The sequence below is a fragment of the Mercenaria mercenaria genome, chromosome 1, assembly GCF_021730395.1.
Source record: "Mercenaria mercenaria strain notata chromosome 1, MADL_Memer_1, whole genome shotgun sequence".
Taxonomy (NCBI): Eukaryota; Metazoa; Mollusca; class Bivalvia; order Venerida; family Veneridae; genus Mercenaria; species Mercenaria mercenaria.
In genome coordinates this window covers 30,473,468-30,534,415 of record NC_069361.1, presented here as the reverse complement: position 1 = coordinate 30,534,415, position 60,948 = coordinate 30,473,468, and the positions used below count along the sequence as shown (strand labels likewise).

The following is a 60,948-nucleotide window of genomic DNA, read 5'->3' as shown; positions in this document are numbered from 1 at the left end:
GAAATGAAGAGAAATGTAGGAAATTACAACGTAGTTGTTATTAGTCGTCAAAGAAGGGCCACAACTCCAGACAAAATAATCGATCATAGAAGTCAGGGCAACATGTACATATCTACTTCAAGCTGTTGATGTATACTATGTTTCAATTCGGTTGGATGGAAACTGTAGGACTTGAGTTCACAATGTGATCAATTATTTCGAGGTCCAAAAGGGCAACAACTCCAGAAAAAAATAATAAGGGATTAAAGTCCCGATGCAATGCCCATGTCGCTGTAAACAGAGTTTTATATATATGTGAGTTTCATGGCCAATGTATGGATTAAATTCCTCGACACCAGAGACATAAAATGAGTTTATCATATCTTGGAATAAGTACGCTTCAAAAGATTTTAAAATGTGGTAATCTGGTTTCATTTTAACCTGGTCTAAAGGGATGGATTTAACCAAAGGGAGCTTCTATATATAACATTGATCTTGAGCTTGAAGTCAGAGTAATAAATTTTACATGTCATCTTATGATGAATATTTGTGCCATGTTATGTGAGCTGAATACATTAAAAAAAGTCACAATTTTTTTACTTCTAAACTGTGAGCTTGACTATCATTTGAATCTAGCATGTGTCACACCCAATAATAGCATTTCCACTCAACCATGGAAAAGTTATTGCCAATGAGAAAAACATTATCTGAATCTCACTTTCCACACCATAAAAGCCAGTAGCACATTTACATTGAAACATCATGAAACGTTTTCTAAAACAAGTACGAAAGACTTAACTTATACTTTTTCAACAAAACTAGACTTTTACTTGAATATATACAGTTTTTATGTAGAACTATGCTATGAGATTTTAAAAATGTGCCAGTACATGATTAATAAAATAAAAACTGAAATAAAAAAGAAATTTAAAAAAAAAAGACGCTTCTGGTGAGGATCGAACTCCCGACCTTTGGATTTCAACGCGACCTCGCTAACCACTGTACCAGTGTGGAAGTATGACGTCATCACCACAAATATAAGTATATATAATAAACTTCGGTTGCGGCAGCGTGACGAAAATCGTTTCACATTGAAAATATTGTATTTTACCTTTCTTTCTTCATAGAAAATGTATTTTTGCCCTTTAAAATTCTTTTTATCAGCCGCTCATTTACATTTTTATTCAACGTTCAAAGCAGTAAGCGAAACGCTTTTGTCAACTGTAAACAGCAAGCGTCTATTGAGTCTTACTGATTAATTACTATGAGCATTGCGTACTGGAAGAAACCCCAACAACACCGATTCCAAAAACTTACCACTAATTTTCAACTCGATAGTAATGTCTGTACACAGTTTTATTCATTTTCTTTTTCACACGTCTAACCGTAATGCGACGCTGTCGGCGCCGCTTCGCGGCGCCGCTAGCTCTGCTATTAATTTTCATCTTGGGTTACTGTTGTTTACAATCGGACTAAAGGTTCGGATGATAACAGTCTGTTAAAGGGTTGTTTTTAAATAGGATAAATGTTTGTGCACAAAATGGTGCTTTCTGTTACCTCTGTGCTCAATACTTTTTATCTGGGTAAAACATTATTCCTCAATGCAATTTATAACTTAAAATATACATATTCCACTTTAATGCAACGGCCAATATAAGGGACTACGTTAACAAATTAATAATTGCCTTTATTCTTCATAATAACATAATACCTATTTCATTAATTCCATCCTCATGCTCGACCGTTCAGTGAAATCCGAAGTAAAGTGTCGGCATGTTAAACATGTTTGTGCTATTGATAGGCATGGTAGATCTATAGAAAAAATATATAAAAATATGACCTTTTGTGGGGTGTTTTGTTCAAGCGCGTCAGTTATTTCATTTTCGATGGTATAAAACCCACGTGTTTTTTTTCGCCAAAAAGTACTATACGAAACATTTACTTCTATTACAAAAGGAGGCAGTTCATAATGAAAATTCCACCAAAAACACATTGAACGCAAAAAGGTGTTTCCGACAACACTGATTTGTAGCAATTCAAACTTTATAAAGATATTCAGTCGAAAATTTCGTACTTGCAGGAACTTTACCGTACAGTGTATAAATAGCTTATTAAATACATCTTCCCATTTCATTACGAAAATATAATCTGGCAAAAATGACGGTATCAATTGCCATCACTTGTGACTAATGCAAGATATACACAGAATATCACTGCGGTCATGAATATGCCGTGTTATTTTTGATGTCGGAATAAGGCCGGGCATTATTTCACCACGGAGGAAAACCTAAGTGGATCGAAAGACCTTCCGAAAGCCAGCTGGATGGCTTCCTAACATTAAAGAACTCTAATACTTAAGGATGTTTCGAGCCACCGGCTTTTAGAGGCAAGTGATTCGAAGTAAGCAGCCTCTACCACATGGCCGAAAAGCTACCTTAACGGTGGCTAATTGTAATACACTCCAAAAACTACTAAAATTGTAATTTAATGGCATATAAATCTCATTGTCGCTGTATTTATAAGACATCCTTAATGCGACTGCACGTGCCATTTTTAAATAATTTCGAATCCAAAGTTTGAATTGATCTGTAGATCTTCATATGATATTTTTTTTTGTGAGATACATTTTGTAGGCCTAGATTCTCTTATTATTCTTGAATTTTCTGCGTAACATTTATTTGTACAATTGTATTAACTGAGTCGGTGTAAACATGAACTGAATGTGAGCAAACGTATATCCTTTGATGATCTTCGACAGTCGTCAATAATTTCGTGTATTCTAACAAACAATCATCTGCACAGAAAAGAAATCAAAATTTTAATTAATAAATATAACGCACCTCCCGTAACCGGTAACGTGAAGGTTGTTTATTTTAATCGGTGATAGAAAAATCCCCCTTTTACACGTTTGTTAGCTGTATCGATATCTTATTTATAAAGGAAACTTCTAACTAACTTTTTTCTCAAAATTAGGTCTGGGTTCAACTTAAATTTTATCCACGTGGTCAGAATGGCACGGCCGACAGCTAATTTACTTTACTATCTTTAAATTCTGGAAACAGTTAGCTTCAATATTTACTAAATTGATTGTCGTTGGGGCAGCTATGCGCAATGAGCTAATATATCTTGCCGCCTATGCACTCGAGATATTCAATGACGTCATATATTGTACAACATAAGTACACATTAGCGTTTGAAAAAAAATTGTGTCATGGCGAGCTTGTTAAATGTGTAGAAGGCTATATTCTAAGAAGGCTGAAGCAGTTGACGACTTTGTACCGTACAGGTTCTTCCTTGATTATGCATTTGAAAAATACTGTGATTACAGTAAAAAATATTGTTTCATATGCATAGTTCAGTTGTTTGCCTGAAAATCTTCAAAACACTGCCGCAGATTGACTGGATCAATTTCAGATAATGGATTTTCTATGTAATAGTTCTGACTTTGAAAATTGTGGATTTAAGGATAAATGGAAATTATGATTTAATTTAAAGGAATTAATCTTGTTGAATACTTAAAAACAGGATTATTTCGTTCTTTTTTTTATTTTAATTCTTACATCTTTCAAAATTTCTTTTAGATCTATATACTAAATTGTAAATTCTATTTAAAATCCAATCTGTTTTTTTTTTACGAGAGGAAAAATAACCTTTTATATAAAAAAAGAGTGAAAACGTCCTCAAGGAAAAACACGTGATATTTCCCAAAAATCTCCAAAATAGAAAATATTTGGCAATGGCGACCAGAAAAAAAAAAAAAAAAAAAAAAAAAAAAAAAAAAAAAAAAACAGTGACACTCCATAGAAAAAAGATGAAATTCAGTCGAACGGGAAAACGGTATATTTCTGCAAAAAATCCTTGACATTCCCGAGAGTGACCTTTTTTTCATAAAAAAACATACTTTATGTTCTTTGATGTTCTTTGATCCCGTGTCATTTCTTCATATCAGTCCAAAATAAGGTTGGACAGAGTCTATTGTGTTTATTGTGTCTACTGACGTAAGCAAAACCCACAAAAATGGCGAATATTAAGATTTTGGAAGGTTTTCGTGAGTATGGAATAATAATAGGATGACATTGACAATTAAGGTTTTAAACATAAAATACTATAAACTAAAGGTAAAGTAAGATAAAGGAAATGTAAGAGACCGAAAGTTTCCAAAAGTATTGGGTATGCAAGTGGTTTCCAGAGGAAGTAGTCTTGGTACTGGAATGAAATGAACTTCGTTACAATACCTCGCGTTCTTCAAATGTTCAATAACGATGATAACGATGGAACAATTAATCAAATTTAAAGTTTACAGCTCAATCCTTTCAGCTTCCACATATGTGCCTGACATTACACATCAGTAGGCTGCGTGGATGTGTAAAGTAGACAGAAATTTTTAAAAGTTTTAGTTTAATATTTAAAGTAAGCTTGCCAACTTTCTCGACTCTAATCAATTTAAGAAATGAAACTGTGTTTTGGTAAATCATATTTGTCTATCATTTACAAGGACTAAATCGTGACTTTATCTTGAGTCATATACGCGTACTAATACAATTATACAGAACGTAAATGCAGTCGCGTATAAAGAGATAGGTAGCACTTATTACAAGTTAAAGTAATGTTGTAAAAGAAATATTTTTGATAAAAAAAAAACAGATGAAAAGATTTCATAAGTCTGGGACATTTCGACTTTGGCCAAAATTGATTCGGGATCCATTATTTGCAAGCTTATGTTGGACCTGCAACAGCATATTCATGACGTTAACCAACAGCGAGTGCTCACGAGAATCTTCTTTATTACCTTTTTGTGCATGTCCAAAAACGGTAAAAAAAAAACCAAAAATCTTTATGCAAGAATGTATGTTGAGGCGTACGATCTCATAGAACAACAGTGACAGGAAAGAAGCTGTGTTGGTAAGATTTGCTGCAACAAATTTAGCCAAAGAGTTGATTTTTTCCAAAATCATAAACTCATAATCTGGTTGTTTTCCAGGCATATGAACTTCGTGATCAATTGCCAAGTTCAAAGAGTCTAAATAATGCTCTGAAATGTCTTGGGCCACACCATTTCTCCCTAACGACATAATGTCCACCCACTCTTAAACAAAATGCCAGGAGCCAACCCATCCACATATTACGAAAACTCACATATAAGAATCTTATCAAAATGTTTCAAATTTTACATCCAGAACCAACGTCTAATTCTTCCTTGCAACTCTTTAGCGTCACCATTAGACACTGATTCTGGTATGCCTGGTATGTGGCCTATGGAGATGATAAGGTCTGCGTATTGGCGGTAAGGGCCAATACACAAGTCGGGACCATTGGTAGACTTGCTTCTGTTTATCATAATAAGCTACTGTATAGCTACTTTGCAGTAAATAAATTGCAGGTGATATTTCTCACCTTTATAGCAAATTAGTTCTCACCTTTATAACGAGTTTAGAAAGCTTGATTGAATTAGGGCTAAATAAACTAAGTGATAAGATACAATAGTGTTTTATCATATTATTAATAAAGTAAGTTTTTTAACAATTACATCTCATTATTGCTGTTTTTTATTATCAAAAATATAACAAATGCATTCAGGCACATAGCTTTTAGAAGTAATAAATTAGTGTGTATTTTGAACAATGATATATCTTTATTGCTGGGTTTTATTATACATAAAAGAAAATTAACATTATTTAGACAACGCAAGAGGAATTAAGCATTTTTAATATATAACAACCTTCTGTCTATATACCTCCTTTATATATTAAAAATGCAACTGAACACTTCCTTAATTTCTAATAAAATCCAGCAATTATCTTTTTTGTTTGTTTTTATTTTGTTACTTTTGATAAAAAGATCATAATCATTGAATAAACAAACTTTTAATTTCTCTTATTAAGTTTTGAATAATTATTTTATAGTGAGAATTGGCCAGGACATTACTCAACATCACTGAGCAATCAAAATTAGTATCTTATCAATTAAAATAATTTTGTGTACATGCTGAAAAAAAGACTAAAAAAACAATAGCATTTCAATTAATAAAATGCAAAACACAGGAAATAACAAATTTACCTGTAGGCAATAAAATTTATGATTCTCTGACAATAATTAGGCTACATGTCAAGTCTACAGGGGTTTTATGGACCCTTATCAGAGTGGACCAGACAGGATCTTGTATATTGGGGATTAAAAAGTCTGGTATTTGCGGGGGGGGGGGGGGTCACTTATATAGGAGATTTTCTTTGCCTTTAAGTCCTGAATATTTGCCAATTTTTCGTAGATAACCTTATTTTTCAAATCCAGGATATTCCAACTACCGGTATCTAGATTTACAAATACAAGAGAGGTCAAGTACCAAGTGTACGCATTTAACTTTTTTTTTCGTTCAGCCAGACATGAATCTGATGTAATGCCATATGGATAGGACAGGTGACGACACTTACACCTTTTGATGTTACTGATGCCAGCAGCTCTCAAGATTCAAATGTTTTTTTCAGACTTGTGGAAAAGAGGTTTTCCGTGGTAAATATTAAAACTATTATTTCAAATGCTTTAATATATGTATGACAATAAGAAATTCATTCAAGAATTACGCAAGTTCCAATCCATCCATACATCCATCGTAATGACTTCATTATGCGCTCAATCTTCCATGTCAGTCTCCCGATTTAATGATTGGCCTCAGTATATACAGTTCCTAATTTGCATATATGTCTCGAATTTTTAGGCGAAGGTACACAAGAACTGTCCTGCCAGGCAACATTTACCGTATTTGGCACTGACCACAAAGTTGGCAGACTGGCTCGTGCTAAACTGCGCAGTGCTGATAGTTACCACAGCCGCAAATTTTATGCTAATGACATTGGAATTAAGGATTTTTACAACCCATAGAATTTTATACTATAATGACACAAGACGATATCTTCGTCGTTAATTGATAAATCAGAAATGGCTAACTACATGGAGTCATACCTAGTCACAGACATGAGTGCAGTGGCACACTTTCATTTGCCAAGAGACAGACCAGGCAACATATCGGAAGCAACACAGCGATGTAACAAACACCGAAACCATGAACAGAGTGTCAGGGAAAATACATTCTTTTAGACGTCGCACCTCACCATACAGGATGTGACGATGTTCATGAAGTCATACCCTGATGTGTGCCAAGTTTGGTGGTGTAGCATACGGTAGTACTGCTATGGACTGGGGAGGTGTTAAAGGAATATCATGAAAGAAACTTAAAGACTATATCTTTATCTGGAGAGGTTGAGATTGATGAGACTGCGTGTGCGGAATGGTGGAGAGGTCTACAAACAGTTTGGTGCTGTATCCAGTCCATTACAGGCGTGCAAATACATTACTGCCACTGATCCAAATGCATGTACAACGAGGCAGTACAATATTCAGTAACGGCTGGTCGTCATATTGTCCGCTAAATGAAATGGGATATAGACACTTTATGGTACGTCATAAGTACACTTTCAAAAAAATGTCTTTGAACAAGGAGACTAAAGAGACGGCGACGGTGTATACAAATCGAATTGAGGGTGCATGGAAGTATGTGAAGGACTACTTCAGGTAAGCCATTTTATTGGCTTTGATGACGATATTACCAGTATATAGTCGTTAAAGACATGTTCAAAACATCGCTCCTTTTCTGTAGATTTTTTTTCTACGAGAAAGACCATCTGTTATCATCGATTCTCTCCCAAAAGTTACTTTTCTGTGATATTGCGGAGATGTCCGAGTTGGTATGACTGCGGAAAGTACCGATGTCCCGAATGTCAATACGACACTTTGACGTCGTCAGCATTTCTCTCCAAAAGTAGCTGTTGCGAAGTATTCCGGGGATATCAAAGGTATTACAAATGGCTAAAAAAGGCAAAATTTTGGACGAATGATTTGCTTTCGTTGTTCTGTTCGGTCAACTGCAGCCAATACCAAATGCAACATTATGGTCAAATGAATTGCCTAGGACCGTTGTTTTCAATGTTTCAACGGCCTTAGCTTTATCATCCTGCTTTAGTCTCCGGGGTCCAAACCAGGAGAATATGGCAATAGACAATGTTGTTGTATCTTATTTCATTGTCCTTCAAGATCATTGATTTCAACACACGTGGTAATATGAAAATTTAATACTGCTTAAACCAGTGGCAATGTTGTAATTTTCAGATTGAAATTAATAGAGTTTGCAAATTCCGCTTTTGCTTTAACTTAGATGACGTCTTGGAAATGAGTCAGTTATTTAGATTTTATATATAAAGAGGGCTTAAACTGAATGATGAATATAATACTTTTAAAAGATCCATTAGCGCAATATAAAAATATCTTAAACTGTCTTCAAACGTCTGTGTAAAGGCAAAGTTGCAATCAAACAAATATACCTCAGGGAGTTAAATATTACACACCTAGACATAAACCACCCTGTCCTAGTAAAAAAATTTATTTCAAAGGTATAATGGTATTTTGCTTGACGGTATCAGGCGTATTTCCGGTACGATGGCATCACAGTGGGAGTCGCATATGGCTGAAGTAATGTGGCGCAGTATGGTGAAGGATGCTACAAGAACTGGATCTTCCACCCTTACGAGATCGACGGTCTATACTCTACGTAGCATTTATATGCTTCATTGTGTCTGAAAGGGCGGATGGACCGTAATTAAACTTAAATAATCATCACCTTACGAGATCGTCGCAGATCCAACCGACTCGTCTTCCTATATAAAGTGGTCGAGGGGTTGGTCCAGCTATACCACCCGACGAGTTCATCAAACCAGCTCGAAGCAAGAGACAAATTAAAACTAGTAGTGACCCAAATTTTAATACAAAAAACATAGTGGACCGATATATAGTGAATGACCACCGTGGTCTTATAATAAAAACTGCAAAAACTGAACAGTATAAAAACTCTTTCTTTATCAACACGACTGTGGATTGGAACCATCTGTCAGGTGAGATAGTCGGCGCACAGACAGTTGAGGGCTTTAAGTCTGCCCTCCCTCAGTATTATTAGCGCACTCCCCCCGGTGTTCTACGCTGTAAAAGGCCCTACACCGTACAGAAGCAGAGGCAGAAGCAGAAGAAGCAGAATTGTAGGGAAAAAACGCAATCCTCTCCGGGGTCTAAACCAGGATAATGCAAAGAAATTGGTATCAAATATTATTGTTATAGGAAACTACAGAAATATATTTAAGTACTAAATTTTGTAAAATCGGTATACATTCCTTGTGTTGATAATGAAACAGGTGTTTGAAATAAACATTGCATGGTACAAATTAATACCTTTTCAAGTAACAAAAACAGTTAGAGCTGCTTTCCACAGTCTTATTAAATTTCGTTTTAGAAAAAATAAGACTACTTGTACATGGTCAAAAAAATCTGGTTTCAGTAGTGAAACATTGATAATTGTTAAATTTGGCCTACTTTTAAAGATTTCAATGGTAAATAATAACTGTCGTCGACGAAACTTAGCAGTTATTAAAATAGCAAAGCAATTATAAAGATAGCACCGTCAACCTCGGCGCATGCGCTTACATAATTCATCATTTAGCGGTGTTAGTATCATACTTCAGACTTTTTTTACACAATATCGAAAACTAATTTATGCTACGTAAACCAAAGCATGCATGTTACTGTCAATTACCGAAATCTCTGAAATACTGATCGAAGTCGCCTATGTTGATAGTTTACGACCGGGTAGTTTTTTGTTTGACGTACTGGAAATTCCGGAAAGAATAGTCTACTTTCAATTTCACGTTTCGGTACTCCGAGGAAATTTAGCGATTACAAAGTAACAAAATGGAATTTAGATGAAATAATTGCTATTTGCATTGTCTGAAACCATATAGAAAACATAGACAAATGATAAGATTGCTTGCGATTCCATGGAAAGTAGCTTTAAAATTCATGTTTCAAATTAGTGCTTCTTTTCAGACCACTTCTTGGCAAAATTAATAGGGGTCATTATATAAGGATCTGGGCTAGTTTTTATCCCACCTTCATACAAGATATAGCACAAAATCGGCCTGGCTAATAAACTTTTGCGGGAACTTTTCAAAATTTAGCATTGAAACCATCACAAGTGTATTCAAATCAAAGGTTTTTAACCTGAAACAAAAAGACATCGCTATTTTTCACTTTGACAGCTCTTCAGCGGGAAATTTTGAAAACAATTCTTTTCCGAATTTTTCATTGAAACTGTTATAATTGAAATGGAAATGTTCTAACTAAGAAAATAAGTGGTAATATCAAAAGTTTATATCCTGAAACAGAAAAAAAGTTACTGCATTTTTTCAAATTGAGAAAGATCTATCTACAAATTGAATTGCACTTGCAAACGTCATATATGACATCAAGTCTGCATGCTGTGGCTCTTTTCAACGTTTTTCCCCATTTTTTTTAAGCAGATAGGATAAATGGAACATTAGATTACTGTCTGATTTTTTAAAAATTTATTAGGCTCGTCTACGAGCCTCGTCTAATATTTTTCTTCAACCTGCCTAATCAATTTAAATATATCAGACAGTAACCTGATATTCTCTATATATTAATGCATAAGATAAAGTAATATCTTGTAAACTTTATTGAAAGGTTTACCGGAAAAACAAGCATTCAGTAAGTAGGTTACACATGTTTTTGTTGATGATGACAAACGACAGTTATGTGGTATGTTTTTTTTTATATTTCTTTTGGTGATCATAGTGTAAAACATTTATTGAGTCAAGGTATATATCAAAAGTAAAAACAATGATATGTACAAAATATAATTATTTCAATTTAGACAAATATGCATCACACTATGACAGTTTATTTAGTTTATTTACATCTCATCAACACAATACAAATAGATAGTACAAAAAACATATATAAAATACATGTGTTTCCACTCATAAATTTGAGTTACAGGAGATGGTTCACTTCTAATTTTAACCCAAATATTCTAACATACTGTATGAAGGCATAGATACCCAGATCCCAGTTACAGTATAAAGATATTAAAGTATATATATATATATATATATATATTCTTTATTAAAGTCTCATTCTTGCATACATTATACAATCATAAAAAAACCCATAGTTTATACACTTTAAAAAAAATTTGCAAGACCATTCTTCAGCAGAATTATAAGAGACTATCAATATTCACATAATTAGTAAAACTATGATATACAATTGCTCTAGTAATTAAGTTTAAAAACTTGAGCTGATGGTGCTAATCCTGACTTAACTATCTAACCCGGGCAAGCCTAAAAACTGCCATAAGAAATTTACATAAAAAGTGATTAGCAAAATTGGCACAAAAATGCACAGCTTAAAGAATGGATGTAAAATATCAATTATTACCCCTGATCAGATCAGACATAAACTGATTAGCACCATCCTCTCAAACTATATACACTTAAATTACCAAATATGACTACATTATCTGCAATACTGTAGATATATTACAGAGTGAGGTTACCAACAAAAGGAAAAAAGGAGAACCTGTAGAACAGAATGCTTAACTTTCGTTAGTATAAATTATGACTGAGGCAAGGGAAGTAACTTCATAATTCAAATGAAGAAGTTACAGGTGATTTATTTCCCCTGATAACAACAACAACAAAAAAAAAAAAAAAAAAGAATGATCAAGTTAACTTTTCAGTAATAGATAACCACACTGCAGCTCCATGAATATCTAAAATAAAACATTTAAAGCCCCTGTAATTGGGGCAAGTACAATAGCACTATGACACAGACTGATTAAACCGTGCACATAATAATGATATGATGCAGTTAAAAGATGACATGAGAATAAAATTGAAAATAGCTTGTTTTCAGAGGTTTTCATGCACGTTATCCTAATCTATTTACTGATCTGATTTGCGCAGTTCAAAAAATAGCGTATACAGTGTCTAGTCAAAAAATAAACATTATGATATATTCTACCGTCAAACATGGATTTTTTGTCAAACGCTTTTTTTTCGTAATATTATGAGTTAAATATGATTAATTAAATTAGACACGTACGTATTACACTATGAAACAATTTGTAGAGCCGTAGCAAAACAGAAAATATCTTTTTGATTTTCGTCTTTTATTTCCCATTTCGCCGCTACACGTAGCTAAAAAAAAGAAACAAGACTCTATAACACAACTACAATAGATCTATGTCAAAGTGTCAATATAAACCATTTCAGTTACACAATTGGCAATCGGCATCGAGACTGGAGTTAATATGTTGACTGATGACAAAAACTTATTACCAAGCGACCTGTATGCTTTGGCCTAGAAAATATTCGTACATGAAATCACTTACGACGTCCGTGCTTACCACCAAAATATATTAATATTAATGTAGTTTACTACCGCTACTAAACTTAAAATAAGTTGAAAAGGAGCAAATAAGTTCAAGTTCATTTTTAAATTTAGCAGGATAAGGGTTAATGACTAGAGATATATACTTACACTAGGAGCAAAGTCAGGACAAGTCATCGTGTTATTATACAGGTATGTGTTTCCCGCTTCGATTGGACATGGTACATTCTTGCCACAAGCATTTTCAGGGTTCAAAGGGAACGGAACTTGGAGAAATCCTAAACCACCATGTAGATGATTATGGGCTTCTTGAATGGTTCGAGCTAGAACAAAAAGAATTTGATAATAGTCGTGAGTATATAAGAATTAGGCGTACTATTTGTATTATACATAAGAACATCCACCTTTGGTATTATTTCCTTATAATTCATTGACACCATTTTGACAAATCGCTTTGTGTAGTTCCTCTACTTGTTGATAGAGAGATTAGACCTAAATAGTGTAGATATCGCATGCAAAAAGGGAAACATATGCACGAAAAGCGACGTTGTTATATGACCATATTAATCTGTATTTAAAAAATGCACATCTAGACAAACGGTTCTTAACCGTTTAAGCGCTAATGCAAAAAAAGGTTCTTAACCTTTAAAGCGCTAACGCAACCACAATAAGGGCCTGGCGGCCTTATGTGGGTCAGATAATTGTAATCGTAATCCCAAGCAACTCTGTGTTCAACGTCATTTACGTAGGAATCATGTCTATCATTGGGTAGGGTTGATAACAAGCGAGGATTCCCGTTTAAATATTAGCGTCTTAGTGTTGTTGATAGTAGATCGAAGAGATCGTTGAGGTGATTACCTTTTTGCTGATAATTACTTGTTGGAGCGGTATTGTTTTCATGAGGGCAGAACTATGGTTTAGGACGGGATAATTGGGGGTCGTAAAAACAGATTTGGTCGCCATTTATTATAACCTAAATGCATAACGTGATATTGACGACGTAATCCGTCCGGTGGCGATTCAACTTGTACATCAGTATCCCTTTGAGCTGATGCATAAAAATGCATTTCCACATGCTTATCGGCTGATACTCAGTTACCTCTCTAGGCACAGCGTCAATGTGATTCCATGACAGAAATTGAATCCAGTCAAGCACATATGGGACTTTCTTGGATGGAGGGCAAGAAAAAAAATCTTGACATTGACATTCACGACCAGCATGTTTTGTCCAATAATGAAATGCCATTCAAAATCAAGTCGATGCAGTCAAGAAAATTTCAAACACATTTACAATGAAGACATGTACTAAGAAAAAATAGCACAGGCAATAGACAATCCTATAATTTCGGATTTCAATTTTGACCCTTGAGTCATTCAATATTGAATGAGCCAAAGTGTTGATGCTTGATTATGACGTGATACACTGCATCATGTAGACAGAAAAAAATCCCAAATTTTGTTATCAATTATTGTATTTTTTCATAATTGCCTGAAAAAGGTAGTGAAACCGTAGTGTACTGTTTCTTGGTGCCGTCAGTATTAGTGAAACAGCTGCGCCTTAGTATCTTTTCGCAGGAATTAACATTAATTACTACAACCAGCAAAATATACATGTAAAAAGAGTGTAAAAGGTCGTAATTCCTCCGGGATAAGGACTTTATCCCGTTCCGAAATTCACCTACACGTCATTACGAGTTAAAGCATAGCAAAAGTTCCTTCTAGGGCACATCTATATAAATATAAAATGATCATCTTTTAAAAGTTTTGTTGCAATGTCTGTTTTATACTGTCAAAAAATGTCAGGTAAGTATTTACGCAAGTTATTTAACATAAATTGTTAAATCCAACAACAAATTAAATCTGTTACCACTTTCAGTAGAGTAAATACGGCAATAGACATTGACCCGGTCATTCCATTACGATTCGATGCGTGAATTTGTTGTGCATAGTTAGAGGGTCGCAATGGGGTGTGTTTTCACATATGAACCATGCATTTGAAGGTAACGATAATATTTAGTTGTTTACATTTAAATTTGCTGATATGTGTCTATCTGGTCGACTGAATGTACATATGTTATGTTCTTCAAGAATGGAGGAAATAAAGGAATCATGCAATCAATCATCCTCGGGTTCAGTAATATGTAATCCATGGAACGCGTTCAGTCAGAGAGTCGCCTCAATTAGGAAAGAATAGTTTAACGTCAGAGGTTATTTCTAATGTCACGAGTTTATTTGGCCAGCTTGTAATTACAACAGCTTTCGATATCAGTAGCTCAGTCAAGTGTGACATACCGAATTAAAATATTCCATCTCAAGAGACGGAACGATAAATGATGACTTGTTTTAAGAGGGGATGGGTTACGGTTGCTTACGAATAGCTTTATATTAAAGACGATCTATGACAACTGCGTCAGGGAGTTGACTTCCATTCTACAGATAGTGGAGTGACTCCAGTTTAAACATGTCGGCACAATTCAACTGTTTATACTTTTTGGTAGTATCACTATTTAGCTTTCAGACTGTAGGAGGCATATTTTTACTGTCTAAAATCGCACTGAAATGCCCACCAGAGATAACTAATTTTCAAAATCAGACGTTAAACACATGCACATGAGATCAAAAATCTATGTCAGCGATCTAGGGTTAAATTAAATTGCATGGTACTCAAATTTAAATATCGAGACAATTTCTTAACTGTTATGCTTAAATGATTAGTTAACGATATACATCTTGAACAAAACATCACCTTTTTCAATGTGTGTCAATCATTTGTATATTGACTGCGTACCTTTTGTGTCGGCAATTTGGATAACAGATACGTTACAACATCTATTCACTTCAAATACTCAAGTGCTCAATGCATGTTCCAGAACGACTATTGACAGTTTGAATGTTTAATGATATGATTATCAAAAAATATTTATTAACGAAATAAACATATTGAAGAAAATAAAATAAGATAATGTTCAACTGCGACTGTATTTCATATTTTTAACAGATACGTTACGAATGGTTTCATTCAGCATACATTTATATTGTATTTATCTTGAAATCTTACTGGACATTGTAGTAGAACACGTGTTTATTTTTGTATCCGAATTAAAAAAGTATTTAAATTTTAGTCCAGATTTCATATTTTTTCACTTGAGAAAACATATAAAAAACGGATACGTTACAAACAACAGATACGTTATACTGCTGTGCCATAAATGTGTAAAAATGTTTGAATTGTTTGAATAATCATCAACTTCGCTTAAAGTTTTAGAAAAAAACGTTGATGACGATTTTATTATAGATATCTGAAGTTAATAAGACTTCATGAATATTGAATAAAACAGATACGTTACAATTTCTGTTTTTTATGTTAGATTAAAGTTTTTCTATACAAAACATAAACATTTTTTTTACATTTCTTTATTTTCAGATAGAATCATATCAAAATGTTTGAAATATAAAGCAAATGTAACGCCAATTAATCAATTTAAAAATGCGACAGATACGTTTATACGAAATGGGTAGACAATTTTCACCAAAAAGACTGTATTTTCAGATATATCTACAAACAAACGGTTATGTTGTTCATAAAATATGTTTCCCTCATCAATGTAAGTACGTTAATCTACATGATGATATAGATCTTATTTCATAACCAATATGAAGTGCGTTTTATGACAACTGATATTTGTGTAAATTACGTTATTTTTCCATACAATTTATTTTATTTTATCAAAAATAATATATAAATAACTTCATTTCTTATTAATCTATAAAGAGTATTTAGTCTGAACAGGCAAAAAACGGACACAGAGTTTGTTTTGTGTTGTATTAGAATATTTTTGAATGAATGAAAATTCGCAGTGTAACGTATCTGTCGCTGATGTACAGCTATCTATGCAAAATCAATGAAATAACGAAAAATTGTCAATAGTTAATAAAAATATTTAATCGGTGTACTCCAAAAGCATGAAACAACTGAATAGATACAAATTTGGTTATATTTGGGAACATCAGATATGGGTAATATTTCCTGTCTGAGTTGCTCCTCTATGTGTAGAATGGACGCTGACAAGAAAAAAATGTCATTTTTATAATAGAATAAATCTTACATGTTTCATTTTTTATATGAACAACAAGTTTTAGAATACAAAATGTAAAATGTTATATCGTAGAAATATAACAATATCCGTCTGACAGATATTGTTAAGAAAATGTCATGACTTTATTAAGAAGTGGTAATAAATACTTAGACCTATGAATTTTAACAGATGATATATATTTCTCTATGTATCTTCATGCATCTTCATTTTCAACTAAGACTATGCACATAATCACTTCATGATGATAATGTATACTAAATTTCATTTGAATTGTTTGAAACTGTGATAGGGCCTGCACAATGTGCAAGTGTATTAATTTTGTGATATTTTAAAGTAAGACATAACTTAAGAAAAAGTGGCCATATATGCATGCCTACGTACTTCGTGTTGATATTTCATATCAACTTACATTTCCATTGTGACATCTATGAAAACTGTAGGAGGAGAGGAGTGCACTAAATACAAATATAATTGTTATATGGGCATGGCATCCCTAAAATAGATAGAGGCCCTGACATTTATGGTAAAGATGTATAACAAGTTTCAAGGGTATTGGGTAGAAAGTGGCGGAGGAGTATATGACGGACAAAAGAAACTGTAACATTTAATTCAAAGTCCAAAAAGGGCCATACATTAGAAAAGATTCACCAGATGTAAAATTTACTACGGTATGTGTATGTCTGCTGCCTGACCATGAAGAATACCATGATCCATTTGAATCTGATGGAATCTGCTGAAGGAGTTATAATGCAAAAGGTGTCAATGTAGCTGTGATATAATAATTTTAGAATAAAAAAGTGGTATATTTGAAGAAACAAACAATCAAATTTGATAGTCCTGACTATGTGTTCATGCCCACTTAATGCTGGGTTTGTGTACCAAGTTTCATTTGAACTGATAATTAGTATATACATGAAAAAATTTAATAAAAGCAGCACTTAACTATCCTGTACCTTTTTGAAGTCTACTGTTCATGGTCTAGGCAAAGCTTCGTTAGGCTGCATTGAGGGTTTTTATACACCATATAATACTGTAACTGAAATAAAAGACCAACATGCACATTTATATATATATATCTATAAATTTTACTTTCACACTGTGTTTTCTCATCAAAATTCAATTGCTGATACTGTATATTAAAATCAACTTATAGGTACATTAATATCAAATCAAATATAGTTTGTTCAATAAATGCTAAATGTCAAATTCATTTTAAAACACTGACAAATATTTGTATCAAATGGTGTATGAATATGGCAATCTTCTTCTTGGTATAGCATTCATTGTCCCATTATTATTTTTTCTTTGATCAGCTTGCATTTTCATCTGAAATAAGTACAATATAAAGAACTAAGGGTATAAGAAACCTAACATTTTATGAAACCTTGACAAGTGTGAATTTAGGTATTTTAAAACTTCTCATGTAGCTTCACTTCTTTATCAAAAGTAAAATAAGTTTATTATGTAGTTGATGTACAAGTATAATTGAACAATTCATGAATGCCATTAAAAATTAATCATTATACTATTTATTAATTAAAGTTGGTGTAATATATGTTATTTTCATTTAACTTGTATAAATGTGTTGATAATTTAGTGCATGACCATGCTTCATGCAGATCCTTTACATTGACGCATTGACGGCTAGTAAGCTATGCAGAGGTATGGTTTCTTTGGCTTACTTACATACACTGTTTCTTTTCCATGCAAAAAATGTATACAAAATATGGACATTTACCTTTCTGTACTGTTGGCCGCTGTCATGCATTCCTGTTGAATAAGAAATGTGCGCAACGAGCACAGGTTCCAACAGTTTACAAATTACATTATTTCTATGGTGTAGGTAATCATTCATCTGAGACAAACACAAGACGAATAAAATGCGCGATAATTAACGTTACTTAAGAAAATCTTAATAGCTTTTTTATTCATAGGTAACCAGGTGCATTCTCACAAGGTTTCTGGCCGTCTTCTGTCTAAGTTTCAAATTATGTCAATTTGAATGCAAAAATTGCATTTACATAATTTTGGTTTAATGATTTACTATTTATGAAACAATGCATTAATTCTGCATCTAATGATAAATTCTGTTAACAGTGATACACGCATGCATTTGCTATGTTCTCAAACCAGAACATACGTTATTTATTTAATGTCGATGGTGAAGGAAGTTCTACAACTTATATGAATGACTCCCGAAACCTCATTCCTGATGGAATTCATCGCCTCTAAGGTCTTTGGTATTACGGGGGAAGGGATCAAACCCACGACCTCCCGCACTTGAAGCGGACGCTCTATGGTTATGACTGGGCAAATCGTTTCCAGGTCTTGAAACACAGAAGTCTGATTATCAACCTTTTTTTCGAACTCGTTGTAAAAGTATATATATATATATATATATATGAGAGAATTTATGCGAACTAAATCACCACCACAATATACCAGACCAGTTATGGCGAAACGCCTAGCAGTACAAACGAACACGTACATGCCACAGCAAGTCCACTAACCCAATAAGATTAGTTTCGATGCTGCTTTATATACGAGCCCGAATTGTACTACACATTCATACTGGTTCAACATTTTCATATATATACTCAAATCTCTGTTTTCATGTCTCATAAATCAGTAGTGACATTTTAGTCTTTTTAACTGATTGGGACCAGAGAAGCTATATTTTCTCTCTCTGAAAGTTAACTGGATCTCGAGGATACATTGAATATTTAGAGATAGTTTGCATTAAGAGAGAACAGTTGACTTTCCCATACGTGAGATCCGCTAGAATACAAGTTCGCATTATAAATTATTATATAGTAGAGATAATTTATACGAACTAAATCACCACCACAATATACCAGACCAATTACGGCAAAGCGCCTAGCAGTACAAACGAACACGCACATGCCACAGCAAGTCCACAAACCGAATAAGATTAGTTTCGATGCTGCTTTATATATGAGCCCGAATTGTACTACACATTCGTACTGGTTCAACATTTGCATATATAATCAAATCTCTGTTTTCATGTCTCACAAATCAGTAGTGACATTTTAGTCTTTTTAACTGATTGGGACCAGAGAAGCTATATTTTCTCTCTCTGAAAGTTAACTGGATCTCGAGGAACTTGCACTTACCGTTGTTCCTACCAGAGCAACTCGACCTGTCAAAATATGTAAACAAATGGGTGGCCTTTTGACAGTACAGTCATGTAAACATAGTCCAATTTTATTCCAGTTACTTTTATATGCGATGCTATCGTGAATTATATTCATTTGCATAATGCATCGCCTGTTGAATGTTTTAAATGCTTTAACATGTACGTTAAGCGCCGAAAATTATGTAATCCATATATTAAAGGCCATGTACTCAGCCTGACCACATTTCTACGCACAAAAACAATTTTTGTGTGAAAAAAAATATGCTGAAATTTACATTTTATTCTGTCAATTACTTTGTGACCGCAGCCGTTTCGAAAAATAAAATTAGCTCATCTGACTTTTATGTTTATTGCCCTTGTAATGATATTACGGAGTTTTGTTATAATTACATATGTTTATCTCAGATCAACAGTGAAATAATGATGTCTGTATGAAAAAAGACAAAGTAACAATTATCTGAAATGATAGACTCTAGCAGGCCTTTTCGTCAAATTTATTTAACAATTGATGGCTCGCAGGAAGTAGATACCTTACCTTGTTAAGGTTTGGTCACAATTTTAGACAGAATACTGCTTGCTTGTAGTAGCTGTCGATTTTGAAAAAAAGAGAAGATTTTTCCGTCTTCTGTCCGGATTTTCAGATATATGTTCAAACTTATTTTTCAAAATATAAACTTCAAAAGAGAGCTTACGGTAATCATTTTCAATAGGCGTTTCATTCATCAAAATGTGTAACTCTTCAGTAAAAATTCGCAAAATGGTTGTAAAGACAAGCACTAAAATTTCGACATTTTCACTATAGAATGTACCGTAAGCAGCACATCTGCAAACCACAGGAATATTTGCTAAACAACATTTTTTTCTCAAAAAGCTGTCCCATTTCGAAAGTTAGAAATGAAATAACAGACTGCTGAAAACGACGATATACCTAGTTATATGAAAGGACATCGGACAAAATCTAGGACGTATTTAACTTAAATGCAATTTCAAGATTTCAATAACCGAACTTTTGATATACTGGCTTCAAATGCTCGTTTATTAGTTATATTTCTACCAAACTGTCACATTTTCATATATTTGTTTTGTTGAAATTCTAGCATTTTGTGACTAAGGGTCATATTTTCTGAAAATTGTGCAGGTGTATTTCACATAAATAAGCATATGCATTTAAGGTATGTCTTCTTCTTCCATTAGTGTGCGGGGCTCACTCTGGAGCATTGTTGTACATGGTGACTGTACAAAGTAGATGTGAGGTACGCACAATTGATGTGCATGGTAAAACTATTTACAATAGCGGTTGGGTGCTAGCATGTCACCAAACCCCTCTTGAAGGCCTTCACGCCGGGTGCAGTGGCAAAGTGCTCTGACATCTGCTGCCACAGGCGTACAGATGAGGGACAGAAGGAGCGTCTGAGGTAGTCTGTTCTGCAGAATGACACAATGAAATGGAGGGCATGTCCTCTTGTTGTTGCAGATGTATGGTGCAAGTTCTGTGGAACTATAACGGCAATGTGCCCATGTACTCTACGGTACATCACACATAGATTTGCCTGTTCCGTCGGTGTTGTAGGGAAGGCCAGCCTAAGGCAGCAATCATCTGCGCGGAGCTACTTGTAGTGTGGTAATTCCCCTTTATGAACCGAGCGGCACGGTGCTGCACAGCTTGTAGTTGCTGGATGCAAACCTGAGTATGTGGATCCCATACGATTAAGGTATACTCTAAGATTTGGCGGACGGGTGACTTGTAGGCCATCGCTTTTGTCTGCATCGGGCAACTAGTGAGGTTACTTCTAAGGAATGGGAGGCTCTTGTTGGATTTCTTTGTAGATGGTTTCGCATGGGGCTTCCAGAAGGTATGACCATGAATGATATATGGCGACTGGATGGGAGTCTTCTTCCTCGTGGTGTGGAGTACCTCACACTTTTAATGAGTTGAAATTTATTTGCAAGTCTTGTTCCCTCTGTTTTAGTTTGTCCATATCCTCTTGTAGTATTGTCACACAACTGTACTTTAGTTCTTATCACCCGAGTGCCCATGATAACATAGCCTTTGTTTGTTTTCTATACATTTATTGTCATACTGTACTGACACATGCAGTACACATGTACAACACAGACCGGGTACTATAGTTTGAGTTTTATATTATATACATGCACTTGTATAATGGCTAGCAAAACAGATAAATGTGCTTTGTGTGACTCCAATACAAAGAAGAATAAAACAACATATAATGGTAGAACACTGATTGGCCAAGTATGTCAAGGGCACAGAACCTATCTAGCTATGTATGAAAGTACGTTAATACATTGTAATTCATTTTGCTGTTCTTTGGACTAAAACTAACGCCAACGGACAAAAGTATTAATTAGTACTGACCAGTTGTGTACGACTGCTGATGTGATGAATGCAACAGTCAGGCAGTATGCGATATATTTTATTAAGTAGTCCAAGAATATACAGGTCCGTCTCAAAATTTTACCAGATAGCGATTTCTCTAATAATTTGTCACATACCACTAAATCAGCATCACGCTGAAACGCATATACTATTTCATTTTTGCAAATGAACCGGGATTTCACTTAAGTATTAATATTAGATGAGTGTAAGTGGTAAATCATACTAAAATGGTAAATATTTATCATTAAATCGTTTATCAGAAACATCAAAACTTAAATAGCACACAGTATAATATAACTACTTTTTTATGTGGTTGATGCAGACCTGGTCTGCTCTGAGAAACATTATATCAAGCAGAAAGAACATGATTTTATTGTCAATAAATATCTACTTTAATTACCCCAAACTGTACCTGTCATGAAAGTAAAACCATACTGGCTAGCGACCACCAATCCGGACGACATCAAACTGGACAGTCCCGTAAATGCTTTATTTTGGTCTTTAACCTTGTTCATCTGTTTATGATCAAATGGGCGCCTGATTTTCAACAACACAGCGGAGTTACAACGGTTAAAATTGAGTATTTTACAATAAATGCTACATTTCGTTTCGTCTGCACTCACGAAGCATGTTAGCTTTGATACTTAGTGCACGTTTTTATACACCCTAAAACACATTTTCTTTTCAAAATATCTTAAAGATTCACTCGGGATATATACGATAAAATCATAGATTCAAGAGGGGTAATTCGTACAGTTGTATGACTCAGAGATTGCACGACTACTTTCCCTTGGCACTGTTTGAGATATCTTATTTTGATTCAAAAACGTTATCAAGGATTATTATGTACGTCCATGACGATATCCATCAAATATTTGCCTGATTTCTGTTGATTTCTTTTGCAGCGCTCCGATATGCCGTCTAACGCTATGAGACCCTTGAATTTATGTACTATGTTGACCATAAAATTAATGATGTTTGCTATGATGCTTTTGATGTGATAAATGTGATGCTTGAATGTAATACCGCCTTGTAGGCCCCGAAAAGGCATTAATAAAATATGTGCCGGTCGACTTCGATCGACTAATGTCAGTTAGCTGTCTTTTAAGTTTGATACTTTCAGCACTATTTGCAAGAATAGCGTTGACACATGTTTCTTTTGTTAAACAACATCTGCAGAATCCCTCGGGATATGATGGTGCACAAGCCTGTCAATCCCTTGGGATTCTACAGAACTGATGGTGTTACACGATAAAAACGTGCGTTAACCCTACAGTACTGTGAAGTGTTCAATCTAAAGGGCTATATGGCTTTTCTGGCAAACAACACTAGTCTTTGCTTTATCTGGTTTCAGACAGCATACAAAGAAAAATATTTTTGTTTAGATTTTCTATAATATTTCAATTTTTAGCCACTGGAAACCTTACCTAGTAAATAAAGTTTTATGCAACACTGTCTTAAAAATAATTACTCTACATGTAACACGACCTGATTTCTTTTCCTATTAATCAAAGAAGGCTAAAAACTGTGTGATATTATTCAGCAATTCATTTTCTGACATCATCTCTCCTGTTATTTTGATCTTCCACTTCTTTGATTTATCTGACATGTTTATATGATTTATTATTGAGATTTAGGACATTAATATGTATTATTTAGAGGGGATAATAGTCTGTCCCACCTAATCTTGGACCTCCGATAATTTTTTTTATGCTGCATGTAAAATTATCAAAAATAGTATCGTTAATACCAGAAGGTTAATATTTCAAGGCACCTTTTTCGTTTGTTTTTTTTTTTTTTTGTTAAAAAAGAATCTAAAAGGTAATTAAAAATCAAGACTTTATGCTTTTCCCATAGACTTGCGTTGTAAAATGGCTCGACGTCCATTCCAAGATGGCGGCGTCCAAACAAATGTCATTTCGGGGTTTGGTCACAGTTCCCGACGTCTGTTATATTTATTGTTGAGGTTCATGGAACATTTAAATAAACTTAGCATTGACATAAATAGATCATGTCTCAAGTCAAGTGAGTATCATTGTTTCAGCCATATATATCATGAAAGAGGTGGGGACAGCAGAGATGCGCGCAACCCATTATAATCCTTTTCAGTATGGGTTACTGTTGTTTACAATCGGTTTGGATGATAACAGTCTGTTAAAAGGTTGTTTTTAAATAGCACGGATACATGTTTGTGCACAAAATGGTGCAATCTGTTACCTCTGTGCTCACTATTTTTATCTAGTTAAAACATTATTCCTCAATAGAATTTATTACTTAAAATATACATATTTCACTTTAATACAACAGCCTATTTAAGGACTACGTTAAACTAATAACTGCCTTTATTCGTTATAATAACATATTATCTATTTCATTAATTCCATCCTCGCGTCTTTATTTCTCATGCTCGACTGTTCAGTGAAATCCGAAGTAAAGTCTCGGCATGTTAAAACATTTTTGTGCTATTGATAGGCATGGTAGATCTATAGAAGAAATAAAAGTATGGCCTTTTGATGAGGTATTTTGTTCTTCACCATGTTTAAGCGCGTCTGTTATTTCATTTTCTATGGTATAAAACACAGGTGGTTCTTTTCGCCAAAAAGTGCTATACGAAACATTTACTTCTATTACAAAAGGAGGCAGTTCACACCTATATTGAAAATTCCACCAAAAACACATTGAACGCAAAAAGGTGTTTCCGTTAAAAATGATTTCTAGCAATTCAAACTTTATAAAGATACTCGTATTCAGTCGAAAATTTCGTGCTTGCAGGATTTTTACCGTACTGTGTATAAATAGCTTATTAAATACATCTATCCATTTCATTACAAAAATATACCCTGGCGGTATCAATTGCCACAACATGTAACTAATGCAACATATGCACAGAATATCACTGCGGTCATGTATATGCCATGATATGTTTGATGGCGGAATAAGACCGGGCATTATTTCATCACGGACGAGAACCTAAGTGGATCGACAGACCTTCCGAAAGCCAGCTGGATGGCTTCTAACGTTAATGAACTCTAACACTTGAGGATATTTCGAGCCACCGGTTTTTAGAGGCAAGTGATTCGAAGTAAGCAGCCTCTACCACATGGCCGAAAAGCAACCTTAACAGTGGCCAATTGTAATACACTCAAAAAACTGTTAAAATTCTACTTTAAAGGCATATGAATCTCATTGTCGCTGTATTTATAAGATATCCTTAATGCGACTACACGTGCCATTTAAAATATTTAATGAAATTAAAATAATCTTCGGATCCAAAGTCTGAATTGATATGTAGATCTACATGTGATAAATGTTTATTATATTTTTTGTGAGATACAGCTATTCATACAGAACATTTTGTAGGCCTAGATTCTTTTATTATTCTTGAATTTTCAAAGTGTGTAACATTTATTTGTCCAATTGTATTACGTGAGTCGGTGTAAACATCATTTAACATGAACTAAATGTAAGCCAACGTATATCCTTTGATGATCTTCGACAGTCATCACTAATTTCATGTATTCTAACTAACAATCATCTGCACAGATAAGAAATCAAAATTTTAATTAATAAATATAACGCACCTTCCGTAACCGGTAACGTGAAGGTTGTGTTTGTTTTTTTGTTTTTTTTTTTAATTAGCTGTATCGATATCTTATAATGGAAACTTCTAACCATTTTTCTCAGAATGAGGTCTGGTTTTAACTTAAAGCAATTTGAACAATTCTCGCCTTTGGCTGAAATTTTATCCACGAAGTCAGACTGGCACGGCCGAGAGCTAATTTACTTTATCATCTTTAAATTCTGGAATCAGTCAGCTTCAATATTTATTAAATTGATTGTCGTTGGGAAGCTCTGCGCAATGAGCCAATATATCGTGCCGCCTATGCACTTGATCACTTGAGATATTCAATGACGTCATATATTGTATGACATAAGTACACTTTAGCGTTTGAAAAGTTTTTTGTGTCACAGCGAGCTTGTTAAATATGTAGAAGGCTATATTCTAAGAAGGCTGAAGCAGTTGACGACTTTGTATCGTACAGATTCTTCCGTGATTATGCATTTGAAAAATACTGTGTTTACAGTAAAGATATTGTTTCATAGGCATAGTTCAGTTATTTGCCTGAAAATCTTCAAAAGAAAAAAACTGCCGCATGTTGACTGGATCAATTTTCGGATGATGGATTTTCTGTGTAAAAGTTCTGACTTTGAAAATTGTGCATTCAACTGGACATCGATTGGAAGAATTTAAGGATATATGGCATTATGATTAAAGGAATTTATCTAGTGAATAATTGTGAATTCTATATCAAACCCAGTCTGTTTTTACGGGAGGAAAAATAGCCTTTTAAGTGTAAAAAATAAGTGTGAAAACGTCAACGAGGAAAACACGTGAAATTTCCCGAAAATCTCCAAAATAGAGAATATTTGGCAATGGCGACAAGAAATAAACAACAGTGACTCTCCATAGAGAAGATTAAATTCAGTCGAACGGGAAAACCATATGATTTTTGCAAAGATCCTTGAAATTCCCGAGGGTGACCTTTTCTCAATTCACAAAAGCATGCTTTATGTTTTTGATCCCGTTCCATTTCTTCATATCAGTCCAAAGCTGAGGTCCAAAATAAGGTGGGTCAAACTATAGTCTATTGTGTTTATGTAACTGACGTAAGCATAACCCACAAATAGCGAAACTTAAGATTTTGGAAGGTCATTTTATTCCAATGAATGAACTTCGTTACAATATCTCATCTTCATCAAATGTTCAATAACGATGATAACGAAGGAACAATCTATCAAATTTAAATTTTACAGCTCAATCCTTCCAGCTTCCACATATATGCCTGACATTACACATCAGTAGGCTGCGTAGATGTGTTAAGTAGACAAAAACATTTTTAGAAGTTTTAGTTTAATATTTAAAGTAAGCATGCCAACTTTCTCGACTCAAATCAGTTTAAGAAAAGAAACTGTGTTTTGGCAAATCTTATTTGTCTATCATTTACAGGGACTTAATTGTGACATCATTTTAGTCATATACGCGTAATAGTACAATTATACAGAACGTAAATGCAGACGCGTATTAAGATAGGTAGCACTTATAACAAGTTAAAGTAATGTTGAAAAAATAATATTTTTGATAAAAAGGCAGATGAAAAGATTTAATAAGTCTAGGACATTTCGACTATGGCTAAAATTGATTCGGGATCCATTATTTGCGAGCTTACGTTGGGCCTGCAGCAGCATATCCATAACGTTACCAACAGCAAGTGCTCATGAAAATCCTCTTTATTCCCTGATTTTTTGGTGAAACCTTTATCAAAATCATAAACGGTGATATTTAGTTGGGCATACCAGAACCGAATTTTGTAACCTGTACCCTGCTTATTTTCTAATGTGGATTATCTGTTTATCAAAGGGGTGTTCACTGAACATTTAATGTAAATAGCAAACAGTGCAGCCCGTGAATAGTCCGAAAAAGCACAATCACAGGCTAAAAGTAAATGACGTGTTGGAAATAGGTAAGTATATCATTGGAATCAAAGTAAGTCATGGTGTGAATGAAAATGATATGTTTAAGGAACTTAAGGCGGCAGAAGTCAACGAGATCTGACGGTACTGGCATAACGTTATTGCCATTCTTTTCAGTAGGTTTTCAGTGATATGGTATTTGACCCAGATCGACTGGCAGTTGGAGGCTGATTTCATATTACCAGCTGTAACTTACCCGTTGATGAATACGGGCCCTGTATTCTATAAATAACCACTTACATATTTGCCTGTTTCGTTTTTGCTGTATCGTAGTTATTATATGATCTATATGAAATATGAAAGGCGCGTTTCACTTTCTCAATTAGTTCATTGATGAGACAAAGAATTGCATCGCATCTTACAAATTTATGATTAAAAAACTCTTCCAGTTTATGTCCCGGGGGGTTTAATACTTTAGCCCAATTATTCGGCAAAATATTAGAAAACTATATTGTCTACTTGTGTTTTGTGCACATTTTGGCTGACTGTTTGTAATTTAAATAAAAAGGTTTATTAAATAAAAAGAAGTCACAAATCATTGAAAACATAGCGCAGTTCGCTCATAGCTATATACTCCTGGTTTGGACCACGGGGGCTATACCAGGAGTATGGAAGAGGCGTAATATTTGCAAAATATAGCATTTGGAAGAAAGAATTGAAAAAATGGAGCTGTTACAGAAGTGTTCGGTTTTTTTCTTTTACTTCAGCCATTGTATACACTCCTTGTTTTGATCCCGCGGGCTAAACCAAGAGTATATATTATAGGCCGAACCATTAGATAACTAGATCTATATTGTCTACCTGTATTTTATATATACTTCTAGTCTGGAGCGAGAATAAATGATGAGAATGAATTCTTCAGGGGAGGGTATCTCCTGGAATAGGGTTCTTTTACGGGTCCACATATTTTTAAAAATGGATCTTAGTATGTCTAAAAAGAGTCAGTTTAAAGACAAAGCTGCAAAACAAATAGTCCCCGGGTGCTAAAATTAAACCCTGGGGAACTGAAAGATTAGACCGCAAGCTCAATGGATGTTAAATACCAATTATAAACATGGAAATGCTTACCTAAGATCATAGTGAAGCACGTACATATCGTCAAACTGTGCCATCTAAATACTCGTACCGTCTGGTGGTTGTATTCCAGACATATAAACTTCGTGATCATTTGCCAAGTTCAAAGAGTCCAAATAATGCTCCGAAATGTCTTGGGCCGCAGCATTTCTCCCTAACGACGTAATATCCACCCATTTCAAAATAAAAAAAAAAAAATAAAAAAAAAAGCGCCAGGAGCCAACCCATCCACATATTGACAAAACTCACATATTAGAATCTTATCAAAATGTTTCTGATTTTGCGTCCAGAACAAACGTCTAATTCTTCGTGGCAACTCTTTAGCGTCACCAATTAATTCCTGAATATTTACCAATTTTTGGTAGATTACCTTATTTTTCCAGTTCAAGATATTCCAACTACCGGTATCCAGATTTACAAGTACAAGTGAGGTTAAGTAACAAGTGTACGCATTTAATCTTTTATTGTTCAACCAGACATGAATCTGATGTAATGCCATATGCATAGGACATGTGACGACAGTGACACCTTTTGATGTTGCTGATGCCAGCAGCTCTCAAGATTCGAATGTTTTTTTTTCAGACTTGTGGAAAAGAGGCCCTTCGTTGTAAATATTAAAACTATTATTTCAAATGCTTTAATATAATATTATGTATAATAATAAAAAATTCATTCAAAAACTATACAAGCTCCAATCCATCCATACATCTATCGTATTGACTTCATTATGCGCTCAATCTTCCATGTCCGTCTCCCGATTTATTGATTGGGCTCATTGTATAAAGTTTCTAATTTGCATATATGTCTCGAATTTTTAGGCGAAGGTACACAAGAACTGTCCTGCCAGGCCACATTTACCGTATTTGGCACTAAACTACAAAGTTGGCAGCCTGGCTCGTGCTAAACTGCGAAGTGCTGGTAGTTACCACAGCCGCAAATCTTATGCTAATGATATTGGAATTAAGAATTTAATGTAATGACACAAGGCGATAAAATCGTCGTCAGCTGGTGAATTTAGAAACGGCTTACTACAAGGAGCCAGACCCTGTCACAGACCTGAGTGAAGTGGCTCACTTTCACTCGCCAAGAGACAGAGCAGGCAAAATATTGTAATGCCCTGACATTATGGTAATGTTTACCTGATCTACTTTCACTTTCGGTTTCCATTCCAGACTTGATTCTTCTATGTTATTATTGTTGTTGTATTTTTTGCAGCTTTCACTGACAAACCACACAAATTTTGACAGTTGTACTGTTTTAAAATTCAGTTCAACCTGCCTTATTTATGCGCTACGCCAGGAATCTCTATTATTTCCCGGTATCACACGATCACTCGACTTCAGATGTAAACAATGTACATGTTGTTATGATTTCTTGCATATCCGCTCCATATGTACTTGTGTAATGAACTATTTATGCTGAATCCTGTCAGAGTCGATTATATCAATGATTGTTTGTATTCTTGCCAGGTAATTTCAAGTTATATCTTGTGTAATACTCAAATTTTTCCGATTATATGTAGTCTACAGTTATTGTTTTGCTGGGAGCGGCCATTTTGGATTAACTACTTCCGGTTCGTTGATACCGGTAACACTGCTTGCATTCTATGTGCGTTGGGTAAGAATCGCCAAGAAAGTTGTGTTTTACGTGTAATGGCTCACCTACTGAACTGCAGAAAGCGTAATCATAAGGTGTTTATTCCATATTTATGTTTTGCAATACTATTTCCTGTGTATAATCGTCACAGTGCTTGTATTTTTATGAGTTTTTGTGTGCGGTCCAGTCAGGCTGCACTTTTGCTGCGTTGTTTTGGTTGCAGTGCAGCAGCGCTGCGCTGGTGTTGCACTTTGCGTGTATTTGCAAGCTTTTTGGTGCAAATGCTGCTGCAGTGCTGCACTAGTGCATCGTTTGCTGCACACGGCGTCTGTTGCACAGGTCTTGGGTATAAATACTCGATCGTGGCTGCGCTCAGGGACTTCAGTTGAAAAAATGTTTGGGTTGGGTCAGGAAAATTTTGACTTAAGTATGTTCTTTTACCTCTAGGTTTATAAATAGGTCAATATTAAGCTATGTGACGTTTAGACACAAGGTTTACATCTTCTTCCAAGGCTATTGAGTAAATTCTGTGTTATTTGCATAATTCCTTATAACATTTTTTTAAAAGACAGGTTACAAGTAAATTATCATCATTTTTCTAATGTTTTAAACTTTATCAAATTGATGCTTTAATTTAATACCAGAATTCTATATGTGTACAAGTCAAAGGTTTGCATAATGACGGGTATTTGATAAGGTAACTTTATTGGGTAGGCTTTCAAGAACTTCAGGGGTATTTTAATAAATTTAAGGTAGTGTATGTGTTATTGACATAGATTTAAGGTAGTGTATGTTCCACTGATACAGATATAGGCTCTTGTTAAAATTGTTAATAAAATAATTAAAATTGTTAAGAGTGGAAAGGTGTTGTCTCATCTTTAGTAGTAATTAGTTATAGGTTAACTCCCCTGTATCCACAAAGTAAAATATTGGCCTTTGTATATAACTGTCCATTTCAAAACACCACACCCAAACGGCTGATGAGCAGGAACACTTGGGCTATAGCATAGGAGCTAAGGGCTGATTACAGCGGATACCGATTGCAGCCTTGAACCTGGAATCTCACCGTGGTGGACAGTACCAGTCTAGCCCCGGACATTTAGTAAATATTTTGCATGTAAAAGGAGGACTCCTAGGGCATAACGGATCCCTTCGATAGGACACAGGAGACAGAATCCGAGCACTATTGAGGCAACCAGTGCCACCCCCTAATTAATACCGCTCCACCTATTCACCACACAGCGAGGCAACGACACACCCCGCCCCACCGCCATCCCCACCCCCACCCCCCTCGTAGCGCGCAACATAATTTTTTGGTGTCAGAAGTGGGACCCTTTAATTCTCTGAGGATCCAGTGAGACGGACCTACGTAAGGAAAGGTAATACAATGGAGAGTCATGTCCCAGCTGATAGTGACTGGGAGGTCTTTTTCCACCAGCCAGACCCGGGCAATGTGAGTGAACATGAACTTTCGAGGTGTCGTAGCCTACAGACACTGTCAGATGATGAAGTAGATGTAGTCACTATGCGGCCCTCACGAGATTACTCTGCAAATGTTCAGCACACGTCTTTATACACTGATGCTGCGGCCAACACATCACAGACGGGTGCACATGTGCAGGACCAGTCCAGGTCAGATTTGGTACTAAGTGAAGTTTCCGGAGTACTTAGGGACGTTGTTGCCGAATTAAAAAGTCTGAAGCAGGCGTTGCCACAAGGTGGACACCAGACGGACCCTTCTCAATCAGGTTATGGGATGCGGCCCGGAGTAAATGCAGGTCAAGATGACTGAGACCGTGCCAGGAGGGCATAGGTACCGTGACATTGGGGCGGAAAGTGTTCAACAAGTAATCTATGAGGGATTTGAGCCAAGACATCAGGGACGAAATTGCAATTATAATTCAGCTGAGTCTAGAACGTACGTAGACCTGACTATAGCGGTATGGGTTTTCAAGCTGGTAGGAAAGTGAGACCTAGGGAGAGTGTGAAGATGCCGCCATTCACGGGAAAAGAGGACTGGCATGTATGGATTACACGGTTCGAAGCCATAGCGAAGAGGTACGGTTGGGACGATGAAGATAAACTGGATCAGTTACTTCCCCGTATGGATGGTCAGGCTGCCCAGTTCCTATATGGACAATTACCAAAGCAGATCTTAGGCGACTATAGGGAGCTCATAACTGAAATGCACAATTGTTTTCGCGTTATAGAAAGAAGTCGGTCTTTTGCAGCGAGGTTCAGTCGCGTTTTCAAAGGGTTGGTGAAACGGCAGAGGAATATGCCTCGGGTTTGAAAACGCTTTACGACAAGGCCCTTGGAAATAGGGATAGGTGAACTAGAGAAGAAGATTTGGTCAGAAATTTCCTGGATGGGCTCCGGGATGAGGAAATACGCTTTGAGGTCGAATTTCACAAAGAGCCAGAAACATTGGAAGAAGCAGTATATCATGTGGTAAATTTTATACAATCTAGGAATAGTATGGGCTCAGAAAGGAAACACAGGACAGCAAGACGCGCGGTACCGATGGAGGAGTTCTCTAGAGATGTTATGGCCGAAAATATCTGTAGAGTTCTGGAAAGGGCTACAGGTGGAATCAACACACACATTCAAACAACCAACCAAATCATAAACTTCAAATTCACAAAAGAACCAACACTTCCAACCGTCAACAACCAAGTATCAACTTCGAAACAAAACCACAATTAAACAACCAAACAACCAAAATATTCGCCGAGCAAATCAACAATTATGTACAATAAAATGTACGCCACCAATTTCCAACAAATAAATCAAGAAACAAATCCTTCCTTCAAAAAGTCGAGCCACCAACTGACTCTAAACAACATTAAAAATACTGCATGTATAACATGCGTCTTTCTCTCGCTAAAGCGCGACCAAAATTGATAAACTCTCATAAAATTGTGTAAAATTCCATGTACCTGTCAACACCTAATTATTTTGCCCACTCTCTCTCTCTCTCTCTCTCTCTCTCTCTCTCTCTCTCTCTATATATATATATATATATATGCAGTGATTATTTTATCAACTAGGTTTAACAAGCCGTACAATATAGCGTATAGATAAACTTGTTTTAAGCTGCTGTATAAGCTAGCATACAGTATAAATTTACAACTTATGGTTTAACCCCGTTTTGCTACAAGCAACAACGAATTATTCTGACAGACGCAAACATGCATTTAAACTCCAAGGGACCAGCTCCAGCGGCCATGGGGCGGTCCAATTAGAGAGTAAGGGCCAGAGGGTTTCGGAATATGGGGGGGAGGGGAACAGTGGAGATAAGGGACATAATAGCAGTAACAGGAGGAGGTTGTGTGACGGTGTATATGTGAGGGGCGCCATCGAGAGGGTGGACGTTTTGTTCACAGCGGACACTGGGGCAGCTAGGACAGTGCTGTCGTCAAGGGTGTACAAGGTTATGAGTGAAGGAAGAAGGCCGAAGCTTGTGAAGTCCGGCGACCTCAGGGGAGCGGATGGGTCGCCAATTACGGAGTTGGTGAAGGCTTGGTTTCACGTGAAGCTTGGGCCATACGAGTTGGAACATGAAGTAGTAGTGGCCGATATTGAGGATGAGGCGCTGCTAGGATTTGATGTTCTGATGGGCGGGTAGAATGGACCAGCTGATCTCCTGTCGAGCAAAGGGGTTATAGTGTTGGATGGGGTAGAGATACCATGCCAACATGTAGGGGGAAGTAAGGGGCCTAGAAGAGTAATTGTCGCTGATGACGTACTATTACCTGGTAGGGCGGAAACCAAAGTGGACGTTTACGTTGAGAGGCAGACGCTTGATGACCTGGCTAGAGATAGCGAGTTTTTAGTTGAACCCAGTGAAGGCTTCAAAGAACGATAGAATTTGGTAATGGCCTCCTCTCTAGTGGATATTAATAATGGTCCGACATGTAAGGTACGGGTACTGAACCCTTTCCCAGTGGATGTGACCTTAAAGCAGGACGCGCACATTGGTGCCGCTGAGAGAATAGAAAGAATCGTGAGTGTTCTTGCTGAAAAAGAGCATGTATGGGAGGATGGCAATTTGTCCAGGGTCCGGAGGGTTACCTGTAGGGACAGAGCGGGACCTAGTGCTGTCCTTAAATCGGTGAAGCCTGGAGTGGGTGGGGTGCCAGCTCACTTGCAGGGTCTTTATGAGAAGGCAACGGGAGGTAAGAGTGAGTATGAGAAAAGCCAAGTCGCGGAGCTCCTTGCAAAGCATGGTGACACATTTTCCAAGGATGAATGGGACATTGGCCTGACGGATGTAGCCGAGCACGCAATCGACACAGGTGACGCAGCACCAACCAAACAGAGGCCGAGGCGGGTTTTGCAGGATCTCCAGTGGCATATTTGCCTAGTGTATGTTGATGACATCATCGTCTATAGCGCCGACTTTAGCGAACATATGAGCCGTGTGGATGAGGTCCTTTCAAGAGTGGGTGGAGCTGGGCTGAAGTTACGGCCAGAAAAGTGCAATTTGCTCCAGACAGAAGTAACTTTTCTGGGACACAGTGACTAAGGAGGGCGTGCGCCCAGACCCCAAGAACATAGCGAAGGTTGCTGACTGGCCCAGGCCAATGACGGCGAAACAGGTGAAGGCCTTTGTTGCGACCGGATCTTATTACCGTCTCTAAGTGAAATACTTTGCGAAAATTGCCAGGCCCCTGTTGGAGCTGACAAAGAAGGACGTTAGTTTTTATTGGACCCCAGTTTGTCAGGTAGCTTTTGAGATCTTGAGAGCGAAGCTTACTGGTGCTGATATCATGGGCTATCCGTTAAATGAAGGGGGTGAGCTTTGTCTGGATGTTGATGCATCGGGTTTTGGAATTGGGGAAGTGTTGTCCCAAATTCAGTCGGGTCGGGAAAGGGTGATTGCCTACGCCAGTCGGTCAATGAACATGGCCGAGCAAAATTACTGCATAACAGAGATGGAACTCCTTGCAGTGGTATACTTTGTTCAATATTTCAGGCAGTACCTTTTAGGGATGCAATTTACAGTGCGCAGTGACCACCAAGCCTTGGAGTGGCTATTCACTCTTAAAGAGCCTAACGGCAAAATTGCGAGGTGGATAGAGATACTTGCGGAGTACCATTTCGCAATCCAGTACAGGCCAGGCAGACTCCAATCTCACTGTGATGCCCTTTCCAGATGCGAGGGCCCGAGGGCTTGTGACTGCAGCAATGTTGACACCAGTGAGCCTCTGAAGTGCGGTCCATGCAAAAAGTGCCGGAGACGTGCAGAGCAGATGTCGTTGTCATGGCAACTGGAAGGGCCAACCATAGAACAAGTGGGCCAACGAGAGACATCCAGCGAAAGTGTCGCAAGTGTGCAAGTAAGAGCGGTCACAGATGGGGAGACTCCAAAGATTAAGCCGTGGTTGGAGACCGTATCTGCAGAAGAGATGGCAAGGCGACAGGAGGCTGACTTAGACATAGCGGTGATTGCCAAAGCACTGAGGGCTGGATCAAAGCCAGATCATTCACAGATGGAGCTACAGTGTCCAGCAGCAAGGCATTATTGGGTTTTGTGGGAGTCGTTATTTCTGCATGATGGTGTTTTATTTAAGAGATTCTCAAAACAGAATGGTACAGGTGTTTAAACTCAACTGTTTGTGCCAAATGAAATGAAAAAGCAAATATTAAAGCAGGCCCATGATAATGTGCTGGCCACCTTGGTACTAAGAAGACAAAATACAGGGTACTGCAGAACTACTATTGGTTTCAGCTGAGAGATGATGTTAAACTCCATGTCCTAGCTTGCGATGTATGTGCTGCTAATGCAGACCCCAAGAAGACGCCGAGGGCTCCAATGGGACACTTGCCAAGTGGTGCATCCTGGGACACATTGGCTATTGACTACTTGGGTCCGCTACCGTTAACAGAAAATGACAATAGGTATGTCATGGTACTTACTGACCATTTTACAAAGTACGTGGAGGTGCTTCCGGTTCCGTCGCAGCATGCTGATGTCTGTGCGCTGAAAATTGTAAATGAATTCATTTCACGTTGGGGTTAAACGCTTTCGATTTATTCAGACTTAGGTTTGACTTTTGAAAGAAAACTTTTCAAGGAGTTTTGCAAGCTTTTCGATGTGCGTAAGACTCGAACCACGCCTAGGAACCCAAAGGCGAACGGCCAGTGTGAGAGGTTCAACCGTAGTCTGATTAAGATGATTAAGGCCTACCTTGTTGAGCAAGATGAGTGGGACAGATATCACGGTTGTCTTGCTGGAGCGTACAGATCTTCACCAGTGTAGTCGACGAAATTGAAGCCAAACATGATGTGTCTGGGAAGGGAGGTTAGAATGCTAGCGGACCTGGTTCACGGGTATGTGAGGGACAGCGATTCCATATCTGGAGCAGGGCATGTCCAGACAATAAGAGAGCGGGTGCTTAAGGCGCACGAGGTAGCGCGGCGCTATCTGAATTCAAGTGCAAAGAGGAGTAAGGACCGCTACGACATAAAGACCTCCTTCACTAGTTATCAAGTGGGTGATGTGGTGTGGTTATTACATGAACAAAAAAGGTTGGCGTTGCTCCAAAACTAGAGAAGAGATTTGATGGACCCTTTGTTGTGGTGCAGCGGCTCTCTCCTGTGACCTTCAAAATACAGGTTGACCACCGGGCAACAGAGGATGGCACATCATGACAAATTGAAAGTGTATGAGGGGACTTCAGAGCCAAAATGGGTAAAGGCTCTAGTGGGTAAACTTAGGAAGCAGGCAGTGAGGTGTGGTAGGCAGTAAGTCTTCTTAGTATAGAAAATGTAGGTCACTGAAGTTGTAGGAAATGGTTCTAGTCTAGCCAGGTACAGATGGAGGTTCTTGGAAACTGAAACTCTACTATGGGGTACGCCTTTTGAGACTTATTATGGTAAACAAGCGAGCCTTTGACTTCCCTGGTGCCCTGATGGTAACTTCTTGTTGGTAAAAGTTGTTTCCTTATTGTCTATTACAGGCTGTCATGGATGTCAGACGCCCAAAGAGGAGGCTCTACACATGTCTGCAGTGTGAGCGGGGCCAGAAGATGCATGTGTGTGAAAGGTACAGGATGACTGCCCATGTCTATCGTAGTCACCGACCGTTGGACCAGGCACCCTTCTTCTGCACACTATGTCAGTACCGATGTATGACCATGGCTGTGTTGGAGAAGCACGCTGCACAACCGAAGCACTTGTCGGACGCCAGGAGCAGAGGTGGTGAACATAGGCGCTTCTTGGGGCAGAACTTCAGCCCCTAAGTACCAGTTGAAGGGGTGGACTTTCGGCAGGCTACAGAGGAGGAGATGGCCTAGAGGTGGAATGTCGATGAAGGCCAGCTGGACGAGGATGAGTCTGAGGGTGCAGAACAGGAGACTGGGCTGATCAATATACAGGTACGAAAACTTTCTAATACTGAATGCTCTTCTGAGGTTTACTTTAATGTGTTTAATATATATATATATATATATATATATATATATATATGTGATAATGATATGACTGTTATGGTTTTGCCAAGAGTGGCTTCAGAACCGAGTTACTGGGTCGGCCCATGGTGGAGGCCTTGGTTGAAATCAGAGACGTCTGGCAGACAGAAAAGAATCACGTGTTTTAATATATAAATGGCTTATAGTATGGCTTGTAGTCATGTCAAGCATTTCAATGAACGTAATCAATATATTCCAAGTAAACTTCTTCAGCAAGGCTACCGTTATTACAAATTGCGTAATTATTTTGCTAAATTTTACTATCGTAATTCTGATTTAGTTTTAAAATTCAATAGTAATTTAAAGACACTTCTGCGAGAAGGTATTTCTAAACCCGTTTTTATGGGGATGTGGTTTACAAACTTCGTAAGATATTGGGTCATGGTAATTTTCCAAATGTATTTGGTAAAATTATAAAACGTTTTATTAAAAGAGGTTACGACCCAACTGTTTTGAGACATACCGCATGTTTAGTGTTCAACCCGTTTACAGTTGGACACTACGATTCCCTCTTTGATTGTGTCTGACGGAAGAGGGGGAGGACTCTATGATAAGCAGTTTATAAATCCTACCAGGACTGAACTGTTTTGATATTTGTCTTCTGGCCTGTTTCGTCGGGCCCTTAAGGGTGCTTCTCTTGTTGCTCTGTCTTCTGAAAAGGCATTGAGTACATATGTTTTTGGTTCTTAAGGTTTGCTTTTTATATATTTATACACGAGCATTTTTGTGTTTTACATGCCATGCCTTTTTGTTTCCTTTACGTGTGTAAGAGATTCACTTTGAGGGGGTTACTTTTATTTACACTGTCCCGTGTCTTTGGAACATGGTGGGGGTACGAGTGAGGTTGAGTGCGCACCATAAACCGGTTTAAGCTCCCCAGTGGTGTTTTTGCCACTGACCGTTCCAAGGCGGTGCCCCACTGTGTTCCTTTGTTCGTTCGCTTTGTCCTATGTGTTGGCTGTGTGTGTGTGTGTGTGTGTGTGTGTGTGTGTGTGTGTGTTCCTTTGTTTGTTCGTTTTGTCCTAATGTGTTGGCTGTGTGTGTGTGTGTGTGTGTGTGGTGCACGCGTCTGCGTGCTGCGGGTTTCGTTTTGAGGAGGCTGCGTTTTTGGTACGTGACATTCCCTGTTTGATATTTGTCTTTGTTTTTTAAGCATCTTTCAAAGTTACTTGACATGCATCAGTTAGGTGTTTCCAGTGGCCTTGGTTTGTGGCATGCATCCAGTCTTGTTTCCAGTAAAGAGTATAGTCATTACATTAAATGGATGGACAGCTACAAGTATAAAAATAGTATGGTCATGCCTGAAACTTTTAGGGAGTGTATGTAGGATTGAACCTGAGTCAAGTTCGTATGGAAAACATGTTTTTATGTAATACCTTCAGGTTACTCCCCAGATGCTGGTGCAGCTGATATCAGGCAGGGCAGGTCAGCAAGAGTTTGGTCCCGTTATAAGGAGCTTGGCGCCAGTACCAGCCTACGACCCAGCTAAGCCAGGATATACCTCAGCAGGGCAGTCTTTCTTTGTTTACACGGCAGTCACCACAGCAACATACGGTAGTGCGATAGGTGTAAGTGCACCGAGTACCACTTACATTCCATTGGACATTGGAACCAGTTCGGTCGGACATACCAGTGCTCCCAGCACATCAGCTTCACCCATAGTAAGTGCGTCTACGTCATTTTACTCGGCGCCGGTGTCATCATGTCCAGTGTCAGTTCCTGTCTACGTCCCGTCTTTTGGAGATACGTTGATCACGTCTGGGTTGGACTCTGTGCTAAACTCCCCAGCGCGTGTAAGTTCCGGGGTATTCCTACTTCAGAGCCGTTGAACACACCGCAGGTCAGAAGGACAACACTTAATTATCTGGGTACACCCGAGCAGGAGGAGGACATTAAAGACCAACTGTTAGGTCAGGGGGAAGATCAGTCTTTTTCGCCAGCTCCATCCATAACCGTCGATATGGGTACTCAAACAAAAGTTACATATTATAAAACCGACTTCACTCCCACAGCTTCATCCATGGCTGTGACTCACCTAGACGAGACCTTAAAGGTGGCGTTGGAAAAGATTGCTCAGGCTGTCGACCGCAACGGCAGGCGTATTGAGGATCTTACCAAGACAATGGCTGTTGCTGCAGACTCTCTCAAACAAATGGAGAGGTCACTGGATAACGTTGCCCTTAGGCGTGGGCGCAGGACCGTAAGAGTGACGTAGCAGAGTCGGGTGAGAAGAGGCCGAGGTTAGATGGAAAGGAAAATCAACGTCCAAAACTATCATCAGTGGTAAAGGATCCTAATCATACCAAAAGGTCTGGAAAGTAACTGTAATGTAACTGTAACTGTAACATAATTATAAAGTGAATTTATTGAACCCAGTGGTGCAAATCCTAGAATCATTCCAGCAACATTGTGAACTACAATGAGCATTTTCAGTCAGAAGATGAAAGACATTCCGAGTCAGAGCTATGATAAACATTCCTAGTCAGAAAATGATAGTGCTTTTTTGTGAAGTTACTTTTAACTGTGAAAAAACTGAAATATTTCGCGTGTGAAATATAGTGTTACATTTAAAGTCAACACTTGTAATGCGGAGATGTTATCATTGAAATTAAACTTAAGTATGAACTCACTGTTGAAAAGTGATTTCGAAAGAAACTCAACAGATGACAGTTTAATATAATTCAGTGAATTCTAAGTGATTAATTTTACAAATTTACGTTAAAAAAGGAAGTGCAATTTAAAGGATGGATAGACTGAGAACTTCAAAGTGCCAAAGTGAAACATTGTGTTCAGGGAAATCTAGTCATTGTATGTGTTCTGTGTTATTTATGACCAATATTTAATTTTTATGTACTGTAAAAGTATGTATTTTCAATTTAAGGTGTCTGGTTACCTATGTACTGAATTTAAGGCTTGCAGATACCTATTGTGATTTACGTGTTTACTACAGTTCAAACGTAGGATTTCTTAATAGTTTAAATGCAGCAACAGGAGTTGCTTCGTGTTGAATGTGGGGCATGGGGGGGGGGGGGGGGGGGAGGGTGATGTAATGCCCTGGCATTATGGTAATGTTTACCTGTTCTACTTTCACTTTCGGTTTCCATTCCAGTCTTGATTCTTTTATATTATTATTGTTGTTGTACTGACAAACCACTCAAATTTTGACAGTTGTACTGTTTTAAAATTCAGTTCAACCTGCCTAATTCATGCGTTACGCCAGGAATCTCTAGCATTTCCCGGTATCACACAATCACTTGACTTCAGATGTAAACAATGTACGTGTTGTTATGATTTCTTGCATATCCGCTCCATATGTACTTGTGTAATGAACTATTTATGTTGAATCCTGTCAGAGGCGATTATGTCAATCATTGTTTGTATTCCTGCAAGGTAATTTCAAGTTATATCTTGTGTAATACTCAAATTTTTCCGATTATATGTAGTCTACAGTTATTGTTTTGCTGGGAGCGGCCATTTCGGATTAACTACTTCCGGTTCGTTACTACCGGTAGCACTGTTTGCATTCTATGTGCGTTGGGTAAGAATCGCCAAGAAAGTTGTGTTTTACGTGTAATGGCTCACCTACTGAAATGCAGAAAGCGTAATCATAAGGTATTTATTCCATATTTATGTTTTGCAATACTATTTCCTGTGTATAATCGTCACAGTCCTTGTACTTTTATGAGTTTTTGTGTGCGGAGAAGTCAGGCTGCATTTTTGCTGCGTTGTTTTGGTTGCAGTGCAGAAGCGCTGCGCTGGTGTTGCACTTTGGGTGCATTTGCAAGCTTTTTGGTGCAAATGCCGCTGAGATGCTGCACTAGTGCATCGTTTGCTGCACACAGCGTCTGTTGCACAGGTCTTGGGTATAAATACTCGATCGTGGCTGCGCTCAGGGATTTCAGTTGAAAAAATGTTTGGGTTGGGTCAGGAAAATTTTGATTTAAGTATGTTCTTTTACCTCTAGGTTTATAAATTGGTCAATATTAGGCTCTGTGACGTTTAGACACAAGGTTTACATCTTCATCCAAGGCTACTGAGTAAATTCTGTGTTATTTGTATAATTCCTTATAACATTTTTAAAAGACAGGTTACAAGTAAATTATCATCATCTTTCTAGTGTTTTAAACTTTATCAAGTGATGCTTTAATTTAATACCAGAATTCTATATGTGTACAAGTCAAAGGTTTGCATAATGTCGGGTATTTGATAAGATAACTTTATTGGGTAGGTTTTCAAGGGGTATTTTAATAAATTTAAGGTAGTGTATGTGTTATTGATATAGATTTAAGGTAGTGTATGTGCCAATGATACAGATATAGGCTCTTGTTAAAATTGTTAATAAAATAATTAAAATTGTTAAGAGTGGAAAGGTGTTGTCTCATCAGTAGTAGTAATTAGTTATAGGTTAACTCCCCTGTACCCACAAAGTAAAATATTTGGCCTTTGTATATAACTGGAGTCCATTTCAAAACATCACACCCAAACGGCTGATGAGCAGGAACACTTGGGCTATGGCATAGGAGCTAAGGGCTGATTACAGCGGATACCGGTTGCAGCCTTGAACCTTGAATCTCACCGTGGTGGACCGTACCAGTCTAGCCCCGGACATTTAGTAAATATTTTGCATGTAAAAGGAGGATTCCTAGGGCATAACGGTTCCCTTCGATAGAACACAGGAGACAGAATCCGAGCACTATTGAGGCAACCAGTGCCACCCCCTAATTAATACCGCTCCACCTATTCCCCACACAGCGAGGCAACGACACCACCCGCCCTGCCCCCCCCCCCCCCCCTCCCCTCTAGCGCGCAGCAATATCGGGAGCACCTGGAAAGGGCTGCATGTGCGAGTTTTTGGAATGTAGAGAGGTCTACAAAGAGTTTGGTGCTGTATCCAGTCCATGACAGGCGTGCAAAATCATTACTGCCACTGATCCTGATGCACGTACAACGAGGTAGTACAGTATTCAGTAACGGCTGATCGTCATATTGTCCGCTAAATGAAATGTGATATAGACACTTAACGTTACGTCATAAGTACACTTTTAAAAAAGTGTTTTTGAACAAGGAGACGGTGGCTTTGGATACAAATCGTATTGAGGGTGCATGGAAGCATGCGAATGACTACTTCAGATAAGCCATTTTATTGGCTTTGATAACGATATAATCAATATATAGTCGTGAAAGACATTCGAAACATCGCTCCTTCTCTGTAGATCTTTTTTCTACGAGAAAGACACTCTGTTATCATCGATTCTCTCCCGAAAGTTACTCTTCTGTGATATTGCGAAGATGGCCGAGTTGGTACGACAGTGTGACTTCATCAGCATTTCTCTCCCAAAGTCGCTATTGCGAAGTATTCCGGAGATATCCAAGGCATTACGAATGGCTACAATAGGCTAAATTTTGTACAAATGATTTGCCTGGAACCGTTGTTTACAACCTTTCAACGGCCTTAGCTTTATCATCCTGGTTTAGCCTCCAGGGACCAAACCAGAAGAATAGGGCAATGGACAATGTTGTTGTATCTTATTTCATGGTCCTTCAAGATAGTTGACTTCAACAGACGTGGTAATATGAAAATTGAATACTGCTTAAGCCAGTGGCAATTTTGTAATTTTCAGATTGAAATTAATAGAGTCTGCAAATTCCGCTTTTGCTTTGACTTAAATGACGTCTTGGAAATGAGTCCATTATTTAGATTTTATATATAGAGAGGGCTTAAACTGAATGATAAATATAATACTTAAGCTCCATTTGCATAATAGCAATATAAAAATATCTTAAACTTTCTTCAAACGTCTGTGTAAAGGCAAAGTTACAATCAAACAAATATACACCAGGGAGTTGAATATTACACACCTGGACATAAGCCACCTTGTCCTAGTAAAAGAATTTATTTCAAAGGCATAATAATATTTTGCTTGACGGTATCAGGCGTATTTCCGGTACGATGGGATCACAGTGGAAGTCGCATATGGCTGAAGTAATGTGGTGCAGTATGGTGAAGAGAGAGGCATAAACCTTCTTTGACTTCATCAAGACGGTTTATCTTCTGGATCGGCCGTCTCAATATACCGTAGTTAGACCCTTTGACAGGACCTATAAACGAAAAGGACAAGCTGGAACCTGCATTCTCTGATGCCAACTCTGAATCTGAATCTGGTAAGTTAAATACATTCTTAGAAAATATGGAATGAAATGCAATTTTAGTATACTAAATACTCCTGATTTAGTCCCCGGGGTCTAAACCAGGAGTACAGAATATAAAGAATACATTATTATACGTACAATAACGATATGTAAGGTAGTCGTGATAGAAAGATAGCTTTATTTCCAGGTGAGCCCCAGCAATTTATTTTGAAATGTATTTGCATAACGGAATGAAACACATCAATATTAATGGCGTTCAGGTCTAGTCGTCATAAAGAATTAAATTTACCGAATGTTACATGTGGACGATAGCGATTCATTTATGTTGTGGTAATTATCAGACTCGCTGACGTCATCGGCGATTCTCTCTTAAACTACCAGTATGAACTTCGCGTTTTCTTTATCGTAGAAAAAGTGAAAACAGAATGCTAGGGTGTTTTTCCTATAGAAAAGGCCGAGCGAAGTTCGGAATGTGAAAATGCATGACCCTTCTGGAGGTACTGGAGATGGCCGAGTGGGTACGATAACTATGGTAAAAAGGTTTATCGTACTGACCGCATTGCGTTAAATTTGTGTTGAAAAAGTTACTTCCCTTGTTCTTTTATGCCGAGAAGCATATTGGCCAATCTGCGTTATCTATGTGAAAAAATATTAGTTTAATATCTTCAGAGATGATGAACCACCAAATATATCGTTTTCCTCAGTAGTCGATACCGACTCTGACGATGGAACACAGAGAAAATCGCTGTCCTCAGTAGAAGAATTAACATTAGTGGAAAGTTCCATTGATGTAACCGAAATAGAGTGTTACCCAGATGACCAAACACATGCTGACACTACAAATAACTAACTAATATTATAATTATTATTGTTTAATATCTGCTCCTAGTTTGGACCCCGGGCTAAACCAGTAGTATAAATGATATAAGCCATAACAATACTATCCATCAATCTGATTATGTTTATGTTTGTATTATATGCTCCTAGTTTGGACCCGGGGGCTAAACCAGTAATAGTATGCATGTATAAAAAATATCAGCAGTATGCATTCTTGTACCCTATGCAATACTATCCAACAATCTGATTATGTTTATTTTAATCAGATCGTAATTTTTCAGGTAGACTTACAAAGTCTGTTGAGATCAAATAGTCTGTAATAATATTAATTTCTTCACACTGACACTAAATTATTTTCTCAGAAAAACATTTTCTCTCTAGGCTCATCTCAACAGAGGCAGAGATATTGTAAATTTTTTTAGAAAGTGGTATCAGAGAGGATTGATTTTATGGCCAGGTGCTTTACATTCAATGACTCTAACGACTGATGCCAGTCTATTCTTCAGGCAGAGTGTACAATTCAACTTAAAATCAGCTCTTGAGTAACATATAATTAAACATCACAGTCTGGTTTACAATTTACCAGTTCTAACAGGAACATTGTAGGAAAAAACGCAATCCTCTCCTGGGTCTAAACCAGGACAATGCCAAGAAATTGGTATCAAATTTATTGTTATAGGAAACTACAGAAATATATTGAAGTACTACATTTTGTAAAATTCGGTATACATTCCTTTTGTTGATGATAAACAGGTGCTTTAAATAAACACTGCATGCTACAAACTTATCCTTTTTTTTTAGTTACAAATACTGTTAAAGCTGCTTTCCACAGTCTAATTAAATTTCGTTTTAGAAAAAAAATACTACTACTTGTACATGGTCAGAAAATTCTGGTTTCAACAGTGAAACATTCATAATTGTTAAATTCGGCGTACTTTCAGAGATTTCAAAGGTAAACTGATAAGTGTCCTTGACGAAACTTAGCAGTTATAAAAATAGCAAAGCAATTATAAAATAGCACCGTTAAACTCGGCGCATGCGCTTACATAATTCATCATTCAGCGGTGTCAGTATCATTTTTCAGACTTTTTCACACAATATGGAAAACTAATTTATGCTACGTAAACCAAAACATGCATGTTACGGTCAATTTATCTTACAGAAATCACTGAAATACTGATCGAAGTCGTCTATGCTGATTGTTTACATCCGGGTAGCTTTTTGACGTACTGGAAATTCCGGAAAGAATAGTCTACTTTCAATTTCACGTTCTAAAAATAGGTTTCGGTACTACTGGTATGAGGAAAATAAGCGATTACAAAGTAATAAAATGGAACTTAGATGAAATAATTGCTATTTTCATAGTCTGAAACCATTCCAGACGACTTCTTGGTAAAAGTAATAGGGGTCATTAAATTGGGAACTGGGCTGGGTTTTATCATACCCTCATACAAGAAATAGCACAAAATCGGCTTGCCTAAAAAACTTTGCTTTATCTAGTCAGTGTCAATATATCACTTTTGCGGGAACTTTTGAAATCACATATTTTAATCAAAATTTGGCATTGAAACCATCACCAGTGTATTGGAAATGGTTGAACGTAGAAAATGAGTGGTCTAGTCAAAGATTTTTATCCTTAAACAAAAAAGATATCGCTATTTTTCACTTTTACAGCACTTCAGCGGGAAATTTTGAAAACAATTCTTTTCCGAATTTTTCATTGAAACTGGTATAATTGTATTTGAAATGTTCTAACTAAAAAAAATAAGCGGTAATATCAAATGTTTATATCCAGAAACAAAAAAGTTATTGTATTTTTTCAAATTTAGAAAGATCTGTCTACAAACTGAATTGCACTTGCAAACGTCTTATATGACGTCAAGTCTGCATGCTGTTGCTCTTTCCAACGTTTTTCCCAAATTTTCTAAGCAGGTAGGATAAATAGAATATTAGATTACTGTCTGAAATTTTTTAATTTATAAGGCCCGTCTACGAAAAAAATATATGGCTCGACAGAGCCTCGCCTAATATATTTTCTTCAACTCGCCTAATAAATTTGAATTTATCAGACAGTAACCTAATATTCTCTGTATATTAATGCATAAGATAAAGAAATATCTTGTAAACTTTGTTGAAAGGTTTACCGGGAAAACAAGCTTTCAGTAGACAGGATACACATGTTTTTGTTGATGATGACAAACGACAAAGTGGTATGTTTTTTTTTTAATTTCATTTGGTGGTCATAGTGTAAAACATTTATTGAGTCAAGGTATATATCAAAATTAAAAACAATGATATTTACAAAATATAATTATTTCAATTTAGACAAATAAACATTACACTATGAAACAGATTGATTAAACCGTGTACATATAATGTAGTTAAAAGATGACATGAGAATAAAATGAAAATTAGCCTTTTTTCAGTGGTTTCCATGCACGTTATCCTAATCTATTTTCTGTTCTGATTTGCGCAGTTAAAAAAGTAGCGTATACATTGTTTAGTCAAAATAGAAACATTATGGTATATTCTACCGTCAAACAGGGAATTTTTGTCAAACACCTTTTTTCGTAATATTATGAGTTAAATATGAATAATTAAATAAGACACATACGTATTACACTATGAAACAATTTGTAGAGCCGTAGCAAAACAGAAAATATCTTTGTTATTCTCGTCTTTTATTTCCCATTTCGCCGCTACACGTAGCTGAAAAAAAGAAACAAGACTTTATAACACAACTACAATAGATCTATATCAAAGTGTCATTATAAACCATTTCATTTACATACCAATTTGGCCATCGGCATCGAGACTGGAGTTAATATGTTGGGTGATGACAAAAACTTATTACCAAGCGAACTGGTATGCTTTGGCCTAGAAAATATTTGTATATGAAATCAATTACCACGTCCATGCTTACCACCGAAAAATATATTTATATTAATGCAGTTTACTACCGCTACTTAACTTAGAAGGATATAAGTTGAAAAGGAGCAGATAAGTTCAAGTCTGCTCTTTATTAACCCTTCAGCTGGACACGATTGATTCCGCCTTGGCGACCAGTGTAGATAATGATCAGCCCGCACATCCGTGCAGTCTGATCAAGATCTGCACTGTTCGCCATTTAGTCAGTATCGTTTTTGGTAAGCACCCGTTTTAATATTTAATGAATGAAGATAGACAAGTTCATTTTGAAATTTAGCAGGATAAAGGTTAATGACTAGAGATATATACTTACACTAGGAGCAAAGTCAGGACAAGTCATTGTGTTATTGTAGAGGTATGTCTTTCCCGCTTCAATTGGACATGGTACATTCTTGCCACAAGCATTCTCAGGGTTCAAAGGAAACGGAACTTGGAGAAATCCTAAACCACCATGTAGATGATTATGGGCTTCTTGAATGGTTCGAGCTAGAACAAAAAGAATTTGATAATAGTCGTGAGAATATAAGAATTCAGCATACTATTTGTATTATACATTTGTTATTATTTCCTTAAAGATCATTGACAAAATTGACAAGCCGCTTTGTGAGGTTCCTCCACGTTTGAGAGATTAGACCTAAATAGCGTAGATATCGCTTGCAAAAAGGGAAACTCTAGCACAAAAAGCGACGTGGTTAAATATGCTGATATGACCATATTAATCTATATTTGAAAACAGCATCTAGACAAACGGTTCTTAACCGTTTAAGCGCTAACGTAAAACCAAAAAGTTCTTAACTGTTAAAGCGCTAACGCAAGCCCAATAAGGGTCTGACGGCCTTACGTAGGTTAGATAATTGTAATTGTAATCTCCAGCAACTCTGTGTTTACGTAGGAATCGTGTCTCCAGTGGGTAGGGTTGATAACAAGCGAGGATTCCCGTTTAATATAAGCGTCTTAGCGTTGTTGATAGTAGATCGAAGAGTTCGTGTTTTCAATGTTGAGGTGATAACCTTTTTCCTGATAATTACTTATTGGAGCGGTATTGTTTTCAAGGGGGCAGAACTATGGTTTGGGGCGGGATGATTTGGGGTCGTAAAACAGATTTGGTCGTCATTCGCTATTACCTAAATGCATAATGTGATGTTGACAACGTTATCCGTCCGATGGTGATTCAAGTTGTTCATCAGCATCTGTGAACTGATGCATGAAAATGCATTTCCACATGCTGATCGGCTTATGCACATTTACCTCTCCAGGCACAGCGTCAACGTGATTCCATGACAGAAATTGAATCCAGTCAAACACATAAGGGACTTTCTTGGACGGAAGTCAAGAAAAAAAATCTTGACATTGACATTCATGACCAGCATGTTTTGTCCAATAATGAAATGCCATTCAAAAATCAAATTGATGCAGGCATGAATTGTTAGATTGAAATTGATGCGATCGGTACTGAACAAATTACAAAATTCCAACGGTGGCTTACGCATAGATTTATGTTAAAGACGATCTCTGACAACTTCGTCAGGGAGTTGACTCTTTGGCGCAATGGTTAGAGCATTGGATTTCCACCCGTACGACCCTGGTCGAATCCCGTCTCAGGCACTTGGAACTTTTCCATCATAAAATCATGTCCTTAGTTTCTGTTACGGCTAAAAGTCGTAAGAGTTTGATATACTTTTGAAAATCTTAGTAAGTTGGTAGCAAAAGATAACTCTTGAAAATTGTATACGACTTACTTGCTGTAAAATTTACAAGAACGGTGTAATCCTCGCCTTTATGGACGATACATGGTTCTTTTTCACACTGCTGGACTGTGATAGAATTAATATGGGCATCTACAGAACCTAAAATAAGAAATTGACATACAAATTGTCTATGGTCAAAATAACAAATACTTATGCTACGCATAAGCGTACCTACTTTTTATGCCCCCGCCATAAAGGGGGAAGGGTGGGGGAGGGTGCATATAGTGTTACCCCTGTGTGTGTGAGTGTGTGTGTGTGCGTGTGTGCGTGCGTGCCCGTGTGCGTGCGTGCGGGCTGGTGTTTGTGCGTTTGTGTGTTCGGGAAAGGATGGTGTTTGTGTCCGGGCCATAACTTTGACATGCATGGTCCGATTTCAAAATAATTTCACACAAATGATAAGCGTCTTGCGCAACAACCATTTACTAGCTCTAGGATCAAGGTCACAGTCCTTAGTTGAATTTAGCCAATTTTCACTTCATATATACTGATAATGTGGTCTTCGTGTCCGGTCCATATCTTTGACATGCATGGTCCGATTGCAAAATAATTTGACACAAATATTAATGATGGATAGACAGGATAGAGATGTGTTATGCACAACAGCCAGGTCCCTAGGTCTAAGGTCAAGGTCACACTTAAGAGGCCAAACGTCTTATACAAGAATGACTTTGTCCTTAGCATTTCTTTTTCATGCATGGAGGGATTTTGATGTAAGTTGGCTCAATTGTACATCATACAGAATGTCATGTGCAAAAACTAAGTCACTTGTTTTGAATTACTTCCCTTTGTTGTTACTATAAATAGCTTATAATGTAACATTTTTATTACTGGTCGTAGGGAAAAATCAAGGCCACTTTTCTGTAGAACAACATGCATGTTACGTTCAGTTTTGAGATGATTTTGACCTATCTGTACCTGGTATGGATTTTTTTGTGGACTTAGAATTTTAACCAAATAATACAATAATTACTACACAACCACAGAATTAACATTCCATATGCAAACACAGGTGCTAGTGTATGTTTGCTACGACGGGCATATATTGTGACATTCTTGCACTCTTGTGAATAAATAGGGCCAAGGGTCCTTCTTTTTGTTTGTGAGCAGTACCATGCCTGTGACCTTTCTCATGTTGCGGGGGCATCCGTGTCTGTGACACATTCCTAGTGTTGAAAATAAAATCATCTCCTTTTTAGGGGAGGGGTATTGGGGAGGGGCTCCTTAACCGAGTTGTTAAGGTTTCTGACTTCGAATCACTTGCCCCTCACCGATGTTTGTTGGAGCCTCACTCGAGGCGTTGAATCTTTCACGCGAGGGAGTCATCCAGCTTGCTAATGGAAAGTCGGTACCTGTCCCTATTAAAATGATGGTCGGAGGGGCACCTGAGGTCTTCCTCCACCATCAAAGCTGGATAGTCGCCATATGGCCTAAAGTTTGTAGATGCGGCGTTAAACACAACATAAACGAAACAAAACAAAGTAAAAAAATATATAAAAAAATAAGACACACACACACACACGCACGCACGCACGTTTTTAAAACTTATTTTCTTTACATACAAACCATTTTTGCAGTTATTTCTTTTATACAAAACTAAGTTTCGGCAGGATCGAAGAAGGTACATACTACACTTTATTACTGCAATGCTATATGAACTATCGGTTTCCACTTATTTTGTTTCAGCTATCAATTAATTAATTTGTTGTACAATTATAAATTTTCATTTCTGTGAGTATGTCTTAAATTAGTAAATACGCAATGACAATCAGTATTTTTTGTTCTATAAGTTAAGGTTTCGATGGAGGCCTTGAGAAACAAAAATCAAACAACACCAAATCATAGAAAGAAAGAGTTGTTTGACATGAAAATTGAACAGCATGTAAAACATGTATATTACTTTACGAAACAAGTGTCAGTATGCTGATATAAACATTGAATTCCGGAAAAGGGCTGCCTAAAGGGGCTCCACTTCCGGACAGTTAAACGCCCATAAAAACTCACCATTTTCAAAGAACAGTTACACATGTTCGTTTTGATGCATTTGCAATAGCGTGCGAGTGGTGAAATTTCGCATAACAAGGTGGAACACAGTTTTCAGCAATTATTTATCTTATTTCTTTACAAATGGCATTCATTTTCAAAGGGAGACAACTGTTCCCGATTATTTTAAGTACAAATGGCATTCATTTTCAAAGGGAAACAACTTTTTCCGATTATTTTAAATAATCTTTGAGAAAAAGTTGTCTCCCTTTGAAAAAAAATGCCATTTGTAAAGAAAAAAAGATAAACAATTCCTGAAAACTATGTTCCACCTTGTTACGTGAAATTTCACCACTCGCACGCTATTGCAAATGCATCAAAACAAACATGTGTAACAGTTCTTTGAAAATGGTGAGTTTTTAAAGGCGTTTAACTGTCCGGAAGTGGAGCCCCTTTAGGCAGCCCTTTTCCGGAGTTCAATGTTTATATCAGTATACTGACACTTGTTTCGTAAAGTAAAATACATGTTTTACATGCTGTTCAATTTTCATGCCAAACAACTCTTTCTTTCTATGATTTGGTGTTGTTTGATTTTTGTTTCTCAAGGCCTCCATCGAAACCTTAACATACTCTCCGCTTGCGATTTCCGCAGTCGCCGATTGTCATGAAAAAAAAAACAACAACAAAAAAAAAAACAACATTTAAGCCGCGCCACGAGAAAACCAACGTAGTGTATTTGCGACCAGCATGAATCCAGACCAGCCTGCACATCCGCGCAGTCTGGTCAGGATCCATGCTGTTCGCTATCAGTTTTTCTAACTGCATTAGGCTTTGAAAGCGAACAGCATGTTCCCTGACCAGACTGCGCGGATTCAAACGCACTATGTTGGTTTTCTCGTGGCGCGGCTCAAAGTTTAATGTTATTTCCTAAAGATGCCGAAATAGCATTTGATCTTACGTAATTATGCGGAAATTGCCGACTGTCAATACGGGACAATTACCTTAATTTTCAAAATGAGAATTCCCAACTAGTTTTTGATAACATAAAGTTAAAATCTCTGTGATACGTTAAATGATTGATAAACAAAGTGTATAAGCTTATTTAAAAAGAAAAATTACAACTTACCACAATCATGTACCTTAATCTCAATATTAGCAGTTACAAACGACATAAAGAGGGCTAAACACACAACTTTAATCATTTTGAATTACTTCTACACGCGGCAGAAAATGATAATCAAAGAGATTGATATGTTTATTTTGCCGACTTTTATAGAAGTTATCTAACCGTTCGTAAGACTTTCTGATAAACGAATATTCATACAGGTCAACGATTGGGGTCATGCAGGCGGCTAAGTATATATTGTGCCACTTTTTCACACATCGTACCATATGAACATTCCATTTTGTCTTTGTTCAATGATGTTTTATCTCTCTACTTAAAAGGTTAGAAATTGTAACGATAAGAGTAAAATCGGAAGATTTATATCAACTGTACTTGTCCTCTAATTCTGCCTGTTCATACAACTAGAGCTCGATTTTCATACAGTCATTGGTCAAATATTTGTCGTTAGTCAACTTAAAGCGACTAACCCACACATTGGTTGATAAGTTTCTAGTTTCCAGATTTACGGGAACATTCGTGTTTTCGCAGTTTTTCTCACGCATTTTTATAAACCGTTACTACGCTTTATTTTGTAAACATTGATATAAAACTATTGACAATAGAATGAGACGTGACAGTATTTCATCACGTGGGCAGCAAACCATACACTGTGCACGCGTTTATTTTGTAGAGCGGGTAAGTATCTATAGGTATCGCACAATATTGTGTCGGTTTTTAATAAAAAAAAAAACAAAAAAAACAACAACAAACAAAAAAAAAACAAACAAAAAGAAAACAACAATATCTAGCACTCTGGTTTAAAGTGAAGATATACGCTTGGTATCAATAGATGGCTTGACGGCGCTGTAGGTTGAGTGGATGGATACGTATTCATTTTATAGCGATAGTTTTGACGGTTCGAACCTTGTATTCAACCGATATGTTGTTGCATTACATACTTTTTGTGTAAAATTGTGTTTCCCTGGTTTCGAATTCATTGTTTTGTTTCCTATTTTCGTATAAAATCGGTAGTATCTTTAACCAAGTCGATACTGAAATCATGACCGGGCAATGCTTTTATAAAATTGAATTGAAGCTTGTAAATTTATTAAAACTAACCCATATAGGCTAAATTATCACAGGAAAGCTTGAAAAGACCTATTAAGGAGGTAGGTTACCTTAATATTTGTATGCATTTTCTTTATTTTGGACTATTTTCAAACTGTCATTTTTTGCTGAAATATATTTTAAGAGTCTTTCGCTCTGAATAATAACCAATATTTTGCTTCTTTTATGTAGTTATACTGAAATATTTTGCGGAATGTAAGAAAATGGATGACGGTAACTAATGTTATTGGGAATATAGTTGGGTCAAAGGTAACCTATTACGGCCATTTTCAAATAAAAATTGGGCAATTGTTCAAATTCAGTAGAAAATTGTGGTATCTTGAATTAAATTGATGTTACAATGGAAACGAAGCCCGTGACCTATATGTCTAAATGTAAAATTCGAAAGCGTTGACACTGCTCTATGTAAGGAACACAGCTTCGGCTTTTATGTTCATTTCAACAATACCCATGAGAATAATAGCAGCATTCAGATCGATTTTTCAATAAAAAATGTCAGATAAGGGGAACTGCTGTAAGTATTTTAAGCTGTGAAATTTGTTTAAATTAATGCAAATAACACGAAAATACTACTTACGTTAGAATTAAGATGTTTTAAAGCTACATTAACAAGAAAGATAATTTTATTTAATATTTTGTTTTATAAGAAACTACAATAAAAGCAGATAAAAGCTATTTTAAACATCTCTATTGCCATGGTTACTTTAAACTTTAAGAAAAATAAAGTATCATTTAAAGTTCTTGGTATTTTGTTAGTAATATTACCCAAATATTCCATGTTGGTCATTAACAGAATGGCACAGGAGCCGTCGATAATCCCATTTTCATACATAGTTGTTTAAAAATGTGAGAAAATGCGTTACCATGGATACACGAGCCCGCGACATATACATTTTAACCTTTTATTAGGAAGCTACCGCGCATGTTAGTACAAGTATCAGTTATGCAGACTTTTACGGATAACAGTGAAACCAAAATACACTGAAAAGTGTAAAATATCCGTATTTTTCTTCTTCTTTCTATATAAAATACCATTAGAGGGTCATGTATTTCAAACCTGGATAAAAATTATATTTGAAGGGTTAGAGATGAACGAAGTTGAGATTGTAGCAGTTAAAACATGAAATCATACGAAATACAAAAAAAAATTAATGCGGTTCAACTAATTTGAGTTTAACCTGGTAACAAGGTAACCTACCTCCTTAAAGGCGGAGTGTATATATTTGTATAACATAATCACGTGTCAATAGTGATATATGTATAAGTTAGTGAACAAGTTAGAACTAAATTAACTAACTCGTTTTGTTTTTATTGATTCGTGTTGAAGAAAAAAAAATACAGTTTTAAAAACAAAATTTTAACGGGTCTGGGAATCAAACTCCCCACGAAAAATTATTCTACGAATATCGTAACCGCTCGACCAACGAAAAATCACTGACTGCATCGTAAACGTATTGTCTTTAAGTATTGACCTGGCACTCATTAATCTTTGCCAATAATTTCGGGGATTTTCGTTAGTTTACGCAATAGGTCTATCCTTAAAATATCTATATTACTGAAATAACCTATATAAAAACCAATGAAAAGATGACGTGGTGGTAAGTTGTCTGACTCCCATGCATGTTACCACGAATTCAAAAACATCTCAGACTACATTCTTTAAAGATTTTACTGTGATTTTATGTTATCGATATTGTTTTTATTCTTACAATATTTACATAACATATTTTACAAATTTAATCTGTTATTTGTAGTATTGATTTTCTTGAAACGTTGTTGACAAGTACTTGTTCTTTTTTTATCTGAGAAACGTTTACATATTTTTTCGGCGAACGCCGTCTAATTTCGTTTTCGTTACCTATGCCACGTGACTTCAGTTTGCAAATCAAACTACTTGATAACGCATTATAGATAATTTATCAAAATGGAAGATTTATGCAACACTCTGCCTGATTGGACGAGAGTGAAATGTAGACAAAGCGTTTATCCTAAACGACGCTGTTCACAGTTTTAAAGCTAACTTTGGCTCAGTATATTTAGCAAGAATATTGATGTATCTCAAAATGATAAGTAAGTTTAATAAATATGATAAAAACCTGTTCAAATACCAACATATATCAAACATTACCGACTTTTAGTAACATCCCTAACCCGATAAAGCGGGACAGATCTACCTATCATAAAATCAATAAAACCAATAATCCAATACCATCGCTATCGGACGGATTCGTTGATTTCCGTACTAATTGTTGTTGTTGTTGTAGTAAAACGGGGGAAAAATCGATAATTAACAGCTTTGGTCATTATCTGACGCATTTACAGGCGGGCGGTTTGCTAAACGATATACTTGATTTGAATGAAGTTTTAATAATTATTAAAGTGAAAATCGGAACAAGTCGAAAATTTATATAATACTTTATTAATTGTCAAATAAAAGTGATATTTAAGAATATGAATATGTGTATGTTATCTAAAATATTTAGAAATCGTAACATTTTATACATCGAACATATAGATTTACTTTCTTTTTAATACATGAAACATCATGCTAACGTATCTCTATGTACAGAAAAGAAATATTTACGCACAAGAAACTGTCTGTAAATAAAATAAATATTCGAGAATATGAATATGTTATCTAAAATATTTAGAAAGCGTATACACTTCCTCTATACGCGCTTTCTTTCACATACTATTTTTTGATAGTCTTTTAAGTTCTATATATGAATATCAGAACAAAGGTACTGTGTTTTTATGCGGAGATTTTAATAGTCGATGAACCTGATTTTATTGAGGGTATAGATGAAATACCAATTTAAAGAAAAAGAAGTATATAAATATTACTTATACTTTTAAAAGGAAATACTTAACCCTTACCATGCTGGTCACGATTGGTTCTTCCTTTGCGATCAGTGTAGATCATGATCAGCCTGCACATCCGTGCCGACTGTTCATGATCTGCACTGTCTGCCAATCAGCCAGTAACTGTTTGGCATGCACCCTTTTTCATATATACTGTCCAAATTGAAAGACAAACAAGTTCATTATTGTAATTTAGCATGGTAAGGGTTAAGTTTCGTATATCGTGCCTAAATAGAAATATCATATTTGCGTGACTTGAATAAGTAATGCTGACAAATACTACTACCATAGTATACTTTAACTATAAATATATTGTTACAGGAGAAAAAAAAAACATTAAATAAAAATAACTTCATCAATATCTCAATTTTAGAATAGCACACTTAACTAAGTCATATCTTAAGTTTTTTCGTGAAATTTGGGCCATGATCTTTACTCAGTACTGTCTACGATTCATGAAATAAGGGTAACAATCGTAAAAACAAAAATCCTGAAAGAAAGGAAAAAGACTATATAAAGACAGAAGAAAGTGAAAGATATATATTACAACGCAAAAACCATAAAACCATAAAAATACCTATCACTTATAGTAAGTGGGGTAACATATCTTTTATGACCCGGCTTGAAACAACACTGACCGGATATTGTTTACCCCTAGGCAATATTGTAATACACAATAAAAGTCAAAGGGTAATTTTAAGATATCTGTTACAATTAAATTATTTTATGCTTAATGTGATTTTGTGCAATCTTGGGACTAAAACAAATAATAAATATCGCATTTTTTTTAGAATGTACCAAAAACATGCATTAATGAGAATACAGAATAATATATACAAAGGAGGTTCGGAAAGAAGCAGAATTATCAGTTCATCAAGGCTATCTTTCAAATTAAAGTTTGGTCATATTATGAATAATAGAAAATGATTTTTTTGTTTCAAAATGACTAAAAAATCCAGTATGAAGAAAAAAAAAGATGACCGCGTCGGAGATCGGACCCGGACCGCCGCGGCAATAAAAAAAGTCCCCAGGTCGTTCGGCAAAAAATAATATACTCGTAGGTATCTGGAAATTAATCATCGCTATATTTCTTAAAAATGCTTTGAAACTCAATTACTGATGTCTATATTTTACGGAAACATATGAGAATTAGTTGCTTTAAGTACTTTTTTTGCGATGAAAATTAAAAGCATTTGTATATTTAATGCAAATTGAACACTAAATCCTCCATAGCGTTATTTGAAACGACTGCGGATGTAGGTTTCGGGGTTTCTGAGTTCAACAAGTAATTTGTTTTAATTTGTCTAATTACAATCTCATTTTTTTTTGTTAATGTAAAGTTGCTTACAATTCATAGGTATTTAGCTGTATCAATTTGTATCGACAAAGTCAGACTAGCAGACGACAATATTTTCCGTAACAGCTTCCGAGTACTTACGGATAACGGCGGAAAAAGCCGGAATTTTTTAAGAAATGTTCACTGTACACACTAAAATGCTAAAAGGACCAAACAAACCATAATTAAATTTAAAACAAATTACACATAACGAAAATTGAATAATTTTTCTACATTTTCAGGGGTATCGATTTTTTGATTATTTGCGGAAAATATCTCATTTTATCTGTTATATTTGAAAAAGTCAGTTTTTTCGACCCGTTTCCTACAGAATCTATATGAACTGAGGTGTGTCTATTTAAAGTCAAAAAGGACCAACCAAATGTTAAAATATTCTTTTGAAAAAATATTCATAATATCCGGAATAAATTAAACTTTAATTTGTGGGGTATCGAATTTTTGATTTCCAAATAGAACTTTTTCTATTTAAGTTTAAGTATTTTTTTCCTTCTTTGTTTATATAGGCAAATTTATCGATTTTCCGATTGATCGATGTTACTAAAAGTTGGTAATGTTAAAGAAAGAGCTGAATACGGTCTGCGTATCACATGAATAAGGGTGTGATAAGAGTCTTTTATGTAGAGAAGTGCTTTTTAAAAGATTTTCCTTGTTACAATTGTCGTCTGTATATGAAAAGGTTTCTTGCTTTTGTGACTTATTCAGATTGCATATTAAAATGAGTACTTGTTTGCTTTGATATGTTTGTTATAAATTATTTAATTGATTTATTATATATGAATATTTTTCTTTAGTATGGTATGCAAATATTGAACTCAGTTGAAATCTGTTTTATTATATATATGCTATATAATGACTCAATCTCATTACACTGAAATGAAGGTACGCTGCATACAGTTTATCTATGTGATATGACTACGGTCAAACTTTGCTTATGAAACAGAAATATTGAAATAATTACAATTGTATGTTTTGCTTGACCTTCACTTTTTTATAGGTATGACGTCATTGTCCAAAGATTCATGAATAGCGAATATGCATTTGTTAAAGCGGGATCAGTTGGCCTATTTTAGAAATAAATAAAAATAATAAATAAAAAAATCCTTTAATTGATTTTTTCTCATGTATTCTAATCAAACTTGATTTGTAGCATCTTTATTAGGCCCGCAGCCAACTTTGTTCAGCCGGGACGTTTGACCCTTTTAGGGGCTGCTAGAGCTAAAACTAGAAATGCCTTTATACAGCGTCTCATGAACAGCTTGGTAGATCTTTGTCATACTTGGTCTGGAGCATCATTATAAGGTCCTCATTCAAATTTATTTATATAGGAACTTCGGCCCTATTAGGGACCACTATAGCTAAAAGTAGATATGCCTTTCTTCGCATTAACCACTAAAATGTAATGGATTTTTATCAAACTCGATGTGTAACAATATCGTAAGGTCTCCTGCTATTTTGTTACAAATGGGGATAGGGACCAATTTAGCTAAAAATATAAACACGTTTAATGTCCTCTTCTCATGAACCGCTTCATGAATCTTCATCAAACTACTGCTGTAATTATTCGTCTAAGGATAAACGAAACAAAATTGCAACCCTACGAAACCTTTGCGAAAAATTAAAAGAGAACCATTTAAATTGTTAAAGTGCTGTGTTTAGTTTTGCAATTTGAAAAATGTTAGATGAAAGATGAATGTTAGATGAAAAATTCATAAACTTCTTTCCTTATTACAATTCGTCGACCATCATTTTTAAAGATATTTCTTGTTATTCATTTTGTTCCACAACGGTTAACTAGACAAGACGTGTATTTCTTTCAAGAAATTGATCATAAAGTTTAATCCGGTAAGTGTGACATTTTTTCTACTTCTTAAGTTTGCAGATAAAATTTGAAAAAAAAAAATCAGATGAAGTCTACTCGAACAATCAACACCGAAACTGGCAGGTAAACGATTTGTCCGCGCAGCTATTTGCACATACGATATAAGTTAAATTATAAAGTAATTTTTTATGCAACTACTATGCAAACTGCAAAGTATATCACTTGCCTGATATTTTGTTTTGATATCAGGTCATTGAAGTGATATCAAAATTAAGCACCTCCCATAATGATGGGCTAATATTTACATCAGTTTCCTTCCACATCGAACAAATTCTGTAATCTCAACTAATTTCCTTAAATATATTTGTCTCCACATTAACACAAAGACAATATCACTTAAGGTATAAGATGCCTGATAGTAATGTTTACAAAATGGCAATTGCTTGGTATATTCTTAAAGATGACCGTGTTTCGCAATGTTTTGCAATTTTTAAACAACTTTTACCGTGCCGTTTTTTATAAATTTTGTATAACTTATGGTATCTCCTCAAGCTCAAGTAGAGACAAATTTCAAAGTGATGGCCACTATCCAAAACGTTTGCAGAGAACTCATTTTACCATCAATTTTAATAAAAGAAACATCAAACTCTGGTTAGCAATTATAAAACACAAAATAAAAATGTCAATATCATTTTTTCTAGAGTGCCCCAAGTAAACGGATTTAATGAGACAGAATTCTAACTTCCTCATTGAAAAAATAAGGTTGAATCCTATGTTTCTGTTTGGAATTTTGCTTACTTCATTAAAAAAATAACCTTGGGGCAGACGTAAAACCTACCTAAATTTCTTCCACGATATGTCATCTAAAGAGTGAAAGCAAAATAGAGAACTTTTACCGTATGTAACTCAATATTTTTAAAGATGTGTAACTCTAACCCTTCTGTTTAAGTAGTAGATTCACTATGAACATCAAGAAATCGCTTATCAAATTAATTCTTTCCATTTTCTGACAATAAATCAATTATAAGTCTTGAAAGAAGTAAAATCTTACTAGAAAAAAAAAGAAAATAAGGAAAAAAATTTGGTCCCAGTAGGGGTTGAACCTACCCCCCCCCCCCCCCCCCCACGAGCCCTGAGAATTGCAGTAAAAGTAGGTTTATGGTAGGAATTGAATACTTTTCAAAAAGGAGGTACTCTATTACGCTTCTTATACCTTAATGACGTCACTGTGGAACGTTCATCATGACATCACAATGTTTAAATGTCATAAGATCAATTCTTGGAAAGGTTTACAGTACAATTTACTTATTCTAGATTATGCCCAGCTTAAGGCATCCATTTTTATTAATTAGTAGCAAAAATGTTTGTGTTGTTATTATTCTTGGATCAGTGTACATTTAGTGACTAAACTTTAAAGTATCTCTGACTGAGTCTGGAA

The 60,948-nt window shown here is 36.2% G+C and overlaps 1 protein-coding gene across 2 annotated transcripts; it reads right to left on the bottom strand.

Moving 5' to 3' along the window:
• Positions 1 to 10,988: 10,988 nt before the first annotated feature.
• On the bottom strand, positions 10,989 to 52,522 carry LOC128556978 (NPC intracellular cholesterol transporter 2-like). Of its 2 annotated transcripts, none has more exons than XM_053543241.1 (4): positions 52,366 to 52,522; positions 49,251 to 49,358; positions 12,418 to 12,590; positions 10,989 to 12,074 (listed from the first exon to the last, which is right to left on the bottom strand). In XM_053543241.1, exons 1-4 carry the CDS (start codon positions 52,439 to 52,441, stop codon positions 11,988 to 11,990), a joined length of 444 nt encoding a protein of 147 aa, XP_053399216.1. In that variant the 5' UTR covers positions 52,442 to 52,522; the 3' UTR covers positions 10,989 to 11,987. The 2 variants fall into 2 exon arrangements, with proteins under 2 accessions (XP_053399216.1, XP_053399212.1); XM_053543237.1 differs by lacking the exons at positions 10,989 to 12,074; positions 12,418 to 12,590 and adding exons at positions 46,788 to 47,292; positions 47,825 to 47,997.
• Between the last annotated feature and the right edge of the window lie 8,426 nt (positions 52,523 to 60,948).

Bases quoted from the DNA above. Each gene is read 5' to 3' on its own strand.
- LOC128556978 (XM_053543241.1), bottom strand. From the start codon at position 52,441: ATGATTAAAGTTGTGTGTTTAGCCCTCTTTATGTCGTTTGTAACTGCT. The intron at 12,591-49,250 runs GTAAGTCGTATA...TTTTTGTTCTAG, and splicing joins TCTTGTAAATTTTACAGCAA to CTCGAACCATTCAAGAAGCC. The intron at 12,075-12,417 runs GTAAGTATATAT...TCTTTTTTTTAG, and splicing joins GTCCTGACTTTGCTCCTAGT to CTACGTGTAGCGGCGAAATG.